General features: G+C 47.9%; 3 protein-coding genes across 3 annotated transcripts; 2 read left to right on the top strand and 1 right to left on the bottom strand.

Moving 5' to 3' along the window:
• Positions 1-14,090: 14,090 nt before the first annotated feature.
• Positions 14,091-16,496, bottom strand: LOC120922623 (heat shock 70 kDa protein-like). Its single transcript, XM_040334709.1, has one exon. It carries the CDS (start codon positions 16,271-16,273, stop codon positions 14,339-14,341), a length of 1,935 nt encoding a protein of 644 aa, XP_040190643.1. The 5' UTR covers positions 16,274-16,496; the 3' UTR covers positions 14,091-14,338.
• A 3,714-nt stretch (positions 16,497-20,210) lies between these two features.
• LOC120922621 (zinc finger protein OZF-like) lies at positions 20,211-31,394 on the top strand. The gene is made up of 2 exons (XM_040334706.1): positions 20,211-20,316; positions 29,816-31,394. Exon 2 carries the CDS (start codon positions 30,169-30,171, stop codon positions 31,183-31,185), a length of 1,017 nt encoding a protein of 338 aa, XP_040190640.1. The 5' UTR covers positions 20,211-20,316; positions 29,816-30,168; the 3' UTR covers positions 31,186-31,394.
• A 15,910-nt stretch (positions 31,395-47,304) lies between these two features.
• LOC120922622 (zinc finger protein 84-like) lies at positions 47,305-55,864 on the top strand. The gene is made up of 2 exons (XM_040334708.1): positions 47,305-47,404; positions 54,590-55,864. The coding sequence occupies exon 2, from the start codon at positions 54,802-54,804 to the stop codon at positions 55,771-55,773; it is 972 nt and encodes a 323-aa protein (XP_040190642.1). The 5' UTR covers positions 47,305-47,404; positions 54,590-54,801; the 3' UTR covers positions 55,774-55,864.
• Positions 55,865-72,089: the final 16,225 nt, after the last annotated feature.

The following is a 72,089-nucleotide window of genomic DNA, read 5'->3' as shown; positions in this document are numbered from 1 at the left end:
CGGAAAACTCGGCAACCACCGGATTGTTGTTCTCCCATAAAGGGCTGGCCCAGGCCAAGGCCCTGTCCGAGAGCAGCGAGATCAAGAAGCCCACCTTTGATCTCTCAGTAGGAAAGGCATGTGGCAGCAACTCGAAATAAATGCCCACCTGGTTAAGGAATCCTCGGCACTGAGTTGCTCTCCCCCCAAAGCGCTGTGGAAGGGGGGCAGAACCGGTCCATACCCCGAAACACCCGCAGGCGCAACAACAGGTGTCGGGGTAGACTCTGGCGCAACAACGGAGCGGCAGTAGGGAGCGGGCCCAGGAGCGACCACCGACCCATCGGCAACGGGAGCGAAATGAGCCGTGCGTTCAAGCAGGGGTTTGCAACGCCCACAGCGAAACCGACCCAACAGGTGATCCTGCTGATCAAGTCTGGCAACCAGCGTGGGGTAGCGAGGATGGCCCTGTACCGTCAGATTCATGGCTTGGTCCTAATGTCACGGAGCATGAACCAGACGTACAACAAGAGATAAGGTGAAAATAAGAATGCTTTATTGAAAAATCAAGCTGTAAAGCAAAAGTCCAAACGGATGGTGAAACCGAAGCAGAGTCCTTTGCGAAGCCAGAGGTCAGGAACCAGAAGGGTAGTCAGACGAAGCAGGATCAGGAACCAGCAGGGTAGTCAGACGAAGCCAGGATCAGGAACCAGCAGGGAAGTCAGACGAAGCCAGGATCGGAACCAGAAGCAGCAGCAGTCCTTAGAAGCATGTGAACACAGGAGGACCAAGCAAGGAACTGAAGCCACAGACCTCCTATATATATGAGCCAGGATCCAGCTCCTCCCAGTGGAAGGAGGAGCCGCAGGGTGGGAGGCTACAAGAAACCCAGAAACCAAGATGGCCGCCAGCACATGTCAACGAAGGAGGGCAGCAAGGAGGTAAGACCATGACAACACCAGACGCTCGAGCCGCCTGATTGTTTGACTCGGGAGCGGTGCAGGTAATGTTTACATTTTGAGTGTACCAGGGGGTATTTAATGTGTGTTTACAGCACAGGTAACCTATCCCATGATTAAGTCAATTACATGACGAAACATGTCGGGGGCGTGGCTACAGTTTGACTTTTGACCATCTAACCAAACGTGAGAGGCCATTGCAGTGGCTTATTTCGCTAGTGACAGCGATTGTTTTTTGCTTCTCGCCAGTCTTGTGGGCTACCAGCACAGTGCGGATCGAGTGGTGAGAGTTGTTTTCCTTGGGTCCGCCGTGACTGTAGTTCATACAATATTGAGGAAATTCTGCTGTGTTTTGATTCACGAGTTTTACTTTGGCCTTTTGTGAGTGCATTATTTGCAGATTTTTTATGTGGTGTGTTATTAAAACTGTTTACGTTATCACACTATTATATGCTTTCTTCATTATTTATGAGGATCTTATTTATCACTCGGTTGGAAATGGAAGCTCGCTTAATGGTTTGAACAATTATTACATGCTATTGTGCCGAGACACGAGAGTGTCAGGCAAATCGTTCTGGTGAGTGGCCAATCTTATTGGTGGAGGAATCACTTTTCACATCGGGTGTGGTGGAAGAATTCTTTGAAAAAATTACTTTGAAGATTTCAACATTCGAGAGAGAGAAAAAGTTATTTTTCCTTGTTGCTTTTCTAGAACTATTTTTTGCTTATGAACACTTTCAATCACGGGTTTGCTGATTTGTTTAATTATTTATCACATTTGTTGCTCTTTGTAACTTCACTGTGTGGGTCACACACACTAGCGCTGTTTATATATAATTTATGTTTTATTTCAGTAATTTGAACACGTTATATATACTTTGTCCACATTTCACTTTTAAAAAACAGCAGCTGAGAACCTTCCTCATTGTATTTAGTCCTAAGCGCAGAGGTGTGAGTCATTGGGGCGCGTTTATTGTGATTCACATTCTTTCTATACAACTCAGAGTCTTTGGTCGCTCGATGTCAGAAACGGTGGTAGGTGATAGTCCTGGCTGGGCAGACAGACGCTGTATTCTATGTATATCAGGTGGAGCTCTCTGCTGCCCTCTCTTGTAATTGTGCAGTCATTGCGACTCACACACGGACTGATCAGCAATGTTGAGCATGCTAGGATGACGATCCAAGAGGGGCGGAGTTTGTTCATATCTCGGCGTAATGTAATCACAGCCTTCACCTCCGTCCAAGGGATACCCAGCCCGAGCACATCCATGTTAATGTTCCATTTTTGTTTGGTGCTCACCGACAAGAAGGAAGAAACCCATGCCGACAAAGTTTTCTGTAAAGTTTTGTACTATCAGCGGCATTACTGAGATTTGAACTTGCAACTACACACACCGTAGCTTGCAGCTCTAACCATTGCACTATGGAGGATGGAGGGCGACGGGCCCAATCTGCTCGGAGTAAAATGATTAAACCCGCACTCCATTCACAACAAGTTCCTCCAATGAAGGTAAAGGGGAACTCCGGTCTTTTCTCCTGAGATGTGTCCTGGCCTCCATATTGTATAGATAACATTTGTATGAAAAAAAAATTTTTTACATTCAAATCATTCATTTTCTGCTAGCAACTGGTGTAAAAAGAAAAAGTACAATTTGTTCTTTTATAAATGTCTTTATTTTCTGTCGACATGCCATCTACTAGGGGATGAGCTTCGTGTTCGAGTCGAACTCACGTCGACTCAAACATCGTAATGTTCGACCGTTCGCTGAAATACGAACGTTACGGGCCGTCGCGCCAATTCGAGTGGCGTGTCACGGCTCATAATTCACTGCATCATCGCAGTGCATTGCTGCCTGATGATTGGCCAAGCATGCACTATGACCCCGCATGCTTGGCCAATCACAGCGCGCAAAAAACGGAGAGCAGGCAGGCTAGTCAGGTTATAGTTACAGTATGTAGAGGAGATATATGCATCCCAGGTGTTGTATATATATTTATACACTGTATTGAGTTTAGCTAGATCGCTCTTCCTAATATACTGACAGGCAGGCAGGTAAATTGTGCTAGCTGCAGTATTTTCACGTGGTGTACTGTCTGTGTCCTCTGCACAGTGTGCACCTAAAGCTACATGGTGTGTGTACTGTCTGTGTCCTCTGCACAGTGTGCACCTAAAGCTACGTCAATAGATTTGCTGGTGTTTCTCATATTAATTCCTACAGGCAGAGATCTGCTCACATTAAAACGACAGGCAGGGGATCAGTCTGCAAGTACTTTCACGTGGTTTATTGTCTGTGTCCTCTGCCCAGTGTGCACCTAAAGCTATGTGGTGTGTGTACTGTCTGTGTCCTCTGCACAGTGTGCACCTAAAGCTACGTAAAGCTGGTGTTCTCATATTAATTCCTACAGGCAGGGATCTACTCATATTAATACCACAGGCACGGGATCATTCTGCAAGTAATTTCACGTGGTGTACTGTCTGTGTCCTCTGCACAGTGTGCACCTAAAGCTACGTCAATAGATTTGCTGGTGTTTCTCATATTAATTCCTACAGGCAGAGATCTGCTCATATTAATACCACAGGCAGGGGATCATTCTGCAAGTATTTTCACGTGGTGTAATTACAATTCTTGATATAATAGTTCACAGCAGGGCGTTCCAGCGCCCACCAAGACTAACTGTGAGGGCTTACAGTGTTGTGGCAACACCAACACCTAGGGACAAAATTTATGCATAGTATGAATGAATTAATGAATGAATTGTATAATGCTACACATGCGAACTGAAACGCCTCTGGGCGCTTTTTGCAGCCAGTGTCACCCCGGCTGGTGCGGTCATTTACCCCGTAGGATCTTGACACGCTTGGGACACACATATATACATATATATACTGGGCCAATTGGGCCAGGATCCAATTAACCTACCAGCATGTCTTTGGAGTGTGGGAGGAAACCTGAGTACTCGGAGGAAACCCATGCAGACACAGGGAGAACATGCAAACTCCAAGCAGATGGTGTCTTGATCGGGATTCAAACCAGCGACCATTTTTCTGCTAGGTGAAAGTGCTAACCACTACATCACTGTGCTGCCCTTGTATATACGGCAGGCCCCTACTTTCAAACATCCAACTTACAAACGATTTCTAATTGCAAACGGAAGGAGACAACAGGAAGTGAGAGGAAATCTACCCCTAGGAAGGGAAATTCTCTTCTGTAAGAGGTGTCTCCTGTCCACTGATGCTTTATCACCAATCCTTGTTTCACAAAAATTCTTTTTTTTCAAAAAGTCATTTGTCATTGGGACAGAAAGTGAGTTGCAATCTTCTGAACAGATGCACACAGACAGCAAAACAAATGTTACAGGGGTGATAACCTTCTCTCTGTTTTCCGAAAAGCTTAAAAATAGATTTTCTGGCTGGAGCTACATTTTAAAAATGTACCAGTTCACAATTACAAACAGATTCTACTTAACAACAAGCCTACAGTCCCTGGGCCGGATTCAGATAGATTAGTGTATCTATCTGCCGGCGTAACGTAACTCATTTACATTACGCCGCCGCAAGTTTATCAGGCAAGTGCTGCATTCACAAATCACTTGCCTGTAAAGTTGCGGCGGCGTAGCGTAAATCCACCCGGCGGAATTCAAATTCGGCGGGTAGGGGGCGTGTATCATTTAAATGATGCGCGTCCCCGCGCCGAACATGCTCCAAATGACGTCGGCAACTCGTCATGCTTTCGTCGTGAATGTAAATTACGTCCAGCCGTATTCGCGAACAACTTATTCAGCCATGAATAAGCACTAAGTCAGTGCGAAACGTCGGTTATCCTCCTGTTTCTGTTGCTGTGATCTGGTATGTTTTTGCTGTTCATTTAAATAAAGACAACCTGTTTGGTTTGGAGTGCGGCCATCCATCCTTCATTTTACGCCAATGCTTGCCTAGTGCACTGCCAGCACCCTTGGAATCCTACACCTGTGTATGACCCTATAGCAGACCCACCTTGAACGGTGATTTTCCTTCTTCTATAACTTACGCAAACGACGTAAAAATTTCAAAACTCGGCGCGGGAACGACGGCCATACTTAACATAGGATACGCCGCACTTACCCCTCATATAGCAGGGGTAACTATACGCCGGAAAAAGCCGAACGCAAACAACGTAAAAAAAAAACGCCGGGCGGTCGTTCGTTTCTGAATCGGCGTTACTCCTCATTTGCATATTCCTCACGTAAACAAACGGAAGCACCACCTAGCGGCCAGCGTGAGATTGCAGCCTAAGATCCGACGGTGTAAGTCACTTACACCTGTCGGATCTTAGGGATATCTATGCGTAACCCGATTCTATGAATCAGGCGCATAGATACGACAGCCAGACTCAGAGATACGACGGCGTATCAGGAGATTCGACGTCGTATCTTCTTTCTGAATCCGGCCCACAGTCTTGTTTGCACTGCCTGTATACTTCTGTTCAAAGTATATAGGGACAAAGGGTCTTGTAATGACCTGGGGGGGGGGGGGGGGACCCATGCTTTTTTTTCTCAGTGATTTTCATCCATATTGCAGGGACCAGACATTACATTAAAGCCGCAAGCAGTCTTAAATGACTTTTTTCCTATATAAATGTCATTTTGTGCAGGGACAGTTCTAAACACAGAAAACACGTGCCACTTCACAGGCATACTATAGACCAGTGTTCCCCAACCCCCGGTCCGCGGCCCACTACCGGGCCGCGGCACTTCTGCAGCCGGGCCGCGAGCAGGCGGCATGAGAGAGCCCCACATGCGGACCGCGGGCTAGGGTTGCCACCTGTCCATTTTTGACCCGCCTGAAACCCGGGCACATATAACCGGGGCAACCCGATTCCCGCGACCGCCATCAGTATTACAGGGTCACGTCACACACACAGTAATGCCTGTGCGCTCCGCATCTGAGCCGGGCTCAGCGGTGAGCGGCAGGCATACCTATTCAGCCTGTGATTGGCTGAATAGGTCACTTGCGGGCGGCGCACACGAGATACGAGGGTCCGTGATTGGAGCGGGGCTGGAGTTTGACTGTGGTTGATCGCGGCCGCCCGTAGCCCCGCCCCTTGCCTGGCGTGTGCTCCAATATGTCTCCTCACTGAGGTATCTTTTTCATCTGCCCTTCTCTGTCAGCTTACTCAGCTACTCCCCCCCCCTCTGTCAGAAACCCCCGTCAGCTACCCCTTCCCGAGTCCTGCCTCACGCTGTGAGTCTCCAGTCCTAAGGTCGCTCTCATCTGCTCTGTCAGCGGCAGTCAGCCCCCTTCCTATCAATCACCCCCCCTCCTCCTCTGTCACCCCCTCCTCCTCTGTCCCCCCCCCTCCTCCTCTGTCACCCCTCCTCCTCTGTCACCCCCCTCTCTGTCACCCCCCCTCCTCCTCTGTCACCCCCTCCTCCTCTGTCACCCTCCTCCTCTGTCACCCCCCTCTCTGTCACCCCCCCTCCTCCTCTGTCACCCCCTCCTCCTCTGTCACCCCTCCTCCTCCTCTGTCACCCCCCTCTCTGTCACCCCCCCTCCTCCTCTGTAACCCCCCCTCCTCCTCTGTAACCCCCCCTCCTCCTTTGTCACCCCCCTCCTCCTCTGTCACCCCCCCCCTCTCTGTAACCCTCCCTCCTACTCTGTCACCCCCCCTCCTCCTTTGTCACCCCCCCCTCTCTGTAACCCCCCTCCTGTAACCCCCCCTCCTCCTCTGTCACCCCCCCTCTCTGTAACCCCCCTCCTCCTCTGCCACCCCTCCTCCTCTGTCACCCCCCCTTTCTGTAACCCCCTCCTCCTCTGTCACCCACCCCCCTCCTCCTCCTCTGTCACCCTCCTCCTCCTCCTCTGTCACCCTCCTCCTCCTCCTCTGTCACCCCCTCCTCCTCTGTCACCCCCCTCCTCCTCCTCTGTCACCCCCCTCCTCCTCCTCTGTCACCCCCCTCCTCCTCTCTGTAACCCCCCTCCTCCTCTCTGTAACCCCCCTCCTCCTCTCTGTAACCCCCCTCTCTGTAACCCCCCTCCTCTCTGTAACCCCCCTCCTCCTCCTCTGTCACCCCCTCCTCCTCTTCTATCACCCCCTCCTCCTCCGTCACCCCCTCCTACTGTGTCACCCCCCCTCCTCCTTTCTGTCCCCCCCCCCCCCCCCTTCTGTCACCCCCCTCCTCCTCTGTCACCCCCTCTCTGTAACCCCCCCTCCTCCTCTGTCACCCCCCTCTCTGTAACCCCCCTCTCTGTAACCCCCCTCCTCCTCTCTGTCACCCCCCTCTCCTCCTCTGTCACCCCCCTCTCCTCCTCTGTCACCCCCCTCTCCTCCTCTCTGTCACCCCCCCTCCCCCCACTCCTCCTCTCGGTCACCCCCACTCCTCCTCTCGGTCACCCCCACTCCTCCTCTCGGTCACCCCCCACTCCTCCTCTCGGTCACCCCCCACTCCTCCTCTGTCAGCTACCCCCAAACAACATGCACCCCCCTTCTTCCTCCGGCTCCAGGGGGGCTAATATCCTGCGGCTGGGTCATACAGCACTGTCTGTGCTCTCTCTCCCACCCAGCCGCCGGCGCCACCAGAGACAGTGAATGGAGGGCCACTGGACTGGGATGCTTTTGCATGATATTACAGACTGCGCCCCCTAACAGGTTCACATAAACATATTTGCAGTGGCTCATGGAAGGTAAGTTTTTTTTTGTTGTCCAGCTTTAATGGAGGTTTCTATTTGGGGGGGGGGGGGGGCACAGGCACTGTCTGATCTGGATGGAGGTACAATGCTGCTGACACCATCCACTGCCCTACTGACACCATCCACTGCTCTACTGACACCGCCCTCTGCCCTACTGACACCGTCCACTGCCCTACTGACACCGTCCACTGCTCTACTGACACCGTCCACTGCTCTACTGACACCGTCCACTGCTCTACTGACACCGTCCTCTGCCCTACTGACACCGTCCACTGCTCTACTGACACCGCCTCTGCCCTACTGACACCGTCCACTGCTCTACTGACACCGTCCACTGCTCTACTGACACCATCCACTGCTCTACTGACACCATCCACTGCTCTACTGACACCGTCCACTGCCCTACTGACACCGTCCACTGCCCTACTGACACTGTCCTCTGCTCTACTGACACCGTCCTCTGCCCTACTGACACCGTCCACTGCTCTACTGACACCGTCCTCTGCCCTACTGACACCGTCCTCTGCCCTACTGACCACCGTCACTGCCCTACTGACACCGTCCACTGCCCTACTGACACCGTCCACTGCCCTACTGACACTGTCCATTCTGATTACTACTCTCTTTGAGTTAACCCACAAGGTGTCCCAGGTATTTATCAATCCTATAGTATGTACTACAAAAAAATTGGCGCCGCAAAAAGTGTTCGGGTTTGGCTTGCAGAAAAGGTGGCAACCCTAACCGCGGCACTCTGCCATTCGGACCGCAAGGAGACTTTTCTTCCTCCTGCGTCGCTCATAGAGCCGACAGCGGGAGGCGGAACAATTCTGGGTGGAGGGCGGAGCTGCCCGAGGTTATCAAACAGGTGATTGGCTGCCAGGACTGTCCTTCATCCTAGCAGCCAATCACCTGTTTGTTACCTCGGCCCTCCATCCGAACTGTCCCGCCTCCCTCCCTGCAACTCTTCTCCTCATGCTGTGCCTCCCTCCGATCTGTCCTAAGTGTGGGGGACGGAACCGAGGACTGTAATGTGTGGGGGACGGAACCGAGGGTGTGGGGGGGAAGGCTGAGGACTGTAATGTGTGGGGGGGGAAAGGCTGAGGACTGTAATGTGTGGGGGGGGGGGGGCTGAGGACTGTAATGTGTGGGGGGGGGGGGGGAGGCTGAGGACTGTAATGGGGGGGGGGGGGGAAGGCTGAGGACTATAATGTGTGGGGGGGGACTGAGGACTGTAATGTGGGGTTATGATATAAATAGGGGCAGATGATAGTACTGTTAATGGGGGAGCCCAGAGTAGGACAACACTACCAGTGACAGGGTGAGTGTGAGCAGGGCCTAGTGGGGGCACTAGCTTCATCTGTTGGGGCCTTACCACATCTGGTGGCAGGCAGCATGGCAAGTGACAATCCGCATCTGGTGGCAGGCAGCATGGTAAGTGACAATCCGCATCTGGTGGCAGGCAGCATGGCAAGTGACACACTCAAAGCTCCCACTGATTCTGCATTATGGTGGGTTTAACTTTATTTTTTACTACAATGTAATAAATAGAAATAATGCGCTGACAAATTGCCCGCGAAAAATCGATTACCCCCGCATGCCATCCCCAACCTCCCCCCAAACCGGGCCTTGGAAAATTTTCTTCCATGCAGCCGGTCCCCGGTGCCAAAAAGGTTGGGGACCACTGCTTTAGACACTCAACAGGTATGATATTTAATGGAATATTTTACTTTTTTTTTTCACTTTAAGCATCATTAAAATCACTGCTCCCGAATAAACGGCCGTTTTTAATACTTTTTTTGCATTGATACATTTCCCCTGGGGCAAGACCCGGGTCCCCAATCCCGTTTTAGGACAGTAACTTGCATATTAGCCTTTAATATTAGCACTTTTAATTTTGAACGTTCGAGTCCCATAGATTTCAATGGGGTTCTAAAGTTCGCGCGAACATTCGGTCTGTTAGAAGGTTTGATGCAAACCGAACCGGGGGGTGTTCGGCTCATTCCTAATATCCACTACATCTCCATAATCTGAAGAATATACAGTATAATGTATAATATATAATGGATGAATCCATTCAGGTTGCAGGTCCAGGAACATTTTTAGGGGTTTTGAACAGATATGAGTTTGGGCGTCCACTGAACTCATCTCTAACCCAAACTCCAGCTTTTTTTTGTACTTAAAGCGGGATTCCACCCGCGATTTTTATTTTGTTTTTTTTAAGTCAGCAGCCACAAACACTGTAGCTGCTGACTTACCTGTCCTAGGCGCCCGCGATGATGGGGCCCCCCCCCATGCCAATCCCGATCATTGCAGGTCCCGCGCCGCCAGGCTTGCGGCTTCACTGCCCGTTTTCCTACTGCGCATTCGCGAGGCTCGTGCCGCTTTGTGAATGGGCGGCTGCTCTCTGGGATACACACAGGTCCCATAAAGCAGCACGCCCCATTCCCCAGAAGGAGGATGCGGAAGAAGACCCACCACAGATAAGGAAGAGGCAGATTAGGAACATCCGCATAGCAACATGTTTTTTCGGGTGAGTATTTTTTCAATTTTTAATTTTTTTTTGCAGCATTTTCTGTAATATTTTTTTCAGGGTGGAACTCCACTTTAAATCACCTGAAGGCCGGGTCATTATCATGAGCTGTAGTGCGGGGAATGACCCGGATCAGGTTCCTCTCTAGTCTTGAATGACATCAGTTGACTCGGTTTTTTCAGAATTGTGTGCAAACATCTAACCGTGTATGGCTAACTTAAAGAGGAACTGTGGTCTGCTCACATAATTTGTAATAAAAACATCTTTGCAATTCTGAAGCTTCCCTCCAACCACTTTGCATATAATTTTATATATACTGTGATTCTGTACTTGCCAAATATGCTGCAGAAATCTCCCTTCCACCGAGTCTGGCTGCAGCCATTTTAACTGTGGGCAGCTGAAGCTGCTGCCTGTTCACTTCCTGGATTTACACAGACACTCACCTCCAGCTCTGCAGCTCTCATTGGCCCTCTTATGGCTCATCCCTCCTCCCTTCCTGGCAAACTCTCCCGTGAGTGAGAGAGAGAGAGCTGTGCATGATGTCATAAGCCTAGGCTAATGACCAGACAAGAAACAGGAAGTGGGCTGTATAAGGGATTTACTGGCAGAAATAAAGTTTTACTTTCAAAGTTAAAACAACAACAAGGGCAGAAGATTTAATAAATGAAAAGATAAAAAAATTACTGAAGTTCCAGAAACGTACAAACCCAATTTTTTGGCAACTTCTTTACCCTTTTTCCTCCGGTCACTGAGCTCATCTAACTCCCCCTCCCCAAGTATACTAAAGGCGGCCATAGATGGATCAAAATTGGTCCGGTTCAGCAGGGACCGGCTGAGTTTCAATCCATGTATGGGTAGGCTGGTTGTACAGAAGTCCATCTACTGATCGAATTCTGAACAACCAGCCTGTCAGGTTTTCCTGAACAATCAGTGCTGCCGGCTGTAGCCTGCAATACTGATCGATGTGTTCTGACGGTAGGAGACTCTCTGCCATCAGAACACAATAAAACCGTGGGAGAGATTCCCCATCCACCATGAATGTGTGGATGGGGGAATTGGGTCATTTTTTCTTGTTCAACCCAGGGGCATACCTACAGGGGTCACAATTACCCCCCCCCCCCCATGCTCCAGGGGGCCCCTGTGGCACCTTATACATCTGGATAGGAGGGGCGGTGGCATATAGAGGAACCAGAGCTTCAGACGCTAATATCCAGACCTATGTCCTCTCTCCTGGCCCCCCACCCCGCTTATCCCCCACAGCTCTGCCAGGTTTCCCTCTCCCATATGCCGCTGGCTGCGGCGGGGGAAGGCCGTCAGGATGGAGAGCGGGGATGGGGGCCAGTAAATGGTCATTTACTCAACGGCTTACTGGCCCCCTCCTTCTCTAAATGAATAGTCAGTGATCGGTACAGATCTCCGACTCTGTCCATTCATAACTGAAACATAGCAAACTGTTTATTATGTTTCAGTTTGCGAATCAACGAGAAGCTCTGTACAGAGCTATTCCTGTCCATTCATTCTGTACAATTGAGGGCTGTGTCCTCAATCTCCTTTCTCTGTCTCAAAGGTGAAACATCTGAGGTATGTTTAGACCCCTGATATCTCAACAAAGCTCTCCAACGGGTAAAAAAAAATAAAGAATAAAACAATACCAAAAATAAAAAAACACTGACACCAGTGGTGGAACTACCAGGGTCATAAAGGTCGCACTTGCAACCGGGCCCTGGCATTCCACCACCGGGCTCAGAGGGAAAGGACCCCGGCCGGGGGTCAGATGGGCCCTTCATGGTTTCTTGCACTTGGGCCCTGAAGGTTTTAGTTACCCCCTGGTTAAAAGAGAGGCAAAAAGGATAACAAAACTTTCTAACAAACACATTCTTTTGAAAGGTGTTAATTGCATAGACTCCTAGAGATTTCATTGTCCCTTGTGTAAAGGTGTTATGTATGCTAAATACTGTTTATGTGTGGAATGTACTTATCGGAGACAGAACGTCTGTTGTGGATTGGAAGGAGATCATTGTGTTTGAGTTCTGGTAATGAAGAAATGTTTATAATTAGCTCAAAGAAGGTGATTGAAGCTTCCCCACGGTGTGATGTGTGGGTGGGGACAGTTTGATTGTTCATGTGCCTTGAATACTGTATAAAATCTCAGAGTGAACCATTAAAAATCAGTCCTGCTTGACCCTCCAAACGTAGCCTCGTCTCGTTCTTGGAAGGGCGTTCAATGGGATATACCGGCGGTACCTGCATATCGCAGTTCAATGGGATATACCGGCGGTACCTGCATATCGCAGCTTGCCAGGGAAAAGGACTTCTCCAACGGCTGATACCCTCTCACTACCTGGGTAGCCGTTACAGTAAGAACTTATCTCCCCTTCACCTGGCTGCAACCCCCCGTCCTCCCTTCCACCTGGCTGCAACCCCCCTGTCCTCCCTTCCACCTGGGTGCAACCCCCCATCCTCCCCTTCACCTGGCTGCAACCCCCTGTCTTTCCCACCACCTAGCTGCAAACCCCCCCTGTCCTCCCCTTCACCTGGCTGCAACCCCCCTGTCCTCCCCTTCACCTGGCTGCAACCCCCCTGTCCTCCTCTTCACCTGGCTGCAACCCCCCCTGTCCTCCCCTTCACCTGGCTGCAACCCACTGTCCTCCCCTTCACCTGACCGCAACCCCTCTGTCCTTCCCACCACCTGGCTGCAACCCCCCTGTCCTCCCCTTCACCTGGCTGCAACCCCCCTGTCCTCCCCTTCACCTGGCCGCAACTCCCTTGTCCTCCCCTTCACCTGGCTGCAACCCCCCTGTCCTCACCTTCACCTGGCTGCAACCCACTGTCCTCCCCTTCACCTGGCTGCAACCCTCTGCCCCCCCCCCCTTCACCTGGCTGCAACACCCCTGTCCTCCCTTCCACCTGGCTGCAACCCCCCTGTCCTCCCCACCACCTGGCTGCAACCCCCCCGTCCTCCCCACCACCTGGCTGCAACCCCCCCGCCCTCCCTTCCTCCTGGCTGCAACCCCCCTGTCCTCCCCTTCACCTGGCTGCAACCCCCCTGTCCTCCCCTTCACCTGGCTGCAACTCCCTTGTCTTCCCCTTCACCTGGCTGCAACCCCCCTGTCCTCACCTTCACCTGGCTGCAACCCCCCTGTCCTCTCCTTCACCTGGCTGCAACCCCCCTGCCCCCCCCTTCACCTGGCTGCAACACCCCTGTCCTCCCTTCCACCTGGCTGCAACCCCCCTGTCCTCCCCACCACCTGGCTGCAAACCCCCCCCCGTCCTCCCCACCACCTGGCTGCAACCCCCCCGCCCTCCCCTTCCCCCTGGCTGCAACCCCCCCTGTCCTCACCTCCACCTGGCTGCAACCACCATGTCCTCACCTCCACCTGGCTGCAACCACCTTTTCCTCACCTCCACCTGGCTGCAACCACCCTTTCCTTCCCTCCACCTGGCTGCAACCCCCCCTTGCCCCCCCTCCACCTGGCTGCTCCCACACAGTAATAATTGAAATGATGTGCTTCAATCATCCTGACACCATATTAACCACGGTGCCGTGATGATTGAAGCGCCAACACCAGCCATTGCCCCTACAAATTGCCTGCAGAAATTTTGGCAGTGCCCCTCCCGAGATTAGACTCTGGTGGATCCGCCCCTGGATGCCGCAAGCTATCTGCACAGAATGACCTACTCCTTGCACAGCCTAATAGTACAAAATATGTTCTTAACTCAGTTTACCGATCTTATAACGCCCCATACTATTAGGATTCTAATGCAATTTCCATGCCGAATTAAAAAAAATTAAGACGTTTTTTGTTTTTTTTATTTCCTATAAAGATAATAACCAAAATTATACTGAAGACATTGCAAATATATTTAAATTTAACAATAAAACGAAACACAAATAAATTAAAAAAAAATATATTTATTAGGAAAAATATCAATTACCATATGTATAACAGACATCAACGTAGAAAAAGAAAAGTTTTCCTAAAATTGTAAAATGTAGTTTGCTTGACATGTTTGATGACCTGCAAAAAACACTCTCCCTCGTTATACTGTACTCAGTCCTTTTCTTCAGTGCTGCTCAGTCCAGTATAATCACACGCAAGTCCTTATATTTCCAATGTTATACTGTCCATAATCTAACTCTGCAATGATGACCATTCCCAAAATTCACATACAAGTCCTTCTGGAGTAAGCACCATGCAGTCCTTAATCCACCTCCTCAATGGTAGGTCCGGGGTTGCAGCCCTGTCTGGCCTGAGTACTGCAGCTGGCTCCTGGCATCCCACCACCTGCTGCCCCTTGGTACAATCTGGAGATGATAGGGTTACATGCCCTCTCCAGCTCCTTCTGCTGGTGGATGTACTCCTCTTTCTCAGCCAGCTGGTTCTTGTCCAGCCATGACAGGACCTCATTACACTTCTCCACAATGGCCTTCTTATCTGATGCACTCATTTTCTCCTTGATATTCTCATCCTCCACTGTGCTCTTCAGATTGAAGACATAGGACTCCAGAGAGTTCTTAGCAGCAACCCTCTCCCTCTGGACATCATTGTCTCCCTTGTACCTTTCTGCCTCCTGCACCATCTTCTCTATTTCCTCTTTGCTCAGTCTGCCCTTGTCATTGGTGATGGTGATTTTGTTCTGCTTTCCTGAGCTTTTGTCCACAGCAGACACATTGAGGATTCCGTTGGCATCAATGTCAAAGGTGACTTCAATTTGTGGCACTCCACGTGGAGCTGGAGGAATGCCAGTCAGTTCAAACTTGCCCAGGAGGTTGTTGTCCTTTGTCATTGCTCTCTCACCCTCGAGGACCTGGATGAGGACACCTGGCTGGTTGTCAGAGTAGGTGCTGAAGATCTGTGTCTGCTTGGTGGGGATGGTGGTGTTGCGTTTGATGAGTACAGTCATCACTCCTCCGGCTGTTTCTAGACCAAGAGAGAGCGGGGCCACATCCAGCAGGAGCAGATCCTGGACCTTCTCAGACTTGTCACCCGTCAGGATGGCAGCTTGTACAGCAGCTCCATAGGCGACAGCTTCATTAGGGTTGATGCTCTTGTTTAGCTCCTTCCCATTGAAGAAGTCTTGAAGGAGTTTCTGCACCTTGGGAATACGTGTAGAGCCTCCGACTAGAACAATGTCATGAATCTGAGACTTGTCCAGCTTGGAATCTCTCAGGGCCTTCTCAACGGGGTCAAGGGTTCCCCTGAAGAGGTCTGAACAGAGTTCCTCAAAGCGAGCCCTGGTGATGGAAGTGTAGAAGTCAATGCCCTCATACAGAGAGTCAATCTCAATGCTGGCCTGGGTGCTGGAGGACAGGGTGCGCTTGGCTCTCTCACAAGCTGTTCTGAGCCTCCTCAGAGCTCTCTTATTCTGGCTCATGTCCTTCTTGTGCTTGCGCTTGAATTCTTCCACAAAGTGGTTCACCATTCGGTTGTCAAAGTCTTCTCCACCCAGATGGGTGTCGCCTGCTGTAGCCTTCACCTCAAAGACCCCGTCATCAATAGTGAGGATGGAGACGTCAAATGTGCCACCTCCCAGGTCAAAGATCAGGACGTTGTGTTCACCTCGGCTTCCTTTATCCAAGCCATAAGCGATGGCAGCAGCTGTGGGCTCATTAATGATTCTCAGAACATTTAAACCAGCGATGACCCCGGCATCTTTAGTGGCTTGGCGCTGAGAGTCGTTGAAATAGGCTGGCACAGTGATCACAGCGTTTCTCACAGGGTGACCCAGGTACGCCTCAGCTGTTTCTTTCATCTTCAACAAGACCATGGAGGAAATTTCCTCAGGTGTGAAGGTCTTCTCTTCTCCTTTATATTCCACCATCATCTTGGGCTTCCCACAGTCACTCACCACCTGGAATGGCCAGTGCTTCATATCAGACTGCACCACGGGGTCATCAAACTTCCTGCCAATCAGTCTCTTGGCATCAAAGACCGTGTTCTGCGGGTTCATGGCCACCTGGTTCTTGGCTGCATCTCCGATCAGTCTCTCTGTGTCGGTGAAGGCCACATAGCTCGGGGTGGTGCGGTTACCCTGGTCATTGGCGATGATCTCCACCTTGCCATGCTGGAAGACGCCAACGCAGGAATAGGTTGTGCCCAGATCAATGCCAATTGCAATGTCTTTAGGAGACATCATGCTGGTGGATGGGTAGATCTCTATAGAATGTCTTCTCTGGGGTCAGTAGATGAAGCGGGTTCTCCTTTGCTGTGTAGAAGATACGTCTTCTCTGTGCTGTATCAGGAACGCGGTGTGTTCTGCTCTATGAGCTGAGCTCTGTCTTCTCTCTGGGAGTTTTACTATCTGCCTCTCTCTGTGCGGCTCAGCTCTATTTATACTCGCTGGCTCAGCTGGGAGAAACTTCCTGACCAATCACGCACAGTCCTCAGGAAGCAGCTTGAACTTTCCAGAGACTTCCTGAAAGCATCAGCCAATCAGCACTGACCTGAGACGACGTCATGGACTTTAGATGATTCCGGAAGGTACAGGAAGGTTTGGGGCAGATCTCTGCTGTCTGGACAGAGTTAACCCTTTCATGACTTGCAGCTCCCGGGTGGTTGGGATTAACCCTTTCCATTTATAACCGCTGCCTGGTGGCCGAATACAATTAACCATTTCTTGGCTAATCGCTCCCTGGTGGCCAGATAACATTAACACTTACATGTCCAGCAGCTCCATAAAGCATAATACAGTTAACCTTTTCATGCCTGGTGGTTATCTAGTGGCTAGACAGGATTAATACACTCACGACTAACAGCTCTCCATTGGCTGCATATGATTAACCCTTTATGACCTGCATCTCCTTAGTGGCTGAACACGGGTCCACCAATTTATGGCAAATGTCTCCCCAGCGGCTGGATAGGATTAACCCTTCCATGACTGGCTACTCCCTGGAGAGGCTGAATACCATTAACCCCTTCATGACTGATATCCTCCAGGTGGCTTGGATTTTATTAACCCTTTCATGACTAACAGCTCCCTAAAGGTTGTGCGTGATTAACCCTTTCATTCCCTGTGGGTCTGTGTTGGCTGGATAGGATTTACCTATTTATGTATACAGATATCTATAAGCCCCGGTAAGAGCCTTTCTACAAGACAACGCAGTATAGCATTTTAGAAGTGTCTCCTGCTCTCCCAAACTAAGTGCAGGCTCCCAGCAGTAATGTCTATAATGTCCATCAGTTTTACATGCATTTTTGGCCTTTAATACGGATGTTTTTTTAGTCTTCAATTTGCATTGGGGTTCTAATATGGGAAAGGATTCTTCTGGATGGGGGAGGTCTGGCTAAACTGTAATGACATGATGGGGTTGGGGGGTTGTAGGTAGCACTGTGGTATCCAGGGATGTCTAAATGGTGACACATAATTTATCAGGGCAGCAGTCCCTTTTAAAGCACTAATCCTGAATATGAAATTCAGCATCTACTAGGTGCTATGATTGCCCTTTGGGGTGCAGGAGGATCCGAACATGTTGTTTGCAGGCAGCACTGTGTGCTTAGGAAGGTGGAAGAGACGCCTTAGTAGTGGAAGGGTTAATATTGGGACTCCGTATTCTCCAGGAAGGAAGAATTCACACAAGCAGGCACCAGGGAGCTGTTTCTAGTCATTAAAGGGTTAATAATTTCCCTCTTGTAGTGATCCCAGTGATTGGGCTTAGCATATCTAGTCACCAGTGAGCTTCCAGTCCTGAAATGGTTAAATCCCCTTATACACCAGGAAAGTACAGCATAGGAAAGGGTTAAATATACAGATATGGGGGGGGAGGGGGGCATGCGTTACTTTGCATCAATAACATTGATATGTAATCCATTCCATCCATACATACACATGCACACTGCTGGGGGACACAGTGTTCTTCCATGCTGAGCTCTGTACATGATCATTTATTTATTTGCACAGTTATATAGAAAGAAGGACACAGCTGTGCTCTTCCATGTTACACCGGCATTCTGGAACCTTCGTGATACCACCCGGCATTCTGGAACCTTCCTGATACCACCCAGCATTTTGGAACCTTCGTGATACCACCCGGCATTCTGGAACCTTCGTGATACCACCCGGCATTCTGGAACCTTCGTGATACCACCCGGCATTCTGGAACCTTCGTGATACCACCCGGCATTCTGGAACCTTCCTGATACCACCCGGCATTCTGGAACCTTCGTGATACCACCCGGCATTCTGGAACCTTCCTGATACCACCCGGCATTCTGGAACCCATCGTGATACCACCCAGCATTCTGGAACCTTCGTGATACCACCCGGCATTCTGGAACCTTCGTGATACCACCCGGCATTCTGGAACCTTCGTGATACCACCCGGCATTCTGGAACCTTCGTGATACCACCCGGCATTCTGGAACCTTCGTGATACCACCCGGCATTCTGGAACCTTCGTGATACCACCCGGCATTCTGGAACCTTCGTGATACCACCCGGCATTCTGGAACCTTCGTGATACCACCCGGCATTCTGGAACCTTTGTGATACCACCTGGCATTCTGGAACCTTTGTGATACCACCCGGCATTCTGGAACCTTCGTGATACCATCCGGCATTCTGTAACCTTCGTGATACCATCCGGCATTCTGGAACCTTTGTGATACCACCCGGCATTCTGGAACCTTCGTGATACCACCCGGCATTCTGGAACCTTCGTGATACCACCCGGCATTCTGGAACCTTCCTGATACCACCCGGCATTCTGGAACCTTCGTGATACCACCCGGCATTCTGGAACCTTCGTCATACCACCCGGCATTCTGGAACCTTTGTGATACCACCCGGCATTCTGGAACCTTCGTGATACCACCCGGCATTCTGAGGTCACCTAACCCAACTCTAATTGGTGAAAGCCGAAGGAGTCCCTGAATATTCTTGTAGCTTCCTGACTCATCTAAGGATGACGTCCTCTCAGGTCAGTGCTGATTGGCTGATGCATCCAGGAAGTCTCCGGAAGGTTCCAGCTGGTTCCCTGAGAGACAACAAAGCTTGTGCCTAGACTGTGCGTGATTGGTCAGGAACTTTCTCACAGCTGAGCCAGCGAGTATAAATAGAGCTGAGCCGCACAGAGAGAGGCAGATAGTAAAACTCCCAGAGAGAATTTTGAATTTTAAAAGCAGCGGACTTCTGTCAGATTAGCAAACCTGTGAGATCAGCAGGCTTGCCGCTGCTTTTAAAATTCAACATATAAACAGTCAGACGGAGTTCTAAGTACTGTATTTCACTATAGAACCTCAGTTTACTGTTAGAAATAAGTGTAAAATGTAAAACTCCGGGGGGTGTACAAAGATGTCCGCTTGTCCCCTTCTCACTGTATCCTTAATGTGGAGGAGTGCGGAGTGTAGAAAGATGGCAGTGTTTCGTCACATTCGGCTACCCATCACGATTTTAGTCTGCCGTTTTGTTGTAAAAGTGTTGGAACGCATATAGGGGCGTCTCGCATGCGCAGTGCAAAATTTTTCAGCGGAACGTCACTTCCGGAGCAATAGGTAGCCATGTGTGACAAGACACCCCTCCTCCCCTCTCTGAGCTACAAGAAAATGGAGGACACCCCTCTCTGAGCTGCAAGAAAATGGAGGATGCCCCTCCCCCTCTCTAAGCTACAGGAAGATGGAGGACACACCCTACCCATGGATAGATTGTAAATAAAGGAGGAATATCTTTATCAATTGACACATTTCTTCTTAACAATGAAAAGTCATTGTGTAATTACAGGAAAATTGAATCCTTGAGCTACAAGAAAATGGAGGATGCCCCCTCCCCCTCCCTGAGCTACAGGAAAATGGAGGACACCCCTCTCCCCTCTCTGAGCTACAAGAAAATGGAGGATGCCCCTCCCCCTCTCTGAGCTACAGGAAGATGGAGGACACCCCCTGCCCATGGATAGATTGTATATAAAGGAGGAATATCTTTATCAATTGACACATTTCTTCTAAACAATGAAAAGTCATTGTGTAATTACAGGAAAATGTAATCCTTGAGCTACAAGAAAATGGAGGATGCCCCTCCCCCTCCCTGAGCTACAGGAAAATGGAGGACACCCCTCCCCCTGCTGAGCTACAAGAAAATGGGGGATGCCCCTCCTCCTCTCTCTTAGCTACAAGAAAATGGAGGACACCCCTCCCTCTGCTCTCATATTGAGCTGCAGTTAGAGACAGACAAGTTGAAGGAGAAACACGGTAAGATGGGGGACCATGGAGGGGAGTACAGGGGGGGATACTGGAACGGGGGAGGGGAGAAAGGAACCATGGAGGGATGTGGGATCACTACGAGGGAGGGGCAGTACAGGAAAGAGTGCGAAAACAATCAGATGATAGAGAACCTTTCATACAGAACGTCCCGAGAGGGAAACATTACACTCTGTACCATCACCCCTTACCCCCCTGTACGCTGACTTACCCCCTTTCGCTGTACACTACATTGCCCCCCCCCCCTAAGTTGTCTTACCCCTTTCCCCCCTGTACATTGTTTTGCAATCCCTCCCCCCGTACGTTATCTTAACTCCCTCCCCCTGTACATTGTTTTGCCATCTCTCCCCCCCCCCCCCACCTGTACCGTGTCTTACCCCCCCTCCCCCTGTACATTGTATTGCCACTAGGGTTGCCACCTGTCTGGGATTCATCCGGATAGTGCGGTTTTTGAATAATGTGTCCGGGTTTCAGGTGGACTGAAACCCGGACACATTATTCAGACTGGGCTGTGGCTCCCTAAGTAACCAAGATAAGTCGCACAAAAATCTGTTGCCATCCGGGAGCTGCGAGCAGCTGTTTGGGGGGCAGGGTGATGTCATCAAAACCAATTTGACCACACCCACATTTTGCTGAGGCGCACTGCATTACTACTCTCCTTGGGGCACACAAAGTGTTCGGGTTTGGCTTGGAAAAAAAATGTGGCAACCCTAATTGCCACCTCCCCCCCGTACATTGTATTGCCCCCTCCCCCTGCACGTTGTCTTACCCCCCCCCCCACTCCCCCTGCACGTTGTCTTACCCCCCCCCCCCACTCCCCCTGCACGTTGTCTTACCCCCCCCACTCCCCCTGCACGTTGTCTTACCCCCCCCCACTCCCCCTGCACGTTGTCTTACCAACCCCACTCCCCCTGCATGTTGTCTTACCCCTCCCCCTGTACGTTGTCTTACCCCCCCCCCCCCCCCCCCCTGCACGTTGTCTTACCCCCCCCCCTCCCCCTGTACGTTGTCTTCCCCCCCCCCTCCCCCTGTACGTTGTCTTACCCCCCCCCCTCCCCCTGTACGTTGTCTTACCCCCTCCCTCCCCCTGTACGTTGTCTTACCCCCTCCCTCCCCCTGTATGTTGTCTTACCCCCCCCCCCTCCCCCTGTACGTTGTCTTTACCCCCCCCCCCCCCTCCCTCCACCTGTACGTTGTCTTTACCCCCCCCCCCCCCCTCCCCCTGTACTTTTCCTATTGTCCTATTTTGTCCTCTAATATTAGAAAAGGGAGAATATTTGCACTCTTAGATCACCTCCACACACACACACACCGATCATCTACCCCCACCCCACACACATACAGATCACCTCCTCTCCCGCACACACGTCGCACGACCCCCTGAGGGACTGCTTGGAATTACCTGCTCATCTGCATTGCCGTGACCTGAACATTCCAGCCCACCTGACACTTTGGGTTCAGACATCCTTGTACCACCTTAACCACATACCGACTAGGGTTGCCACCTGTCCGGGATTCACCCGGACAGTTCGGGTTTTGAATCATGTGTCCGGGTTTCAGACAGATTGAAACCCGGACACATTGTTCAGACTGTGCTGTGGCTCCCCAAGTAACCAAGATAGTCACACACAAATCTGTTGCCATCTGGGAGCTGGTTCGGCATCACTGGCATGCAGGGTGATGATGTCAGCAATAGCAATTTGGCCACAATCACTGTTCACTGCGGCATGCTATGTGCACCACATTACTACTCTTCTTGGTGCACCCAGGCTGCTAATATGTTCAGGTTTGGCTCGAAGAAAAGGTGGCAACCCTAGTACCGACCACGCTATAGACATAATACGTCTACAGCGCGGTCGAGTTATTCTGGGAGGACGTCCTCCCAGAATCTTGCTCCCGCGCATCTAGAAGACCCGGCACATCACGGATCGCGGTAAATTGACGCTGATAGCGGCCGTTTACCACGTGATCGCTCCGTCAAATGACGGAGCGATCACTTGTAAACATACCGGCGTCATGTGATGACGCCGGTTGCTCCCTCCCCTCTCTGTACCGATCGATACAGTGTGAGAGGAGAGGGGGAGGGATCGGATGGCAGCAGCAGTGCTGTGGGCTGGATCTGTGACAATTGCAGTCACAGATCCAGCCATCCATCCCTCCGTGCTCAGCCATCCCTGCCCCATACTGTGCAATACCCCCTGCCAATACTCTGCAATACACAATACCATGCAATACCCCCTGCCAATACTCTGCCAATACCCTGCAATACGTCCCCCCTCCCGCCACCTTCCGGTGCTTCTACCGACTCACCGCTAAGATCAAAGCCAAGATCTTTTTTTTTATTTTTTTATTTCAGGCTTCCCAGCCTAGAGGTGAGATGTGGGGTCTTATTGACCCCACATCTCACTGTAAAGAGGACCTGTCATGCTATATTCCTATTACGAGGGATGTTTACATTCCTTATAATAGGAATAAAAGTGATCAAAAATTGTATTTTGGGGGAAAAAAGTGTCAAATAAAAAAAAAAAAAAAAATAATAATTTTATTGTTCAACGCCCCTGTCCCCGTGTGCTCGCATGCAGAAGCGAACGCATACGTAATTCCCGCGAGCGTGGGCAATTTTAAAGGGTGACATGCTAGGTATCTATTTACTCGGCGTAACTTCATCTTTCATATTATGCAAAAACATTGGGCTAACTTCACTGGCCCAGATTCAGGTAGATTCGCGCAATATTTGCGTGGGCAAAGAGCAAAAATTTTTCTCTGCGCCCACGCAAATATTGCGCTTTGCCCGCGATTCACGGAGCAATTGCTCCGTAAATTGCGCGGGCGATATGCTAAACAGCCGGGCGTAAGGCTGCCTAATGTAAATGATCCCGCCGGGGGCAGGAATCATTTAAATTAGGCGCGCTCCCGCGCCGAGCAAACAGCGCATGCTCCGTCGGGAAACTTTCCCGACGTGCATTGTGGCAAATGACGTCGCAAGGACGTCATTTGCTTCTAAGTGAACGTGAATGGCGTCCAGCGCCATTCACGGTTCACGTACACAACGTAAAATTTGAACGTCGCGAGCGGGAAGCGCAGCTATACTTTAGCATTGGTTGCGCCTGCTATTAGCAGTCGCCGTACGGAAACTCCGTACCTTGCGTGCGCAGGGCCCGCGCAACTTTTGTGAATCGGTGGTAGTATGCAATTTGCATACTATACGCCGATCACAATGGCCTAGCGGCCAACGCAAGAATGCAGCCTGGGATATGAAGGCATAAGGAGGCTTATGTCTGTCACATCCTAGGCTGCAGTCGGTGTAACGAGGTTCCTGAATCAGGAGCACTCGTTACACCGGAGCAAGTAAGCCCTTGCGCCGCGCAACCTATGGTTGCACGGGCGCAAGTGCTTCTTGAATCTGGCCCACTGTTTTTAAGCACAACCGTTTTTTTTTTTTTTTTATAAAAAGTTGTAATGACCGCCATTGTATTCTCTAGGGTCTTTGCTAAAAAAGCATATATATATGTTTTGGGGTTCTATGTAATTTTCTAGCAAATAAATTATGATTTAGGAGAGAAATGTCAGAATTGGCCTGGGTGCTCCAGAACGCCTGATGGTGCTCCCTGCATGTTGGGCCTCTGTATGTGGCCACGCTGTGTAAAAGTCTCACACATGTGGTATCGCCATACTCGGGAGGAATAGCAGAATGTGTTTTGGGATGTAATTTGTGACATGCATTTGCTGTGTGTGAGAAATAACCTGCTAATATGAAAACTTTGAGGGGGAAAAAAGAAAAAATCTTGATTTTGCAAAGTATTGTGGGAAAAATATGACAACTTCAAAAAAACTCACCATGCCCTTTTCTACATACCTTGGAATGTCTTCTTTCCAAAAAGGGGTCATTTGGGGGGTATTTGTACTTTTCTGGCATGTTAGGGTCTCAAGAAATGAGAGAGGCCGTCAGTACCTCAGGTGTGATACATTTTCAGATATTGGCACCATAGCTTGTGGACTCTATGGGCTAGATTCACATAGAGTTAGGCCGGCGTATCAGTAGATACGCCGACCTAACTCGGAATCTGCGCCGTCCTAAGTTTAAGTGTATTCTCAAACAGAGATACACTTAAACCTATCTAAAAATACGACGGCTTAGGGTGCAATATTTAGGCTGACCGCTAGGTGGCGCTTCCATTGCGGTCGGCGTAGAATATGTAAATCACTAGATACGCCTATTCACGAACGTACGCCCGGCCGACGCAGTACAGATACGCCGTTTATGTAACGCATTATCAGGCCTAAAGATATTCCATGAAATAGCTGGAATAGTAATGTTAAGTATGGCCGCCGTTCCTGCGGCGAAATTCGAAAATTTTACGTCGTTTGCGCAAGTGGTCCGTGAATAGGGATTTACGTCCACGTCGAAACCAATAGGCCCGTGCGGCATACGTTGCCGCAATGCACACTGGGATATGTAGGCGGACGGCGCATGCGCCGTTCCAAAAAAACGTAAATCGCGCCAGGTCAAACAAAATTAACATTAAACACGCCCCCTCAGCCTATTTTGAATTAGGCGCCCTTACGCCCGCCCGCTTTAGGCTACGCCGCCGTAACTTGGGAGGCAAGTACTATGTGAATCATGTACTTGCCTCGCTAACTTACGGCGGCGTAGTGTAAAGACGATACGCTACGCCGCCGCAAAGTTAGGGCGGGCTATGTGAATCTAGCCCTATAACTTTCACAAAGACCAAATAATTTCCACCAATGTGTACTTATTTTTACCAAAGATATGTAGCAGTATACATTTTTTGCCAAAATGTATGAAGAAAAATTACTAATTTGCTAAATTTTATAACAGAAACAATGAAAAATTCATTTTTTTTTTTTTACATAATTTTTTTAGTCTTTTTTCTTTTATAGCGCAAAAAATAAATAAAAAAACCTCAATGTTGATTAAATACCACCAAAAGAAAGCTCTATTTGTGTGGAAAAAAAGGACAAAAAATGTCATATGGGTACAATGTTGTATGACTGATTGATCTGGTTAGGAAGTGGGTTTAAGTGCCCAGTGGTCAAGTGGTTAAAGTAATCAGACAACTCTGTATTTATGTTCTGATAATATTTACTGGAACAGATTAAAAGGATGTTATTAAAAAGAGGAGGTAATAGATCTGTTCATTAAACCATAAGCTTCAATAATTACTTGTCGAATCCACCCAGCAATGGGGCTGGTAAGGCGAAGAGCTTAATCGCCTTATTGCAGCCCCTCCCTGTAGGCGAGCGCCTGTCCAATCGGACGGCGCCACGCTGCTCGCGCATGCGTAGTCTCGCACATGCGCAGTCTCGCTCGCGCATGCGCAGTGGGTGCCCGGCCGTGAAGCCGAAAGCTGTCACTGCCGGGTGCCCACACTAGGAATGAAGACGCCGGCCGGCGAGGGGGGGGCGAGGAGCAGAGCCCCGGCCGGCACGTCAATGGAACCGTGGAGCAGGTAAGTGTCTGTTTATTAAAAGCCAGCAGCTACACTTTTTGTAGCTGCTGACTTTTAATAAACTTAAAAAAAGGCTGGAACACCCCTTTAACTCTGAAGAAGGTAATTTAAATGCAGAGCGTACTGTTTCAGTATAATATTGCACCTGCATTTTTAGAACCTGGGAAGCAGAGACAGGTTCTTCTGAAATCCCAGCACCTTCTGACTCCTCATCCTTATCCTCTGATGGCGCTTTTTCCTCCTCATCATCTTCAGACCTGTCTGAAGGAAGATCTGAAGTAACAGAAGGAGCTCTGCTTCACTTTTTGTCCTTTTGTGAGGACTTTGCGATTACTGAAGCGATTCTTCCTTCTAAATTGCTAAGGGCTACTGTCCTCAGTGACATATGCAGGCCCAGACACTACAGGAGAGGCTGATGCTCCTGAGTCAATGGCTCATCCTGCACAGGTGCGTCATATATTACTGGAGAGGATCCTCAAAGTTGGCAGAATCGAAAGTGACCAGGTCTGGGATCGCAGTCTTTAAACACTTGGACTAGGCTTCTATGTCAACAGGACCCTCATAGGTGTGAGCTTAAGGTTCTACTACCTTACATCTACCTGTTCAGCAGTAGTGGGACATTAGGCATGGAAGTCCCCCTCCCCCAATTCTTACCAGGCCCTTATCTGAGCATGAAGCCTGGCGTGGCAGATAGGGGAAGGTGAGCATGCCTGTTTTTTTTTTCTTCGGCATGTTGGGGGGGGGGGGGATCTACATCACTGGATGCCACGAATAATTGATTGATTTTAATTTTTTTGGTTGTCTGGAGTTTTTCATCGGAATTGTGTGCGTATTTACTATTCTACTTTTTTTTTTTTTTTTTTTTTATGTAATTTTTTTTTTTTTAGGGTAGCTTCCAGATTTTGATAACCACCCCTGAAGACTCTCACAACTACTGAGCCAAAGTTGTGGGGAAAGGGCCTTGCTAGTGGTGCTTTCCTAAGGAGCTCCTGGCAGGGTACCATTCCCATGTTGAGGGCATGTGGCCTTGTATAGTTCAGGTGGATGCCCCCCCCCTTGTCCAGCCAGGCTGAAAACATAGGTAAGGATCTGCTAGGAATTTTAGGGGATCTCTTTTACAATTCATACCAGACCCTCATTTAGGATAAGGGTCTGGTATGGATGTTGAGGGGAATCCCAGACAAGGTTTAGGAGTGTGTCTATGTGAATGTTTGACATGGGGTGTTGCTATGTGTGGAAAATGACCAGGGATTTTAGCCTGAAGGTAAAGGGGGGTGGGTGGGTTGCTGCCTGGCTCCATAAATGCTGACCACTAAACTGACCTACCTGACGGTACATTAGCACACGTCAGACTTCAGTTGACCTCTGATCTCTTGACACTCCTGCAGCTCAGCCTTACCTGTAGTGTGCTAGTGCGCTCATCCTATTCATGACCACTCAGACAGCCGTACGGGAACCAGGCAGCCAGAGCCAGCATAGGATAGCCACCCGCCCATTTACACAGAGCAAGCGAGGATCTCCCAGTGCTCGGCGTGGCCGCAGTGTCCTTCCTGCCTACTGGACCTGGCGGTGCCTATGATTGACCTCACAAATCCTGGCATCGGATCAGTGTGATGTCCATCATAGAAGCCGGGACATTGTGTATGTCACTCGGCCGCTCTGGGTAAGTGGGAGATCAATCCCCGCTCTCTGTGTAAATGGCTCGAGGTTAATAATTTTATGGATTCAAAGACCTGGGGCTTTTCAGGGGCCCACTCGGGGCTACAGCTTCTGTAAGCTCCCCCCTCCCGAAACCACTGTGACTTTGACTATTCTTCTAGAAGCACATATGTGAGGTCAGGCACTGATGTTGAACAAGTAGGCCTGGCTTGCAGTCTCTGCTCTAATTTATCCCAAAGGTGTTTTATTGATTTGAGGTCGGGACTCTGTACAGGTCAGTCAAGTTCCTCCACCTCAAACTTGCTTGTCCATGTCTTTATGGACCTTGCTTTGTGCACTGGACCAAATCATTTTGTAGAGGGGGGATTACGGTGTGGGGGTTGTTTTTCAGGGGTTGAACTTGGCCCCTTAGTTCCAGTGAAGAGAACTCTTAAGGCGTCAGCATACCAAGACATTTTGGACAATTTTCATGCTCCCAAATTTGTGGGAACAGTTTGGAGATGTCCCTTTTCAGTTCCAACATGACTACACACCAGTGCACAAAGCAAGGTCCATAAAGACATGGATGAGCGAGTTGAGTGGAGGAACTTGACTGGCCGGACCTCAACCTGCTAGAACACCTTTTGGGATGAATTAGAGTGGAAACTGTGAGCCAGCCCTTCTTGTCCAACATCAGTGCCTGATCTCATAAATGTGCTTCTTGAAGAATGGTAAAAAATTCCAATACACACTCCTAAATCTTGTGGACGGCCTTCCCAGAAGAGTTGAAGCTATTATAGCTGCAAAGGGTGGGTCAACTCAATATTGAACCCTACAGACTAAGAATGGGATGCCATTAAAGTTAATGGGCCAGATTCAGAAAGACTTACGACGGGCGTATCAGTAGATACACAGTCGTAAGTCCTAATCTGAGCCCGTGCAAATTTAAGCGTATGCTAATAATAAGATACGCTTAAATGTTGCTAAGATACGACCGGCGTAAGGCACTTACACCGTCGTATCTTAGATGCATATTTACGCTGGCCGCTAGGTGGCGTTCCCGTTGTTAAATATGCAAATGAGCAAATACGCCGATTCACGAACGTACGCCAGGCCGGCAAATCTGTTTACGTAAGACTTACGCCCGGCGTAACATTACCACTGCTATAGTGAGGCGCAGCCAATGTTAATTATGGACGTCGGGACAGACGTAATTTACGTTGTTTGCGTAAGTCGAATCACAATTGAGCTGGGCGTAAGTTACGCTCACGTCGCTTTCATTGACAATTAGCGACGTGATTTGGAGCATGCACACTGGGATTCAGTAGCGGCCGGCGCATGCGCAGTTCGTTTGGCGCGGGGACGCGCTTGATTTAAATGATACACGCCCCCTACCCGCCGAATTTGAATTCCGCCGGGTGATTTACGCTACGCCGCCTCAACTTTACAGGCAAGTGCTTTGTGAATAAAGCACTTGCCTGAAAAACTTGCGACGGCGTAACGTAAATGACATACGTTACGCCAATATAAAGATCCACTCTCCTACCTGAATCTGGCCCAATGTGTGTGTAAAGGTAGGCCTCCCAATACTTATACACTATTAGCCGGATTCAAAAAGACTTACGACGGCGTATCAGTAGATACGCCGTCGTAAGTCTGAATGCGTGCCGTCGTATATTTAAGCGTATTCTGGAAACCAGATACGCTTAAATTTGGCTAAGATACGACCGGCGTAAGTCTCCTACGCCGTCGTATCTTATGTGCATATTTATACTGGCCGCGTGTACGTGGATTTACGCGTCGAATATGCAAATGACCTAGATACGCCGATTCACGAACGTACTTGCGCCCGATACGCTGTTTACGTAAGGCGTTTTTCCGGCGTAAAGATAAACCACCAAAAAGATGGCGCAGCCCATGCAAGGTATGGACGACGGAACAGCCGTAGTATCTTATGTCGTTTGCGTAAGCGAATGGGGCTGGGCGTAGGTGACGTTCACGTCGAAAGCAATGAGTATTTGCGACGTGATTCTGAGCATGCGTGCGCATGCGCCGTACCAACGGCCCTCATTTACATGGGGTCACGGTTAATTTAAATGAAGCCCGCCCACTACATGCCTACTTTGAATTAGGCGGGGTTACGCCGGGCCATTTGCGCTACGCCGACGTAACTTAGGAAGCAAGTGCTTTGTTAATACAGTACTTGCCTCACTATGTTACGTCGGCGTAGTGCAAATGGGATGCGCTACGCCGGCATAAAAATACGCCGCCCTACGCGAATCTGGCTATATACTGTCAAATCTAATAATGAATGTTCAAAATCAACTTTATTCAGCCCTTTACATACAATTGTGATTGATTTATTTTTATTTTTTTAATAGGTGGACTAATGATGTTCTCGGTCATGTTGGTCTTTATAAATACTACGGAGCCATGTGGGACACAAGCCTTATGGGTGTCTTAAGTAACTGAAAGAGTTTATTGCAGTTCACTGGTGGATTCACGCAGAACACAAGACATATCAGTATTGTAAATGTTTTGGATACTCAACATTGATTCTGGCTCAGAGGACAACAGCAGAGAAGTAATTTCGATGTTCTGGAAGTGACTACGGTTTTATAGTAAAGTCCAACCCGTTTCTACGCAAGCAAAGTCATTTTAGAAGATACTTCATTTTTTGTTTGTAATAAAGGTTTTACAGTGAAGGGGAAGTTTATCACACATCAAGTTCACAATGGAGGAGAAGCCATTTCAGTGTTCTGAATGTGACAAATCATTTACAAACAAGTCAAATCTTATCAAACACCAGCTAATTCACACTGGAGAGAAGCCATATGAGTGTCCTGAATGTGACAAAACCTTTACACAGAAGAGTAATCTTAACTTGCACATGAGCATTCACACCGGAGCGAAGCTGTATCATTGTTCAGATTGTGGCAAAAATTTTAGAGTGAAGGCAAATCTTATCACACACCAGAGGATTCACACTGGAGAGAAACCATTTCAGTGTCCCGAATGTGACAAAGCTTTCAAGTCAAAGTCGCAACTTAGCAGACACCAGATGATTCACACTGGAGAGAAGCCTTTTCAGTGTTCCCAATGCGACAAAGCTTTTGTAACCAAGATAAAACTCGACGCACACCAGTGGATTCACACTGGAGAGAAGCCGTATCAATGTTCTGAATGTGATAAAGCTTTTACAACCGAGTGTAAGCTTACCACACACCAGAGGATTCACACTGGAGAGAAGCTATATCGGTGTTCTCAATGTGACAAAGCTTTTACAAGGAGAGAACACCTTGTCCTACACGAGAGGGTCCACACTAGAGAGAAGCCGTTTCAGTGTACTGTGTGTAAAAAATATTTTTTAGATAAGTCGCACCTGATCACACATCAGAGGATTCACACTGGAGAAAGGCCATATCCGTGTTCAGAATGTGACAAAGCTTTTATAACGAAGCAATACCTTATAAGACACCAGAGGATTCACACCGGAGAAAGGCCATATGAGTGTCCAGAATGTAATAAAGATTTTATTACGAGGGAACACCTTATCAGACACCAGAGGATTCACACGGGAGAGAGGCCATATCCGTGTTCGGAATGTGATAAAGCTTTTAAACAGAAGTCAGATCTTAGCTCGCACCAGTGGGTACACATTAAAAAGAGGCCTGTCAGTGTTCAGAATATGACACAGCTTTTACAACCCAGAGAGAGCTCATTACACACCCACACACTGGAGACAATATGACAATTAAATTTTTTTTTGGAGAATCCTTAATAACTAAACAGTTTCCCTATGATGTTCATCTTTTATCATTTGTATGGAGCAATAACTGAACATGTAATGTATTTGCATCATTCACTAACTGAGCTGTGTTCCCAAGTGTTTTCTTCATTGCCCAATCCAATACGTTAAAGCGGAGCTCCACCAAGAAAAAAATGTTGTTTAAATGCTGCTGCTGCAAAAAATACATTTTGGGGTAGATTCACGTAGAATGGCGTTTCTGTGTGTGGGCGTAACGTATCCTATTTACGTTACGCCTCCGCAACTTTTACAGGCAAGTGCCGTATTCTTGAATGAATGACTTGTAAAGCGCAACTCATGCGAACTGAATCGCCTCTGGGCGCTTTTTCCAGCCAGAGTCTACTTGGCTGGTGCGGTCATTTTACCCCGTAGGATCGTGACACACAGTCATACACACAGATATACATATATATACTGGGCCAATTTGGACAAGATCTTTGGAGTGTGGGAAGAAACCGGAGTACCCGGAGGAAACCCACGCATACACAGGGAGAACATGCAAACTCCAGGCAGATGGTGTCGGGATTCGAACCAGCGACCCTTTTGCTGCTAGGCGAAAGTGCTACTCACTGCACCACTGTGCTGCCCCTAAAAGAAAGTTGCGGCGGCGTAGCGTAAATAGGCCGGCGTAAGCCCGCCTAATTAAAATTGTGAAGAGGTGGGCGTGTGTTATGTAAATCAACCCTGACCCGACGTCGTCCGTGGAATTTCCCAGTGTGCATTGCTCCAAAGTACCCGCAAGGACGTCATTGGTTTCTACGTGAACCTAAATGACGTCCAGCCCCATTCACGGACGACTTAAACAACGTAAATTTTTCAAATTTCGTCGCGGGAACGACGGCCATACTTAACATTGGTGCGCCGCATATACGCCTCATATAGCAGGGGTAACTTTACGCCGGGAAAAGCCTAACGTAAACGGCGTAAATGTACTGCGTCGGCCGGGCGTATGTTCGTGAATTCGCGTATCTAGCTGATTTACATATTCTAGGCGTAAATCAGCGTACACGCCCCTAGCGGCCAGCGTAAATATGCAGTTAAGATCCGACGGCGTAAGAGACTTACGCCGGTCGGATCTAATAGAAATCTATGCGTAACTGATTCTATGAATCAGCCGCATAGATACGACCGGCCAGACTCAGAGATACGCCGTCGTATCTCCTCTGAGAATCTGGCCCCCTTTTTTTTTTTTTTTATATATACATACCTGAAGTGCCTGTTGCTAGGCAGATCGTCCTAATCTGCCACTTCCTGATCCGCGGTCCGTCTTCTTTCTTCTGTTCCTCGGCTGCCTCTTGTGGAATAGTGGAGCGGTGTCCCCTGGGACCTTGTGTGTGTCCCAGGAGACATCCTCTATGCGCGGCTCGTGCAGTAGGGAATCGGGCGGTGAAGCCGCAAGGCTTCACTCCCTGATTCCCTCACCGAGGATGGCGGCGGGGCAGCCGAGACCCGAGCGTTTGCTCGACTTCGGCTGACGTTATCGCGGGCACCCTCGACAGGGAAGTCTCCTTATTAAAAGTCAGCAGCTACAGTGTTAGCAGCTGCTGACTTTTAAATCTATTTATTTCTCTAACCGGACCTCCGCTTTAAAAACACTGCCTTGCTACCAGAGACCTGGTAGTGGTCAAGTGGCATCTTGCTAAGCATCTAAAACTTCAATGGAAGAGTCCTTTTCAGGGTCTGCTGGCTATTTGCTATATCAGTCAATCTTGAGGGCTCCAGACAAGTCCCTATTTCGTTGTCCAGATTATTTTGTTGTCCAGCTAATTAGCGGTCAAGTGGCATCTTGCCAAGCTTCAGATGCTTTAATGGAAGAGTCATTTTAAGTTTCTTCTGCCTATTGTTACATCAGTCAATCTTGAGGGCTCCAGCTAAATCCACCCCTCCCGTTATATGTTCCACCTCCTCTTCCAGTATCACGCCTCCTTTTCATGTTCCAGCTCCTCACATGGATGACGTTCCAAAGTACCACTTAGGCGTACACACGATAGGATAGCCAGAGGACAATGGTCTGAAGGACCTTTTCATCAGTCCAAACCGATCGTGTGTAGGCCCCATAGGTTATTTAACCATAGGTTAAAAAAAATGAGAACTTGCTAAAAATTTTACCTATGGACTGGTAACCGATAGGTCAAAACCGATCGTTAGTATGCAAAAGCATCGGTTAAAAACCAGTGCATGATCAGAATCAAGTCGACGCATGCTTGGTAGCATTGAACTTCGTTTTTTTTCAGCACGTCGTTGTGTTTTACGTCACCGCGTTCTGACACAATCGTTTTTTTAACTGATGGTGTGTACGCACAACGGACCATCAGTCAGCCTCATAGTTTAACCTAAGACAACGGTCCTTCAGTGTATACAAGACCTAAAGCCCAGCTGTCCACTTGCGTTTCATCCAAGGTATTCCATCAGGTGGAGATTGGATGTCCTTATTTCGTTGTCCAGTTATTGCTCCTCTCCGTAGATGAATCATACAAAAAAAACGGCAAGAGATTTGAACTTGCCAACTGTTGAAATGTGTGGTTATATTCCTACTTTTTTTGGGTGAATGAAATTCCTCTGATTGGAATTCTCTTTAATGACTCCAAGTGGACAAATTAAACTTAAACTTTGTGAACAACACTTTCTGACCCTGGAAAAATTACAATGTTGGCCCTAAAATGTAACTATGGGCAAAATTAATAATTTCATAAATGTTTCAATCTGACATTAACCCTCCTTTAGTCCCTGGGCCTTTCTTTCCCTAAATTCCTTGAGTCCCAGATAGGTTTTTATTTCAAGCGATGCTTTAGTTCTACACATTTATACCTTTTTAGCATTGTAGTCTACCCAAATGTATTATACTGTACATCGGGGGCATATAGGACTTTCATTTGGTAGGAAAGTTGGATACACATATTTTTGTTTACGCAATCTTTATTGGGAAAACATAGTGAAAAAAAGGAAGCTTTTTTTCCTGTAACTTATCCAGATTCAGCGTTTATGTATTTTGTGTACTCCCCTCCTGCAAAATTGAATTACAATAAAATCACATTCCCCCATGCTGGTAGGTTAATTGGATCCTGTCTAAATTGTCGCTAGCATATGTTTGTGTAACGGTCAGGGGTTAACGCCGTTACGATATTCCATTCCACCAACCCACGACAGCTTATCAACACTCCACAATCCAGCAGACAGGACCCATTGAATTTCCCCCAGAAAACGAGACACACAGCTCTGTTCTCTGGTTCCAAACGAATAGACCTTTTAATGGTAAAACTCAGGCGTTTTATACAGTCAGTAACCAAGTGAACAATGAATCAACTCCACCCACAACATTACACAAGGAACCCAATACACATTTTTAGTCAGACTTTCTGGCACCGAATCTACATGAGTTAATTACTATCATTTACCCAGACATTGTAACTCCGCGATAAGCTTTTCTCACCTTCTATACAATCCACATTCCTTTAGTAAACATAAGGTCGGACATCTGACCTTTAGATTGTGCTAATTCACATCACATATTATCATCAATAGACTTTCACACAATACAGTGTCGATTAGCATAGCACAATGAAATATCTTAGGAGCCAGACTTAATTAACACAATAGAATGCAATCACAGCAAGCTTTATCACTACAGCCAGGTAGCTGGAGGTAATTAACATCTTAACAGTATGTGTCCCCACATGAATGAATCCCTGTCCTATTATTCACCGGTTGTGTTCAGAATTAACCACCTGTAATATTTCAAGATATCCTGCAATACATTGTGAATTATCATTACTGTCCCATCTCATGTAATTCAAGATATCCTTTCTCAGTCATCCTATGCCCCTAGTGGACATAGGATGACCCAAGAGTCATTGGTAAAGCTGAACCAGGAGTACCCCGTATCCTTTAAGAGCCTCTGGGTCCCACGGGCCATTCCGTTACAGTATGTATGCGAGTTAAGGACCTTAGCTTGTAAGCTCCTTAAGGCCGGGTTCACACCTATGCGAATTGGTTGCGGCTTAAACCGCATTCAATTCGCATAACATTATAAAATACATTGATTTCAATGAGGCTGGTTCACATATGTGCGATGCATTCGCACTGCTCATTGCCGAAAAAACATGTGCGTTTTCTAGGCATTGCGGTGCGGCTCAGGTGCGAATTCAGGCCCATTATCTTCTATGGGCACGCATCTGATTCGCAGATGTGTTCATTTCTCTTCAGGATTTCCCTCATTCACCTCAATACACTTCCCCCCTCCCCCCTGCCAGGTCTCCATATCCGCAGCTAAAATGGAGCTGATCTGCTGAACAGTTCTCTTATCTCTCCGCAGAGATAAGAGAGCTGAAATTCGCACCGCACTAGTGTGAATCCGTCCTGAGGGTAGGGACTGATGTGAATATATAATATGTAAAGCGCTGCATAAATTGACAGCTCTATATAAGTACCTGAAATAAATAAATACAAAATGTGTTGGCGCAAAGTAAACTTTAATACCCTTTTGACACTACAATGTGATGCACACAACGTTCATGTAGATTGTTAGTGTAACATTAGGTTGGGTTGATATGGACACAAAATGGCACAATGGTGACTTTTTTCATGGTATTGGGAGTGATATACTGTGTGTGTGTGTGTATGTATGTGTATATATTATATACAGTAAAACCTTGGTTTGCAAGCATAATTTGTTCCAGAAACATGCTTGTAATCCAAAGCACTTTTATATCGAAGCTTTTTATTTACAGAGTATAAAAGAGAAGAGAGGCACCTCTATGGCCTCGTACACACGACGGGACCGTTTTCATCGGACATGTCCGCTCGGAGATTTTGGTCTGATGGTTGTACACACCATCAAACCAAAATCCCGGCGGACAGAGAACGCGGTGACGTAGACGACACCAACGTTCTCTATCGCGCGAGTTCAATGCTTCCACGCATGCGTCGAATCAATTCGACGCATGTGCGGGATTTTGGTCCGCTGGTTAGATGTACTAACTAGCAGACATGCTTTAGCATGCTAAGAAACATTTGTCCGCTGGAAACCTGTCCGCTAGGCCGGAAAATTGTCCGGTCGGCCCTACACACGACCGAACATGTCCGCGGAAACTGGTCCGGCGGACCAGTTTCAACGGACATGTTCGGTCGTGTGTACGAGGCCTAAGTGTAGCAATAAGTTGCTAAATGTTGTACCTTCATTAAATGTAACCATATTGCTACACTTAGAGGCTCCTCTCTTTTTTTTATACTCAGTTGTGACATGACGCCACTCTTATATCAAGACATTGCTTGTATTACAAGGCAAAATTTTATAAAACATTTTGCTTGTCTTGCAAAACGCTCTCAAACCAAGTTACTCTCAATCCAAGGTTTTACTGTATATATACAAATTGGACTGTCCAGCACCCAGCTTGGATACTTCTGCCAAGATATAGCTTCTTCCAGTCTGGAACCAGGAATTGGGTATTATAGCGAAATATTAAACCCAAGATACTAGACGGCACTAGCTCAGGTACAAACTGGACCGCTCTTTATTGGAAACTCGCACAGAATTTATATACCACACGATATCAGGTGAGCCTGATCACATTATACAAACTGTAAACAGTAATATAATTACCATAGCTAAGGAATAGCCAATCCACATGTGCTAATTCACATCTAGCAACTGATGGCTGACAGTGATTTAATGAACATGAACTAATTAACAACTAGCCACTTGCAGTCTGGTGCCCAGAACCCTAAATACAAAGTACGTTACACATTATAATAAGCATAAACACATAACACCCCACAAGGGTTCCATAACAAGGTAAAGTGGACTGCAAAGAAGAAGAAACGGCTGCACACCAAGATAACGAATAGGAGTCCTTTATTCTTAATCCAAAAAACAAAGTGACACACCATAGGAGATTGCAATGAACAAGCACATGATTCCCATGTGAAACGCGTCTGCCTTGTTGCCGTCTCCTTTGGTGTGTCACTTTGTTTTATGGATCAAGTATCAAGAATAAAGGACTCATATTCGTTATCCTGGTGTGCAGCCGTTCCTTCTTCTTTGCAGTGGATGAGCCGTGGCTTGCACCCTTAGGAGGAGTCCTTCAAACTCATTCATTCACTTCCTTGGATCTTGTCAGTAACAGGTGTGACCAGAACTGTGTGGACTGCAACATAGGAAACCAAACTTATGTAAAGTGAATAATGAAGTTTTATTAAGATAAGTGATTATAGAAACACAAACACCTCCAATGGTATACAATTGGAATGTCCCACAGAGATGTCACCGGAAGTCCAGAAGGAAATGGAGTCTGCCTCCCAGGCAGTCAAAGGTCGTCAACCCAGGAAAGGGCAGGAAGACCAGATGTTCATCGTCCACTGACTACTCCAATACTAAAGATCCTAGTAAACCGTGGGTATGGCAATCATAAAAGATCCTCCAAGCATCCAAACACGATCTGGTTCAGGTAAGTGAGAACCCTGGCATGGGTACTGGAAACTAGAGAGGGCTCAAAAAACCTTATCTTCCACAAATTTATAAGAGAAGAAAAAAATGGGGTCTCTAATGGTGTAGGTCATAAAGAGGTTTTAATGAAAAAATCAATATATATAAAAAAAAGGTGATCACAATTCAGGAGTATTAAAAGCAATATGGGGAGCAAAATGCATGGACTGACGCGTTTCGATCCAATAGGACATGCTTCCAACTAGGGTTGTCCCGATACCGATACTAGTATCGGTATCGGGACCGATTCCGAGTATTTGCGGGAGTACTCGTACTCCCGCAAATACCCCCGATACCAGAATAGAATACTTCGCCGCCGCCAATGCGTTACGCCGCCGCCAATGCCGTTACGCCGCATCCCCGCTACCGCCGACTGACTGTGTAATACGCGCGCCGTTCCATTACAGCTTTGAATAGCTGTAATGATTGGCGCCGCGTATAGACACTCCCCCTTGCTCGGGTGAACTGTCCAATCCCGAGCGAGGGGGAGTGTCTATACGCAGCGCCAATCATTACAGCTATTCAAAGCTGTAATGGAACGGCGCGCGTATTACACTGACTGTCGGCGGTAGCGGGGATGCAGGACAGGTAAGCGGGACATGGCTGGCTACATGGGGGGAGACATCGCTGGCTACATGGGGGAGACATCGCTGGCTACATGGGGGAGACATCGCTGGCTACATGGGGGAGACATCGCTGGCTACATGGGGGAGACATGGCTACATGGGGGAGACATGCTGCATGGGGGGGGAGACATGGCTAAATGGGGGCGAAATGCTGCATGGTGGGGGGAGACATGGCTGCATGGGGGGGAGACATGCTGCATGGGGGGGAGACATGGCTACATGGGGGGGAGACATGGCTACATGGGGGGGAGACATGGCTACATGGGGGGGAGACATGGCTACATGGGGGAGACATGCTGCATGATGGGGGAGACATGGCTACATGGGGGAGGAGACATGGCTACATGGGGGAGACATGCTGCATGGGGGGGAGACATGGCTGCATGGGGGGGAGACATGCTGCATGGGGGGGAGACATGCTGCATGGGGGGGAGACATGGCTACATGGGGGGGAGACATGGCTACATGGGGGGGAGACATGGCTACATGGGGGGAGACATGGCTACATGGGGGGAGACATGGCTACATGGGGGAGACATGCTGCATGATGGGGGAGACATGGCTACATGGGGGAGAAATGCTGCATGGGGGGGGAGACATGGCTACATGGGGGAGACATGCTGCATGGGGGGGGAGACATGCTGCATGGGGGGGAGACATGGCTACATGGGGGATAAATGCTGCATGGGGGGGGAGACATGGCTACATGGGGGAGACATGCTGCATGGGGGGGAGACATGCTGCATGGGGGGGAGACATGCTGCATGGGGGGGAGACATGGCTACATGGGGGGAGACATGCTGCATGGGGGGGAGACATGGCTACATGGGGGGAGACATGCTGCATGGGGGGGAGACATGCTGCATGGGGGGGAGACATGGCTACATGGGGGAGACATGGCTGCATGGGGGGAGACATGGCTGGATATGGGGGGGACATGGCTGGATATGGGGGGGACATGGCTGGATATGGGGGGGACATGGCTGGATATGGGGGGGACATGGCTGCATATGGGGGGGACATGGCTGCATATGGGGGGGGTACATGGCTGCATATGTGGGGGACATGGCTGCATATGGGGGGGACATGGCTGCATTTGGGGACACATTTAAAAAAAAGTATCAGTATTCGGTATCGGCGACTACTTGAAAAAAAGTATCGGTACTTGTACTCAGTCCTAAAAAAGTGGTATCGGGACAACCCTACTTCCAACGGAAGCTTGGTGAATCAAATGCCAGGATTCCCTAACATTACACCTGTGTGACTGCAACCAAGTCTGGGCACAAGCCAGCACAGGCTCCTGGAAACACAGGAGGGTGGCCAGTAAGAGGAATGCTGGGATAGAACATTACTTGCATCATATCCCTGCCGCTTCTAAACCTGCTCCACTGCCGCACCAGGCCCACAATGCCCTTAATCTGGTCCTGGGGGCCAGTGCACAGGCCTGTGCCTGCACATACACAGCACTGCCCACACAGAGAGAGTGACCACTTCACATTGCCCGCACAGAGAGAGACTGCGCAACATTGCTTCCAGAGAGAAAATTCAATGTGGAGCGTTTTCTCTCTCTATGTGCCGGCAATGTGGAGGGATTTTTTTTGTGCCGGAAATGTTGAGCGATTTCTCTCTCTGTGCCGGAAATGTCGAGCGATTTCTCTCTGTTCCAGCAATGTGGAGTGATTTCTCTCTCTGTGCCAGAAATGTGGAGCAAACTCTCTCTCTCTGTGCAGGCAATGTGGAGCAGTCTCTCTGTGCAGGCAATGTGGAGCAGTCTTCCTCTCTCTCTCTCTCTCTCTCTGTGCGGGCAATTTGGAACAGTCTCTCTCTCTCTCTGCGGGCAATTTGGAACAGTCTCTCTCTCTCTGCGGGCAATGTGGAGCAGTCTCTCTCTCTCTCTGCGGGCAATGTGAAACAGTCTCTCTCTCTCTCTCTCTCTCTGCGGGCAATGTGGAGCAGTCTCTCTGTGCAGGCAATGTGGAGCAGTCTCTCTGTGCAGGCAATGTGGAGCAGTCTTCCTCTCTCTCTCTCTCTCTGTGCGGGCAATTTGGAACAGTCTCTCTCTCTGTGTGGGCAATTTGGAACAGTCTCTCTCTCTCTGCGGGCAATGTGGAGCAGTCTCTCTCTCTCTCTGCGGGCAATGTGGAGCAGTCTCTCTCTCTGCGGGCAATGTGGAGCAGTCTCTCTCTCTCTGCGGGCAATGTGGAGCAGTCTCTCTCTCTGCGGGCAATGTGGAGCAGTCTCTCTCTCTCTGCAGGCAATGTGGAGCAGTCTCTCTCTCTGTGAGGGCAATGTAGAGCAGTCTCTCCCTCTGTGAGGGCAATGTAGAGCAGTCTCTCTCTCTCTGTGCAGGAAATGCGGAACAATCTCTCTCTCTCTCTGAGGGCAATATTGAGCAGTCTTCGAGTAATCTATCAGATTCCTTTTTTCCTCGTGGCAACGCCGTTCCCATTATTGGCGGCGTTATCGCAATTACTCCTACCCGTGTCACTGCAGCCGTCGCCCTCGGCCATCCATTATTAAAAAGATCCGTCTCCCGAGTTTTCCGTGATTGGCGGAACACTAATTTTGCCAGCAGAGCCTCTGTTTAGTGTTCAGCCTATCACGGATGTCCTCTCATACGAGGCTGAGGATGAGAAGGCATCCGTGATAGGCTGAACACTAAACAGAGGCTCTGCTGGCAAAATTAGTGTTCCGCCAATCACGGAACACTCGGGAGGCGGCTCTTTTTAATAATGGATGGCCGCCGGCTTCCTCTCCCCTCCTCCTCCCTCCCTCACAGTCCGTAGCCGTGCGGGGACACGAGGGAGGTGAGCGCCGAGCAGGTAAGGAGGAGGGGGTCATTACTGGGCTCCTATCACGTGACTGCACCGGGGTGGGTGTCTATGGGGGGTGCACTGGTTGTGTGTGGATGAAGTTTGCATCCTGTCACCTGCATGAACGAGGCGCCACACATCTGCTATCATTGTCCTGTGACATCCCCAGCCACTGTCCTGTGCTTGGTATACAATCATCTCTGGATAGAGCGGTGTGAGGAGGAGTACTTACCTGTACAGTGGGTGCACTTCATCACCTGAGGGCAGAGGAGTGTACAGCACAGTGACAGCGGGCTGATCACAGCCAATGAGAGGATGATCACTACAACCAACCAACCAACCACCACAACCAATGAGGGGCTGATCTACCCCCCCCCCCACCAATGAGGGACTGATCTCCCCCCCCCACCAATGAGGGGCTGATCTCCTCCCCCTCCCCACCAATGAGGGGCTGATCTCCCCCCCACCAATGAGGGGCTGATCTCCCCCCCACCAATGATCGTGGGGCTGGGCATGTTGTGGAGGTGGAGTGTGATGAATCTGATATTGACATTGTACAGTATTGCTGGGCATGTGGAGGTGGAGTGTGATGAATGATATTGTACAGTATTTCTGGGCTGCCCACCAGCAATACTGTACAATATCATCACACTCCACCTCCACAACATACCCAGCAATACTGTACAATATCATCTCACTCCACCTCCACATGCCCAGCCTGGGCATGTGGAGGTGGAGTGTAATGATGATATTGTACAGTATTGCTGGGCATGTGGAGGTGGAGTGTGATGATATTGTACAGTATTGCTGGGCATGTGGAGGTGGAGTGTGATGATATTGTACAGTATTGCTGGGCATGTGGAGGTGGAGTGTGATGAATCTGCATTGTAGAATATTAAAAAAAAATGTCAGTTACTTTGCTGAGTAACTAATTACTTTGCCAATGAAGTAACTGAGTCACTAACTCAATTACTTTTTCGGACAAGTAATTTGTAACTGTAACTAATGACTTTTTTAAAGGAAGATGAGCAACACTGCCGACTAGTACTGGGGATGCTCTCTCCTGGAACTCCTGGGTGTACTATGTAAAGTTTTGTCTTGTTTCCCAATTGTACGCTCTTTCCTTTGAAACTTTCTGGTACTCCCTCTCTCCATTCCAATAGTGCATGAGTGCGAGAGGTCCCTTGATCCGGCCGGACGGCAATTACCCATTCTTTCCTATGTGGGGATAATGGCCGAGATTCACAGAGAGCAGGGCGCACATTACGCCGCCGTAGAGCACACACTGTACGCTACGCCAACGCAGCGCAGAGAGGCAAGCATGGCATTCAGCAAGCCAGTGCTCCCAATGCTGCGCCAGCGTGGCGTGGCTTTCGATGGCGCACGTCGGCGTAGGTGGAAGTGGGCGTGAACCCATGCAAATGAGGCGTGACCCCATGCAAATGATGGGCCGAGCGCCAGACAGGTACCTATCACGAACTGGGCATGCGCCGTGACGTGGACGCACCCCCATGCGCCTGCTCACAACCACGCCGGCAAAACTGCCTAAGCTACGCCGCATCACTGCGTACGCCGTGAACATAACGTACGCCCAGCCAGACACACGTCCAACGCACAATACCCCGGCTTGTGTTCCCTGGTGCAGACCTGAGCATGTCTGTTGCCGGGTTGCACCTCCTTTATGGGGAATAACTTTACGCCGGACGTACAACTTACGCGCATCTCGCGTAGCATGCGCCAGGCACACGCACGTTCGTGAATCGCCGTATTTACCTCATTTGCATGTTTAAATGGCTAATCAATGGGAGTGGCACCATGCTCCCAGCCTAAATGTGCGCCCACCCTACGCCGGCGTAAGTAAGATACGTTGGGGTAGCCTGTTTTTAGGCGCATATTAGTTTGTGGATCTGGCGCACAGATATGACGGCGCACATTTGCACTTACGTCGGCGTAACTTGTTATACGTCGGCATAAGTGCTTTGTGAATCTGGGCCATTGTCTTTACAATTTTATTGACCTCTTCTATTTTCCCAGTCCTCACCAGGGAGCTCAAATGCTACGCTCGCTTCTGAGCGGGCGCCTTCTGCTTTGCACCACAGTGAAAGGGTCCATGCTGCCACCAATAGGATGGAGCTTGATTGCAGAGTAAGGCCCCGTACACACGATAGAATCCATCCGCTGAAAAATCCCAGCAGATGGGTTTCAGCGGATAGATCCTATGGTGTGTACACTCCAGCGGATCTGTTTCCGCGGATATTTCTCCCCTGGGATGGATTCCAGCAGATCGAATATTTGCTGACATGCCAAACAAATCCATCTGCTGGAATCCATCCCAACGGATGGATCCGCTGGTCTGTATAGACTCACCGGATCCATCCGTCCGAAGGGATCCCCCGCATGCGTGGAATTCCTTATATGACAGCGTCGCGCACGTCGCCGCGTCATAATCGCGGCGACACGTCATCGCCAGAGGATTTCGGCGCGGATTTCAATGCGATGGTGAGTACACTCCATCGCATTAAAATCTGCTGAAATCCTCGAGAGGATTTATCCGCGGAAACGGTCCGCTGGACCGTATCCGCGGATAAATCCTCCCGTGTGTATGGGGCCTAACAGTAAATCCCGGACGAGCCCCCACGTGTAGCACTACCCTCGAAGGAGCTGCTGGTTTAGATTTTTGGGTCTGTACTCTGCCTATCAACCCCTAAAGTTTAGCTCTAACCCTCCCTTGGCACACCTGGACCACACAATTATTACGGGACCCACTGGTAGTTGGGAACCCCAATGATACCAAATAGTAATGGAAATTGTAGTAGAATATTGTTACCTTGCGCTGGCACCTGTCCAATGGGGTAACATACAAAACTCCACACAACTTTCTGCTTAACCAAGAGGCAATTATTTACTTGGTAAGAAAAGACAAAAAAAAACAAAAACAACACAGAGTTAGGCCCCGTACACACGACCGGATCTGTCCGCTGAAACTGGTCCGATGGACCAGTTTCAGCGGACAGATCCGGTCGTGTGTAGGCCCGAGCGGACAATTGTCCGGCGGATCAGACAGTTTCCAGCGGACAAAAATTTCTTAGCTTGCTAACAAATCTGTCCGCTGGAAACCTGTCCGTCGGACGTGTTCGGTTGTCTGTACAGACTCACCGGACACGTCCGTCCGACCGACCGCCATCCCTCGCATGCGTCGTACTGATTCGACGCATGCGTGGAAGCTTTGAACTTCCAGGGCCGCCCACGTCGCCGTGTCATCGTCGCGGCCACGTCCCCGCGTATTGTTTACGCGCGGATTTCTGTCTGATGGTGTGTACAACCATCAGACAGAAATCTCCGGGCGGACATGTCCGCTGAAAACAGTCCGGCGGCCAGATTCAAGAAGCAATTGCGCCTGTGTAAACATAGGTTACACGGCGCAATTGCTTACTTGCTCCGGCGTAGCGAATGCTCCCGATTCAGGAACATCGCTACGCCGACTGCAGCCTAAAATCTGCGTGGCATAAGGCTCTTATGCCACGCAGATTTTAGGCTGCATTCTTGCGTTGGCCGCTAGGGGGCGCTCCCATTGTGATCTGTGTATAGTATGCAAATTCCATACTAACACCGATTCACAACGTTGCGCGAGCCCTGCGTACGCAAATTACGTAGTTTGCGTACGTTGGGTTTCGCGTAAGGTTACACATCCTAATAGCAGGCGCAGCCAATGCTATAGGATACCCACGTTCCCACGTAGCGATATTTAAAATCTACGTCGTTTGCGTAAGTGAATCGTGAATGGCGCTGGATGCCATTCACGTTCACTTTGAAGCAAATGACGTCCTTGCGACGTCATTTGCCGCAATGCACGTCGGGAAAGTTTCCCGACGGAGCATGCGCTCTACGCTCGGCGCGGGAGCGCGCCTAATTTAAATGATTCCCGCCCCCGGCGGGATCATTTACATTGCGCGCGCTCACGCCGGGCAATTTTGCCGGCGCGCCCTCGCAATTTACGGAGCTACTGCTCCGTGAATCGAGGGCAGCGCAAAATATTTGCGGGGGCGCAGGGCAAAATCGTTGCCCTGTGCCTCCGCAAATAAAGCGCAAATGTACCTGAATCTGGGCCAGAGTATTTATAAGTATATGTAACTTGCTGGCGGCACAAGCGCCAACCCTCTAAACATACGGCCACATGCGGGATGCAATATGTCCTTACACGTGGCGTGTTAACTTCCAACAATGCTGACGAGTCTATGAGAACCACCTTCCTGCGATACAGTTAGTTATCATTGGGCAGGTGCCTGCAGGTAAGTTCCGCAGGTGATGTCTCGATTCACGGCCTCTCCGCAACTTGCAGTCTCCGGTCCCTCACACAGCCGTCACAAGGTGTCGTGATTGGGCGACTCCGGTTGCTGTGGAGCGTAAGCTGGACACCACGGAAGAGAATCCCTTCAGGAAAGGCGATCCGCGCTAGCGACTTTAGGCCCAGGCTTTTCAGGCCTAGGCGCCCGTGTAGTAGGCCTCAGCACAGGCTTCCTGCTTGCTAGAAGTTGCCGTCCCATGAGAGCGAAAGCCTGCCTCTTCTTTCCTTTTTAAAAGCTTTCCCAGAAGGCTGTGCGATGATGCATTGCACTCTGGTAGCACAGCTGCACTGTGGGATTTGTAGTCTTTGTCTCCCTGTACTGCAAGTTCCAGAATGCATTGCCCAAAAACAATAAAACCAAACAAGTTGCTGTAATATCGCAACTCAACACCGGAGGGAGCTGAGTTCCTTCTCAATGCAACTGTAGTCTATAGCCACGCTGCAAAGTGGCACCTTGCTACACATGTATGAAATGTCACTTCCCACCCGTGTACGAAAGGTCACTTCTTGTCCATGTACTAAATGTCACTTCTTGTCCATGTACTAAATGTCACTTCCCGTCCATGTACTAAATGTCACTCCCCGTCCATGTACTAAATGTCACTTCCCGTCCATGTACTAAATGTCACTTCCCGTCCATGTACTAAATGTCACTTCCCGTCCATGTACTAAATGTCACTTCCCGTCCATGTACTAAATGTCACTTCCCGTCCATGTACTAAATGTCACTCCCCGTCCATGTACTAAATGTCACTCCCCGTCCATGTACTAAATGTCACTTCCCGTCCATGTACTAAATGTCACTTCCCGTCCATGTACTAAATGTCACTCCCCGTCCATGTACTAAATGTCACTCCCCGTCCATGTACTAAATGTCACTCCCCGTCCATGTACTAAATGTCACTCCCCGTCCATGTACTAAATGTCACTTCTTGTCCATGTACTAAATGTCACTCCCCGTCCATGTACTAAATGTCACTTCTTGTCCATGTTCAAGAATGTCGTTTCCCGTCCATGTTTGAAATGTCACTTCCTGTCCGTGTCACTTGCTGTCCATGTATGAAATGTCACTTCCTGTTCCGCGTCACTTGCTGTCCATGTATAAAATGTCACTTCCTGTCCATGTATGAAATGTCACTTCCTGTCCCGTGTCACTTGCTGTCCATGTATGAAATGTCACTTCCTGTTCTGCGTCACTTGCTGTCCATGTATAAAATGTCACTTCCTGTCCATGTATGAAATGTCACTTCCTGTCCCGTGTCACTTGCTGTCCATGTATGAAATGTCACTTCCTGTCCAGGTATGAAATGTCACTTCCTGTCCAGGTATGAAATGTCACTTCCTGTTCCGTGTCAGTTGCTGTCCATGTATGAAATGTCACTTCCTGTCCCGTGTCACTTGCTGTCCATGTATGAAATGTCACTTCCTGTTCCGCGTCACTTGCTGTCCATGTATAAAATGTCACTTCCTGTCCATGTATGAAATGTCACTTCCTGTCCCGTGTCACTTGCTGTCCATGTATGAAATGTCACTTCCTGTCCAGGTATGAAATGTCACTTCCTGTCAATGTATGAAATGTCACTTCCTGTTCCGTGTCAGTTGCTGTCCATGTATGAAATGTCACTTCCTGTTCCGTGTCACTTGCTGTCCATGTATGAAATGTCACTTCCTGTCCATGTATGAAATGTCACTTCCTGTTCCGTGTCAGTTGCTGTCCATGTATGAAATGTCACTTCCTGTTCCGTGTCACTTGCTGTCCATGTATGAATCGTCACTTCCTGTCTCGTGTCATTTCCTGTTTTTGGACATTTTAGATCCGGTTCCAGGAGGCTGAACATCTTCTCAGTCTGCATCCCGAACACACAGCATGTGATTTTCTCCATGTCAGACCACACAGGTAAGTCAGGTGGATATCCTAATCATGGTACAGGGCTCCCTTGGGCCTCCCTGCTTTATACATATTAATGATCTGTGACCGAGTGTTCCTTCTTGTGATGAATGATCTACACTATATATATATATATATATATATATATATATATATATATATATATATATATATATATATATATATATATATATATACACACACACACTGTATATATGTTAAATGTTTTTCCACACTTTGTCTCTATCGGTCACCTTGATAAAGAAAGTCATCGCGCTCTCCAAATGTTTGGACCTTTTTTTGCGCCTTCGGTAAATACAGCTTCAGAATCTACTTCTCGGTGTTGTAGGTGTGGATCTCATGCGCTGTTATTTAGGACCTCTGAGTCTGCACACCAATACAATTTCCCCCAAAAAATAAAAAAATCTTCTTAAATAAAAATGGGACTGCAGCTACCACTTTAGGGGTGTCCTCTGAGGGGTGTATAGCCATAGTCTTCTGTCAATGCAGTGACCACACACATCTCCCTGTCAGTCTACTACTATGTGCACATGCAACCCTAATCACCTTGTTACCTAGCGGAGAGATTTTACACCTTATGGATGGAAGGATTAACATGATTTTATAGTATTTGCAATATATATTCAGGTGTCCCAAAATCCTAATGGTGACTTATAGCTTGTATTGACATGTTAAAAAAAAAAAAAAAATCCAAATGGTGTTTCACCTTCACCAATAGCTGCAATGCACGCTCACCTTCTCTGTTGGACCTACACACCTATAGGTCCGTTGCACGCTATACTTTTGAGTTTGGGAATTCCTCCTCTGGCTCTTAGCAGCTACTTCACACCGTAGGAACCTTTTGGGGGAGACGCACTACACCACTTGTATGTTGCTCAAATTTTGCAGCCACTTCAGGTCTCTCCAAAGCATGGAGACAAACGGTCATTAGTAAAAAGCAATACACATTAACACTCGTTAGGCACACAGCTACCCATTAATTGGCCTGAGATGTTAACCCCTTCCCAGCCAGTGTTATTTGACAGTGTGTATATTATGATCACTGGTGATGTCCGTGGCAGAGTTGTCTCTCTGTCTCTGTCTCTTTTTTTTTTTTTTTTGTCTCTCTTCTCTCTCTCTCTCTCTCTCTTCTCTTTCTCTTCTCTCTCTTTTCTTTCTCTTCTCTTTCTCTTCTCTCTCTCTTCTCTTTCTCTTCTCTTTCTCTTCTCTCTCTCTTCTCTCTCTCTTCTCTTTCTCTTCTCTCTCTCTCTCTTCACCGCTATTACTTGTTTAACCACTTCCTTACTGGGCACATATACCCCTTCCTGACCAGGTGAAATTTCAGCTTGTGGCACTGCGTCACTTTAACTGACAATTGCGTGGTCATGCGACGTGGCTCCCAAACAAAATTGACAGCCTTTTTTTCCCCACAAATAGAGCTTTCTTTTGGTGGTATTTGACCACCTCTGAGGTTTTTATTTTTTGCGCTATAAACAAAAATAGAGCGACAATTTTGAAAAAAAAACAATATTTTTTACTTGTTGCTATAATAAATAGCCCAATTTTTTTAAAAAAAAAATGTTTTCTCAGTCTAGGCGATACGTATTCTTCTACATATTTTTGGGGAAAAAATAAAATAAAATCGCAAGAAGCGTCTGGTTTGCGCTGGATGCGCGCGCAGGCCGTGTTTTTACGGCCTGTTAGAGATTCAGAACCACCCCGCGGCCGTATAAAGTCATACGGCCGTCGGGTAGTGGTTAAAACAAATACAGTGGAACCTTGGATTACAAGGAGAATGCTCCTAATCCAAAGCACTTGAATACTGCTCGTTTTGCGACACAACACTCGCAAACAGAGTCAGGATTTTCAGAAAAGAAATGCTCGTTAACCACGTTACTCGCCATCCGAGGTTTCACTGTACATATGCCATCATTTGTAGGCGCTATAAGACCCATTTAACAACGAGCATCGGCGGTAAAACCTATTTTTAGCAGCGCATTACTGTCGGATGCTAGCGGGGGGCACTTTTGATCCCCGCTAGCGGCTGAAAAAGGGTTAAAACCGCAGATACAGTAGCGTTTTGCTGGCGTTACGGCGGCGCTGCCCATTGATTTCAATGTGGTCCAAAGAAGCTGCTGGCAGGACTTTTTCTGACTTTTTCTGATGCCCTGCCCTGCCAGCGCACTGTTCCAGTGTGAAAGCCAGAGGGCTTTCACACTGGAGTGAATGGAGCAGCTGTTTTAGGGCGCTTTTCAGGCACTATTTTTAACGCTATAGCGCCTGCAAAACGCCCCAGTGTTTGTTTTTACAAAATTATTTATGCTTAAATGTTGTTGTTGTTGTTATATATATTATTTTTATTATTTTATATATATATATATATATATATATATATATATATATATATTTGTTTTATGCATTTTTTTTATACATATAATAAAAGCCCCGGCGGTGAACAAATGCCACCAAAAGAAAGCTCTATTTGTGTGTGTGTGTGTGTATATAAAAAATAAAATAAAAAATAAAATCTAAATTTCAATTGGGTAAGGTGTTGCATGACTGCGCAATTGCCAGTTAAAGTACCACAGTGCTGAATAACAAAAAATGTCCTGATCATCGGGGGGTAAAACTTTCTAGAGCTGATGTGGTTATACAATCTGCACTACACTTCTGTGCATATTGATCACCATATTCCTTCTACATACCTTTCCTGCGTATATTTCCAAGTGTTGTTATGCACTCCTCTCCTGTGTATATACTGCCCACCAGAGGCGGCTCTAGGCTTTGTGAGGCCTTAGGCAAGACTTGGACATTAGGCCCCACTTACGCTCATAATGGGAAAAATTATTAAAGTGATAAAAAATAAGTGTGCCCCCCCCCCCCTACAGTGCTGCTGACTTCCCTCCTCTGCTCTCCTGCTGACTGCTGTGGGGGATATTCAGGATGGAGGCCTGTCATTTACCAGCCCTTACCTTTTCTAATAAAACGCAGTGAGTGATCGGTACTGATCACTCACTGTGTTCATTCATAACTGAATACTGTGTTTACTATGCTGTAGTTTATAAATTAACAGAAGCCTCTGTCTCCTGTCCATTCATCTGCAGTGCAGTGCAGCTGAATGTTTTTCCTCGGTCTCTTTCTCTGTATCAATAGTGAGACTTCAGCGGTCCGTTTAGACCCCTGATATCTCACTAAAGAAACAAAAAAAATAAAATAAAAATCACCAAAAAAGGAAAAAAAAAATGTTTGACTAAAATTTCTAATTTAATCTAAAAACCCATGCCCAATATGCAAGATAATTTAGCCACACGCACTGTTTTTTTCTGTATGACACAGGTCACCATAGCCAATGATGCTATTATGATGGTACTGTACAATGGTGGTAAACCTGAGTAGGAAAGGAAAGTGGAGTGTATGGAGGTGGGTTGTATGTACATGAGAGGGGTGTGAAGTCTATGGAGGCAAGTAGTACATGTACATGAGAGGAGTGAGGAGTGAGGAGTGTATGGAGGAGGGTTGTATGTACATGAAAGGGGTGTGAAGTCTATGGAGGCAAGTAGTACATGTACATGAGAGGGGTGAGGAGTGTATGTGGGTGGTATGTACATGAGAGGGGTGCAGAGTGTATGGAGGTGGGTGGTATGTACATGAGAGGGGTGCAGAGTGTATGGAGGTGGGTGGTATGCACATGAGAGGGGTGCAGAGTGTATGGAGGTGGGTGGTATGCACATGAGGGGTGCAGAGTGTATGGAGGTGGGTGGTATGCACATGAGAGGGGTGCAGAGTGTATGGAGGTGGGTGGTATGCACATGAGAGGGGTGCAGAGTGTATGGAGGTGGGTGGTATGTACATGAGGGGTGCAGAGTGTATGGAGGTGGGTGGTATGCACATGAGGGGTGCAGAGTGTATGGAGGTGGGTGGTATGCACATGAGGGGTGCAGAGTGTATGGAGGTGGGTGGTATGTACATGAGGGGTGCAGAGTGTATGGAGGTGGGTGGTATGTACATGAGAGGGGTGCAGAGTGTATGGAGGTGGGTGGTATGTACATGAGAGGGATGCAGAGTGTATGGAGGTGGGTGGTATGTACATGAGAGGGGTGCAGAGTGTATGGAGGTGGGTGGTATGTACATGAGAGGGGTGCAGAGTGTATGGAGGTGGGTGGTATGTACATGAGAGGGGTGCAGAGTGTATGGAGGTGGGTGGTATGTACATGAGAGTGGTGCAGAGTGTATGGAGGTGGGTGGTATGTACATCAGAGGGGTGCAGAGTGTATGGAGGTGGGTGGTATGTACATGAGAGGGGTGCAGAGTGTATGGAGGGGGGTGGTATGTACATGAGAGGGGTGCAGAGTGTATGGAGGTGGGTGGTATGTACATGAGAGGGGTGCAGAGTGTATGGAGGTGGGTGGTATGCACATGAGAGGGGTGCAGAGTGTATGGAGGGGGGTGGTATGTACATGAGAGGGGTGCAGAGTGTATGGAGGTGGGTGGTATGTACATGAGAGGGGTGCAGAGTGTATGGAGGGGGGTGGTATGTACATGAGAGGGGTGCAGAGTGTATGGAGGTGGGTGGTATGTACATGAGAGGGGTGCAGAGTGTATGGAGGGGGGTGGTATGCACATGAGAGGGGTGCAGAGTGTATGGAGGGGGGTGGTATGCACATGAGAGGGGTGCAGAGTGTATGGAGGTGGGTGGTATGTACATGAGGGGTGCAGAGTGTATGGAGGTGGGTGGTATGCACATGAGGGGTGCAGAGTGTATGGAGGTGGGTGGTATGCACATGAGGGGTGCAGAGTGTATGGAGGTGGGTGGTATGCACATGAGGGGTGCAGAGTGTATGGAGGTGGGTGGTATGCACATGAGGGGTGCAGAGTGTATGGAGGTGGGTGGTATGCACATGAGGGGTGCAGAGTGTATGGAGGTGGGTGGTATGTACATGAGAGGGGTGCAGAGTGTATGGAGGGGGGTGGTATGCACATGAGGGGTGCAGAGTGTATGGAGGGGGGTGGTATGTACATGAGAGGGGTGCAGAGTGTATGGAGGGGGGTGGTATGCACATGAGGGGTGCAGAGTGTATGGAGGTGGGTGGTATGTACATGAGAGGGGTGCGGAGTGTATGGAGGTGGGTGGTATGCACATGAGAGGGGTGCGGAGTGTATGGAGGTGGGTGGTATGCACATGAGAGGGGTGCAGAGTGTATGGAGGTGGGTGGTATGTACATGAGAGGGGTGCAGAGTGTATGGAGGTGGGTGGTATGTACATGAGAGGGGTGCAGAGTGTATGGAGGTGGGTGGTATGTACATGAGAGGGGTGCAGAGTGTATGGAGGTGGGTGGTATGTACATGAGAGGGGTGCAGAGTGTATGGAGGGGGGTGGTAAGCACATGAGAGGGGTGCAGAGTGTATGGAGGAGGGTGGTATGTAAAGGAGAGGGGTGCAGAGTGTATGGAGGTGGGTGGTATGTACATGAGAGAGGTGCAGAGTGTATGGAGGGGGGTGGTATGCACATGAGAGGGGTGCAGAGTGTATGGAGGTGGGTGGTATGTACATGAGAGGGGTGCAGAGTGTATGGAGGTGGGTGGTATGTACATGAGAGGGGTGCAGAGTGTATGGAGGTGGGTGGTATGTACATGAGAGGTTAATTTTAAAAGGGGAGAGTTTAGTGGGACTTTATATGAGGAAATGACGCAGTCAATTACCTCCATCCCAGTTTTTTGTATAAAGGAAGAGCGAAGGAGAGCGGGACTTTAAATGAAGTGTGTGCAGGAAAAGCTTGAAATGGTAAAGGATGATTGAAGTAGATTATGATCATTTAATACTTTCATATAATGTATCGTACATAACTATATTACATTATTGAAGAAGATCATAATTATACAGAGATTCAAATTCATGTCAACAAAAAGAAAAAGATGATAAGGTTAAATAAATAGACTTTTATGGAAAGCTTATGGAAAATTTGAATCTATATAAGTATTACTGTATAATTATGATCTTCAATAATGTAATATAGTTATGTACGATGCATTATATGAAAGTATTAAATGATCATAATCTACTTCAATCATCCTTTACCATTTCAAGCTTTTCCCGCACACACTTCATTTAAAGTCCCGCTCTCCTTTGCTCTTCCTATGTACATGAGAGGGGTGCGGAGTGTATGGGGGTGGGTGGCATGTACAGGAGAGGGGAGCGGAGTGTATGGAGGTGGGTGGTATGTACAGGAGAGGGGTGCGGAGTGTATGGGGGTGGGTGGCATGTACAGGAGAGGGGAGCGGAGTGTATGGAGGTGGGTGGTATGTGCATGAGGGGTGCGGAGTGTATGGGGGTGGATGGTATGTACATGAGAGGGGTGAGGAGTGTATGGAAGTGGGTGGCATGTACATGAGGGGTGTGAAGTCTATGGAGGCAAGTAGTATGTACATGAGAGGGGTGCAGAGTGTATGGAGGGGGTGTTATGTACATGAGAGGGGTGCGGAGTGTATGGAGGGGGTGTTATGTACATGAGAGGGGTGCGGAGTGTATGGGGGTGGGTGGTATGTACATGAGAGGGTTGCGGAGTGTATGTGGGTGGGTGGTATGTACATGAGAGGGGTGCAGAGTGTATGGAGGGGGTGTTATGTACATGAGAGGGGTGCGGAGTGTATGGAGGGGGTGTTATGTACATGAGAGGGGTGCGGAGTGTATGGGGGTGGGTGGTATGTACATGAGAGGGTTGCGGAGTGTATGTGGGTGGGTGGTATGTACATGAGAGGGGTGCGGAGTGTATGGAGGTGGGTGGTATGTACATGAGAGGGGTGCGGAGTGTATGGGGGTGGGTGGTATGAACATGAGAGGGGTACGGAGTGTATGGCGCTGGGCAGTATCAAATACACCACTGGTCACTGATGCATTGGTGACCAGTGGCAGTTGATGCCTGGCATGCCAAATTCCTGGCATAACAAATTCAGAATGGGAGCAAAGTAACTCTCCCATTCCCCACTAACTTTAGCGTAGTGCCCATACTGAAAGTAAGGGGGCGCTATATAGGGTACTTTTTAAAAATATTAATGCATATGATATTTTAATAATGAAGATTACCAAAGACCCTTCAGTGTAGCCATATTTATAGAATTCTGTCTTTTTTTATCAATAATAATAAAATATATATATTTATATAAAAAATATTATTTTTATTTTTTATCTCTTCTTTAGGTGGATTGATGAACCGTTTTTGGTCAAGGTGGTCTTCATGAGCAGAGTCAAGGCTTTACTACAGATCACTGGAGGATTCGCACAGGACACAAGCCATATCGGTGTTCTAAATGCCATAAATGTCTTGGATACTCTTCAACATCGATCCAGCTTTTCAGTGTTCTTGAAGCGACTCTGCCTTTAGAATAAAGTCCGATAATCTCAGATACAGAATGGCTGGCACTGGAGAGAGGCCATTTTCATGTTCTTATTGCAAAAAAACTTTTAAAGGAGAGCAAAGTCTTATTAAACACCAGAAATTCCACAAAGATGAGAAGTCCTTTAAATGCTCTGAATGCAACAAAGTTTTCCCATGGAAGTCCAAACTGATCAAACACCAGATGATTCACACCGAAGGGAACCCATATCGATGTTCTGAATGTGACAAAGCTTTTGCATCAAATTCAGAGCTGATCAGCCACCAGAGGGTTCACACTGGGGAGAAGCTGTATAAGTGTTCCGAATGTGACAAAGCTTTTACAGGAAAGGGTCCTCTTATCCGACACCAGAGGATTCACAATGGGGAGAATCTGTATCCGTGTTCTCAGTGTAAAAATGTGTTTTTAAAGAAGTCAACCCTTCACAAACACCAGATGAATCACACTGGAGAGAAGCATTATCCGTGTTCTGATTGTGACAAAACTTTTGCATCAAAGTCATACCTTATTAGTCACCAGAAGGTCCACACTGGGGAGAAGCCCTATCAGTGTTCAGAATGTGACAAAGCTTTTTCAGAGAAGAGTAAACTTATCAGACACCAGAGGATTCACACGGGAGAGAAGCCATATCAGTGTTCTGACTGTGACAAAGCTTTTACGCAGAAGACGCATCTTCTAACGCACCAGACGATTCACACCGAAGAGAAGCCATTCCAATGTGTTGAATGTGGCAAAGCTTTTAGAGTGAAGGCAAAGCTTATCAAGCACCAGAGGATTCACACTGAGAAGCCATTTCCATGTTCTGAATGCGACAAAGCTTTTAGAGTGCAGTCAAAGCTGATCATACACCAGATGATTCACACCGGACAGAGGCCATATCGGTGTTCTGAATGTTTTCGAACTTTTAGAATGAAGTCGCATCTTATTCTACACCTGAGGATTCACCGCCCTTCAGCTGCAGTAGAAGGGGGGAATGTTAACGGGTAGCAGCTAAGCTGCAATGAAAAAGCTTGTGGGCGTCTCATCGGTTTCATCCCTCGTGTCACCCCACAAGTTGGTATAAAAGTAAAAAGAAATAATGCTGTATGTATGTATGTGTGTGTGTGTGTGTGTGTGTGTGTGTGTATGTATATATATATATATATATATATATATATATATATATATATATATATATATATATATATATATATATATATATATATATATATATATATAAAATTTAGAGCTGCACAATTAATCGTCAATCGTTATCGCAATCTTTTTCCCGTTGCGATTCTTGACACAGTGTTTCACGATCTTTGACATGAAAATAATTTCCTCTCTGCTCTCAAAAGTCAAAGTCTGGGCAGCCTGCCAAGTTTTTTTATCAGTGGAAAATTAAGTCTAAACATTGTATCACATTGACTTTTACATCAAAGGAATAAACTTCTGTATGTAAATTAAGAACGTTTAACCACTTAAATACCAAACCTTTTTCTGACAGCTCTTTTCAATTATTTTAGAGAATAAAATGGCGGTTGTTGCAATATTTTATGTTGCACTGTATTTGCGCAGCAGTCTTTTTTTTTTTTTAAATGCAATTTTTTTTGTAAAAAATTACTTTAAGACCTCTTTCACATTGAGGCGTGGAGCCGTGGTGACGGTATAGCCGCGCTATTTGTAGCGCCGCTATACCGTCGTATTTACCGCGATATTCGGGCGCTAGCGGTGAGGTTTTAACCTCCGCTAGCGGCCGAAAAAGGGTTAATATCACCCGCGTGGGATCGGTAATACCACGGTTTTCCATTGATTTCAATGGGAAGGCGTGGTATAGGAGCGGTGGACACACAGCTCCTATACCGCAGTAAAGATGCGGCTAGCAGGTCTTTTGGAGCGCTCCTGCTAGCGCACCGCTTCAGTGTGAAAGCCTTCGGGCTTTCACATTGAACACTACAGGGCATGATTTTTCATGCGGTATAGCAGCGCTATTTTTAGCGCTGTACCGCATGAAAAACGCCTCAATGTAAAAGGGGCCTAATGAATAAAAAAAAAAGAAAAAATAGCCAGTAAAGTTTGCCCTTCTTTTTTTTTTTTTTTTTGTGTAAATGTAAGGCCAGGTTCACACCTATGCGAATTGAGTGCGGCTTAAACCGCATCTAATTCGCAGGACATTTCAAAATACATTGTTTTCAATGAGGCTGGTTCACATATGTGCGATGCATCCGCACTGCGCATTGCCTCCAAACCGTGTGCGGTTTTTATGTCTTGCGGTGCGGCTCAGGTGCGAATTCAGTCCCATTATCTTCTATGGGTACGCAGCTGAATTCGCAGATGTGTTCATTTCTCTTCAGTATTTGTCTCATTCAGTTCAATAAACTTCCCCCCTCCCCCTCCCCTCTCCCAGGTCTCCAAATTCGCACCTGATCTGCAGCTAAAACGCAGTTGATCTGCAGAACACCTTATAGAGAAATTCGCAAAGACAACGGCGCTCCAAAACGCAACGCACTAGTGTGATTCAGGCCTAAAAGATTTTACGCCGTGAGAGAATCGTGATCTTCATCCTAAGCAAAAAAATCATGAATCTCATTTTGGCCAGAATCGTGCAGCTCTAAAAAATTTATATATATATAATTTTTTTTTTTTTTTTAATCTATGAGCAAACCGGTATGGATTGGACGGATGCATTGAGTTTAGCTCTTATGCCCATCAGGCACACATCTAGAAAGCCACAGAACAGTTCGCTGAACTGTTTTTTTTTTCTCCATGATTCTCATGTTTCTTGTTTATGGAGCTTTTGACTACACATATATTACATTTACATCATTCTCTAAGCTGAGGGGGGTCACAAGTGTTTCCATTATTTCTAGATCCTGAGCTAATACATTCACAACGCTGGCTCAGCACCAGAGACTGGGTAGTGGCCAAAAAGTATCCTGCCAAGCCTCTGCAACCTCAATGGGAAAAACCATTCGTGGTCCTGCTGACTATTTTTATATCGTATTAATGGGACAAAGTGAATAGTTCCATATCCTTGCCCATTACCAAATCTCCCAGTGAATCCACCACCAGCTATGGAAAGGCTTGCCAGCTCCAGTGAACCCCTTGTCATAGGGGGTCAATTAACGCCTGCGACTTAAACCCAGCCAGGGCCTTTCTACACACTTTAGGATCACTCCGCACTCCGGATGGTATCAATGGAAATGGATAGAGGGTTGCCACTGAAAAATAAACCATAACGGCTCCACATAGTGTAAAATATCCTTTAGGTTTATTAGGGATTTGACTTGCAGCAATACACGATGAGCTGACATCTAAAAAAGCCTCAAGTTTAGTGCGTCGGCCAGCACACATCTAAACAAACCTGATTGTCGGGACACAATAAGAGATGGTTACGTCGGCACCGCTCTTCTCCCGACGATCAGGTTTTTTTTTTTTTTTAGATGTGTGCTGGCCGGCGCACTAAACTTGAGGCTGTTTTAGATATCGGCTCATTGGGCCGGATTCAAGTAGATTTGCGCATTTATTACGGAGGCGCAGGGCAACGATTTTGCCCTGCGCCCCCGCAATTTTTTTTGCGCTGCCCTAGATTCACGGAGCAGAAGCTCCATAAATTGCGCGGGCGCGCCGGCAAAATGCCGCGCAATTTAAATGATCCCGTAGGGGGCGGGAATCATTTAAATTAGGCGCATTCCCGCACCGATCGTAGAGCGAATGCTCCGTCTGGGAAACTTTCCCGACGTGCATTGCGGCAAATGACGTCGCAAGGACGTCATTTGCTTCAAAGTGAACGTGAATGGCGCCCAGCGCCATTCACGAATCACTTGCGTAAAATTCAAATTTTGCGACGCGGGAACGATGGGTATACGTAACATTGGCTGCCCCTGCTAATAGCAGGGGCAGCCTTGCGCAAAAAACGCTGTACGGGAACGACGTAAATTGTGTACGCAGGGCTCGCGCAACGTCGTGAATCGGTGTTGGTATGCAATTTGCATACTATACGCTGAGCACAACGGGAACGCCACCTAGCGGCCATCGCAAGAATGCAGCTTAAGATATGCGGGCATAAGAGCCTTATGCCGCGCAGATCTTAGGCTGCAGTCGGCGTAACGAGGCTCCTGAATCAGGAGCACTCGTTACGCCGGGGCAAGTAAGCAATTGCGCTGTGTAACCTATGGTTACACAGGCGCAATTGCTTCTTGAATCCACCCCATTGTGTATTACTGTGAGTGAGATCCCTACGTGGAGCCATTTTGGTTTATTTTTTGGTGGCAGCCCTCTATCCATTTCCATTGATAACATGCGGAGTGATCCTAAAGTGTGTAGAGCGGCCCTGGCTGGGTTTAAGCCACAGGCGTTCGTTGACTCCCTGTAACAAGGGGTTCACTGGAGCTGGCAAGCCTTTCCATAGCTGGTGGTGGATTCACTGGGATATATGGTGATGGACACGGATATGGAACTATTCACTACCTTTTCACATGTATCATTTGTTTTGTACACATATGGGGCCAGATCCACAAAGAAGTTACGTCGGCGTCGTATCCACAAAACAAGATACGACTGAATGGGGGCTAGATCCGACTGACATACGTCTTAGTACGCCGTCGGTTCTTAGGTGCATATTTACGCTGGCCGCTAGGTGGCGCTTCTGTTGATTTCCACGTAGAGTATGCAAATTAACTAGATATGCCGATTCTCAGAACGTATGTCTGGCCAGCGCATTTTTTTACGTTGTTTAAGTAAGGCTTTTTTCGGCGTAACGTTACCCCTGGCTCTATGAGGCGTACACAATGTTAAGTATGGACGTCGGGCCAGTGTCAAATTTTCCGTCGTTTGCGTAAAACGTTCGCGAATAGGGCTTCGCGTAAATTACGTTCACGTCGAAATCATTGACTATTTGCAACGTGATTTCGAGCATGCGCACTCGGATAACCCCACGGACGGCGCATGCGTCGTTAAAAAAAAAACGTCCTTTACGTGGGGTCAAGTTGAATTCACATAAAACACGCCCACATCTTTGTCATTTGAATTCCGCGCCCTTACGCCGACACATTTACGCTACGCCGGCGTAACTTTAGACGCAAGTGCTTTGTGAATACAGCACTTGCCCCTCAAAGTAGCAGCGGCGTAGCGTAACTACGCTACGCCTGCTTAAAATTACGCCGATCTACGTGGATCTGGCCCACGGACTTTAATTTGATTATAGGGATAGTTGTTTTTAGCGCATACTTTTTTTTTTTTTTTTTTTTTTTCTATTCTTGCATCAAACAAACTTGAGGGCTCCAGGGAAGCCCGCCTCATTGACACCTCCCATATTATGTTCCTCCACTTCTCCCATTATTCACACCCTCTCGCATGTTCAACCTTCCCTCAATCATAACAATACTCCGGGTGGCTCTGCAGCTGGGACACCAGCCAAGGAGTCACTGTTCGGTGAATAAACTTCCTAAACTGGTGTAGGCCTTCCAACAAGGAGTTGTTTTATCAGATGCATCCAACGGCACCACTAATGCTGCATACACACACATCGGAATTTCCAACAACAAATGTTCGATGTGAGCTTTTGGTCAGATATTCCAGTCGTGTGTAGGCACCATCGGACATTTGCTGTCGGAATTTCCGACAACAAATGTTTGAGAGCTGGTTCTCTTGTTGTCGGAAAAAAAAAAAAAAAAGTTATTTTCGGAAATTCAGATTGTGTGTATCCTATTCCAACACGAAAAAACCCTACGGCATGCTCAGAATCATTTAACTTAATTTTCCTTGGCTCGTTGTAGTGTTGTACGTCGCCTCGTTCTTGGCGATAGGAATTTGCGACATTGTGACATATGAACATTATACAGAAGTTTGTCCAACTGGGGTTTGACTGAAGCGCTGCTGCAATATTACTGTGGACTATGATTTTGGAGTTTTTTTTTATATTGTTTTATATTCATACTTTGTGCTTTAAAAGCGGGGGTTTACCCTAAAAAAAAAAATTTTATTCTAGCATGCCATCAAGCATACTAGCGCGATCTACAGTACGCCTTTCTTTTATTTTTTGGCGCCGTACTTACGGTTTACTGCCGTAGTGAAGTTTCAGACTCCCCGCGGGGAATGGGCGTTCCTATGCACAGGCAAGATGATTGACGGCCGGCTATGGCGCGTCACGCTGCCTGAAGATAGTCGAAATAGGACTTGCCTCTTCACGGCGCCTGCGCAGTCAGCTCTGATGTCTGTGCGCAGGCGCCGTATAGCGCCGTGAAGAGGCAAGTCCTATTTCGGCTATCTTCGGGCAGCGTGACGCGCCATAGCCGGCCGTCAATCATCTTCCCTGTGCATAGGAACGCCCATTCCCCGCGGGGAGTCTGAAACTTCACTACGGCAGTAAACCGTAAGTACGGCGCCAAAAAATAAAAGAAAGGCGTACTGTAGATCGCGCTAGTATGCTTGATGGCATGCTAGAAATTTGTTTTTAGGGTGAAACACCGCTTTAAGCAGCTGCTGTCCATTTGTAAGCTGTATTGCACTATTGTTGTTCTTTTTGCTCACAAGCCTGAATTGCTGTTTCCTGAGCGCTGAGCGGTGCCTTTTTTTTAGGTAGGGCGGTATAAGCATCCTGGTTTACTCATTACAGGAAGTACCAAAAAAACTGGCAACGCGAGTTACACATTTAATTTTTCTTTTAAATTCCATTAATGACATAGACAAGGGGACTGTTACTTTACTAACTGTAAGTGTGCCCTTCACATGGAGCCCAGTAACATTTCATGGTTTCTCATATTCATGTTTAATCCCCATTGGTCCGACAGACTCAAAGTCCTTCCAGAAAACCTTTACTTCTCCCATGGAAGGAGCACCCTAAAATGGCGTCTCCAATTCCACCCATAACTATACATTGGGTTATGTTGCCCCTCCCATGTCCTTAACCACTTGCTTACTGGGCACATAAACCCCCTTCGTGCCCAGGCGAAATTTCAGCTTTAACTGACAATTGCGCGGTCGTGCGACGTGGCTCCCAAACAAAATTGACGTCCTTTTTTCCCCACAAATAGAACTTTCTTTCGGTGGTATTTGATCACCTCTGCGTTTTTTTTTTTTTTGCGCTATAAACAAAAAAAGAGCGACAATTTAAAAAAATATATATATTTTACTTGTTGCTATAATATCCCATTTTTTTTCTCAGTTAAGGCGATATACGTATTTTTCGACGTATTTTTGTAAAAAAAAAAAAAAAAAAATGGCAATAAGCGACTGGTTTGCGCAAAAGTTATAGCGCCTACAAAATGGGGGATAGATTTATGATTTTTTTTTTGGGACCATTCACATTTATACAGCGATCAGTGCTATAAAAATGCACTAATTACTGTATAAATGTGACTGGCAGTGAAGGGGTTAACACTAGGGGGTGAGGAAGGGGTTAAATGTATTCCCTCATTGTGTTCTTACTGTGTGGGGGGAGGGGACTGACTGGGGGAGGTGACCGATGCTGTGTCCCTATGTAAAGGGACACAGATCGGTCTCCTCTCTCCCTCACAGCACGTGGAGCTCTGTGTTTACACACAGAGCTCCACGTCCTGCTGTGTTACCGACGGTCGCGAGTGTCTGGCGGACATCGCGGCCGCCAGGCACTCGCATCGGCTCCCGAGCGATGCGCCGGGCACGTTGTTTCCCCGCTGCGCGCCCCCAGCGGCGCGCACAGGGAACAACAACAGCAGGACGTCCAGAGACGTCCACCCGGCACTTGAGAGCCGCGCTGTGGACGTCTTTCGACCATAGCGCGGATCTCTTTTCTCTGGTGGCATACACCTGGCCCTAGGACGCGCTGTTGTTCTACCTAACAAGCTGTATATCTACAAGTGAACTCCTTATCGATGGCACATCCGAACCTTTAACGCATAGGTTTATTATGCGGCTCCTGGTAACCACTTGCCGTTCGTTTCCACCTGGGTCCTAGGGCCCCCTTTATCCTAATATTTTAATAATACACAGTTATAACAGGTCCACTTCCGCAGTTGTCCCCCCTGCTTGCCGCGGGAGAGTGTTCTCCGCGGTTGGCTGCGACTCCCTAGCGAGTGGGTGTTCTCTGTATAGAATTCTCCTGACGAAGCAACCTTGTTGCGAAACTAGTTGAGATCCTGCCTTGTGTGACCCCCCCCCTCTTTTTACCGCAACCCTGTGTTCAGGGTCTATTCCAGCCCGGTGACCGGTATGTTTGGTCTCGCAATATGTCCATCGCTGTACATTGCTGTTTTTGATATATTTTATGATTATGTATGTCCCTTGTTTTTGATACCATGTTAATAAACTGATTATATATCTTTTATCCTTACTACCTCTCCATTTTACTTCCTTCTTATCTAGTACCGATATAGTCCCCCTGCCCCTTTCCTTTGTTTTTGGTCTTTTGGGCCCCTCTTAGCCCTTAGTATGTTTGATACAGCAAACCCTTCATAGATGGGTTAGGGATACTACATGATGAGTATGATGAACCAGTGTACTCGAGTCATGAATCAGATAACCAATCAGACCATTGCACTACCCCCGGAGGAGCTGCTGGTTGTTTTGGGTGGCACATTTACCTCATGGCTCCCCCGAATTCCTAGGGGTGAGTGATGTGTAGCGCTACCCCCGCAGGAGCCGCTGATTAGTTGTTGGGATCGGCATATTAACCACTTGCCGACCGCCGCATGTATATGTACGTCCACAGAATGGCACGTACAGGCATATGGGCGTACATGTACATCCCTGCCTTTCCGCAGGTCGGGGGTCCGATCGGGACCCCCCCCGCTACATGCGGCGGTCGGATTCCCGCGGGGAGCGATCCAGGACGAGGGCGCGGCTATTCGCTTCTAGCCGCCCCCTCGCGATCGCTCCCCGGAGCTGAAGAACGGGGAGAGTCGTATGTAAACACGGCTTCCCCGTGCTTCACTGTGGCGGCTGCATCGATCGAGTGATCCCTTTTATAGGGAGACTCGATCGATGACGTCAGTCCTACAGCCACACCCCCCTACAGTTGTAAACACACACTAGGTGAACCCTAACTCCTACAGCGCCCCCTGTGGTTAACTCCCAAACTGCAACTGTCATTTTCACAATAAACAATGCAATTTAAATGCATTTTTTGCTGTGAAAATGACAATGGTCCCAAAAATGTGTCAAAATTGTCCGAAGGGTCCGCCATAATGTCGCAGTCACGAAAAAAATCGCTGATCGCCGCCATTAGTAGTAAATAAAAAAAATTTATAAAAATGCAATAAAACTATCCCCTATTTTGTAAACGCTATACATTTTGCGCAAACCAATCGATAAACGCTTATTGCGTTTTTTTTTTTACCAAAAATAGGTAGAAGAATACGTATCGGTCTAAACTGAGGAAAAAAAAAATGTTATGTTTTTGGGGGATATTTATTATAGCAAAAAGTAAAAAAATAGTAAATCTTTTTCAAAATTGTAGCTCTATTTTTGTTTATAGCGCAAAAAATAAAAACCGCAGAGGTGATCAAATACCACCAAAAGAAAGCTCTATTTGTGGGGAAAAAAGGACGCCAAATTTGTTTGGGAGCCACGTCGCACGACCGCGCAATTGTCTGTTAAAGCGACGCAGTGCCGGAAGCTGAAATTTCACCTGGTCAGGAAGGGGTATACGTGCCCAGTAAGGAAGTGGTTAAGTTACCTTTGTATGGCTCAGGGGTGCAGGGTTTTCCAATGCTTTATTTCTAGGCCAACATCAACATCAAATGGGAAGAAAAAGGTTGATGAAGAGAGAGGGAAAACCTTGCAGTGTCAGGCCTGGATATGAACCGAGCAATCCTGCTCTCAGTAGTATTAAATTGTTGTTCGTCGCCACTCTAGCCAGAGTGGGTGAAGTGCCCCCGGACAGACTTCTGACAATAGCCTGGCAGCCGAGGTGTCACTTTAGATTTGCTGGGAGGAACAGGTCTCTCTCACAGACCTGGCTCTAGGGCCTCTGCCACAGGCCAATTACTTTAAGCGAGCTAAATGGATGAATGGACCGACTTCTCCCAGTAGATTCTAGCATAGGTCACCGGATGACAGCAAAACGTACCTGTCAGCATTCCAGTCACCAGATCCCCGATTGGTTCGTTCAAGCCCTGTTGGACAACCTGCCTCCGGGTTCTCCTCAAGCCGACCCCCCCCCCCCCCCCAATCGAATGGCACCCAGCCTGGGATCCTCTCAATAGAACTGGGGACCCAGTAAGTCACTGGAGTCCCTCTTCACCTCCGGATGAGGCTCTGTGTAGCCTGCAACTTTGGCCAGGTGGGCCGCACCGGCGGGGTCCATAGATGCGCACACCCTGAAGGTGGATGCCGCACCTGGAACCGGGACCCCGCGAAGATTTCTAGCACATGACACCTGTCACAGGTATACCCTCCCCCAGCATGCCCCGCGAGGGAAAAACTCCTCTAATTGGCTGCTGGGGAAAGTTGCTCTGCCAGAACCCCTCTGGTGCCAACTGCTGGCCAGGGATGGTATCACATCCCTGGAGTACAGACCGACCCAGTGGACGTTTCTTGGTTGACAGAAGTCCCAATTTAAATAAATTGTGAATAGGAGCAAAATAACTCTCCCATTCCCCACTAACTTTAGCGTAGTGCCCATACTGAAAGTAAGGGGGTGCTACAGATGCGTATTGCATTTGGTAGAAGTAAAGGAATGTCCGCAACAGGTGCTCTTTATTACCCAGCCGGGTAAAAACAATAAAACTTGTGGTGAGGAAAGTAAAGTTGAAGATGAAGAGGAGAATTGCAAATTCAGGCGTAGTAATAGGGGAAACAGTCCTGCTCCCAAGCGTAACACTTCTCTGCACCACCCCTGTTTGAGTGGGGATAGTGTACCCCGACAGGCCTCTCTCACTGACCTGGCAGCCGGAGTATCACTTGAAGATTTGTAGGATAAAGTCTCTGCCACAGACCCTCCTTAGTGAACGTCAGGGAGACACCTCTGCCACAGGCCCTCTCTGATTTGTGGTAACGGAGGCAATCCTCTTTCGGTGAATTACGCCTGGATCTCCTTCAACTTGTCGCCCAGGTACCGACTGACAGGTGATCAATCCTTCAGTGTCCGGCTACCTTGATCCCCGGTGGTTTGTCGAGGCCCTTTTGGACCGCCAGCCTCTCAATGGCGCTCCTCAGACGGACTCCCCACCGAACAGCAGTACAGCTTGGGATCCTCAAAGGTGAGAACCCAGTCGCTCACTGGGTCCCCGTCACTGTTCAGATGCTCCGAGCCATTGTGGCCCTGGAACCAGGAACACCGCGTGGCACGCAAGCCCCGGCCAGGTAGGCCATAATGCCGGGGCGCCGTGATGTGGTCACCCTAAAGGTGGGTGCCGCACTCGGAGAAGAAGACGACCCAGAACCAATGGCGTCTGCCCCATAAATACCCCTCCCAGCATGCACAGCGAGGTCAAACCCTCCTGGTTGGCTGCTGGGAAAGAGCACCCAAACCTTGACTCCACTGCTGCCACCTTCAGCACCGGAGTTGGAAGAACACCCCAGCACAGCAGAATAAGCCTACAGCACAGCCAAGCTGAGACAGAGACCCTGTTTAACACATAACAATTTGGATCAGAGTTTAACTACACTCTGATCTCCCTCTAAATGTAACTAGCACCGGTACTGTAAAGTAACCAGGCGCTACAGATGGTATAGCAGAGCTGACAGCAGAAGTATCTCTATCACCTAAGGTGGTGTCACAGAACTGTATGTCTGCTGACCATCTCTCAGAAGCTCAAGGTGGAGTCTACAAACTGGTGTCACATAGAGTGTTGTACATTTATTTTATATCATGAGGATCTCAGAAGGGGATATCTACACAAGGTAAAGGAGTTCCAACAGGCACCTGGGTGCGATCCATTTTCTTGGACAGGTTGAGTTGGGGCTTGGTTGGCTAATGTGTTGGGTTCATTATTTTTTTTTAATCAATAGTTATCATATTTTTGATATTTTTTTTTATTAATGCTGGTGTTGTATAAACACATTATTTTCTTCCAAATCTGTATTTGAGTAGTCGGTAAAAGAGAAGTTGATGATCGCAAACTGCAACCAGAGGGAAGGAGGATGGGAAATTAGAGCATGGCTTCAGTCAGGTTAAAGTCCGGGTGGTCATTGGTCTTGTTCAAAGTGATAAGAGTGTTGTGTAGGAATTTACAGGAGGTTTTTATTTAAAAGGATGTGTTAGATCAGGGGTGTCCAAACTTTTTTCAAAGAGGGCCAGATTTGATTAAGTGAAGATGCGTGAGGGCCGACTATTTTGCCTGACATTCTTTGAACCATTAAAATTCTGCCTAAGTGTGTTCGTCTGAGCAACTAATACACGGCCCAACAAGAATTCTCTTACCTTTGTGGCTGTGTGTGGTGAAGAGATGAGCTTGGGCGTGTTATTTGGATATACTGTATATATTAATAAAATATATACAGTATATCCAAACGAATCCCAACGAATCCCAGAGCGCTGCTTAGGACTAAGGATGAGCTTGGGCGTGTTATTTGGATATACCGTATTTATCGGCGTATAACACTCACAGGCTTACCATTGCCATGAATGCAGCCTTACAATTGCCATGAATGCAGCCTTACCATTGCAACCAATGCAGCCTTACCATTGCAACCAATGCAGCCTCACGTGTGCCATAAATGCAGCCTCACATGTGCCATAAATGCAGCCTTATCCATTGCCATCAGTGCAGCCTGAACGATGCCCATCTGCAGCCTGGGAGGGCAGAGGGAGGGGGCGGGACGAGTGCCAACAGATTGCAAAAAGGAGAATGCCTTGTTTATCCTGTGGCCTCTTTAATAGACAGAACAGTCGTCCAATGGCATCCCAGGAGACAGGACTTCCAATAGAGACGCTGCTGAGTAAACAGGAGATTCTCTTCATGTAATCTGACGGCGCTCGTCCTGCCCCCTCCCTGTCCCCTCCAAGGCAGCGCCAATAAATACAGTATATATCTTTTGTGGCCCTGGGGGGGCACAAACAATATATACATCCAAATCCCCAGGGGGGCCAGATTAAATCAACAGGGGGCCGCATTTGGCCCCCGGGCCTGACTTTGGACATGCCTGTGTTAGATGGTAATTGATAGCTTAGTTTAACAATAAAAATATATCCTTGAAATGTAAACAATAAATCGGTATCGCAATCCACAATTTCTGTTGTCAACGTGTCACATAAATATAGATTTTAATAAAGTTGAGTTCTATTTTCATCGCACAATACTTTGGTCTGGGTTCTTCTATAACGCATACACATAGACCTTATAACGGTTTACTTATTGAAATCTGACCTCCATCCTTCCCTTCAGTCTTTCAGGCCCCGTACTCACGACCAAACATGTCTGCTGAAACTGGTCGTGTGTAGGCCCGAGCGGACCATTTTTGGGCGGATCGGACAGGTTTCCAGTGGAAACCTGTCCCCCCGACATGTACGGTCGTCTGTACAGACCTACCGTACATGTCCGGCCGCCCGCCATCCCTCGCATGCGTCGAATGACTTTGACGCATGCGTGGAAGCATTTTAAAGGCAGGCCGCCCACGTCGCCGCGTCATTGTCGCGGCGACACCGCGTCATCGACGCGGCGACACCGCGGACACGCCCCGCGTATTGTTTACGCGCGGACTTCTGTTCGATGGTGTGTACAGCCATCGAACAGAAGTCCCCGGGCAGACATGTTCGATGAAAACGGTCCGCGGACCGGTTTCATCGGACATGTCTGCTCGTGAGTACAAGGCCTTACGATTACAGCTCCTCTCTTGGACTGAAATTGTTTACTCTGATTTCAATGCACACTGTGAGCGTCTCACTCATGCAGGCTCGCTCTTGAGCCAGGCTGTGTGCATCCATAGACACGCACAACATGGATTGACCTTGCCCTCACCTCACAGGATTTGACTTGCTCCTGCTGCTGTCTCTCTTCCTGTCCGCTGGTGAAGATAGAAAGAGGAGCCAGGTCAGTATTTAAGGGGGCCTGGGAAAGCTGATCATGGAAGGATTTTTACTTTTGTAGCGATACCCCCGAAGGAGCTGCTGATTAGTTTGGGCCTACTCTCTGACCTATTCACCCCTCTGACCTATCCACCCCTCTAACAGGCTCGAACCCTCCCTTGGCACACCAGACAAATGCAATAGTGTTGTGAGTCCCCTGCTTGACTGGGGCCACAATAACACATATATGGCCAGATTCAGGTAGGGCAGCGTAACTTTGTGCGGGCGTAGCGCATGGTATTTACGCTAGACCGCCGCAAGTTAGGGAGGCAAGTGCTGTATTCACAAAGCACTTGCGTCCTAAGTTACGGCGGTGTAGCGTAAATGGGCCGGCGTAAGCGCGCCTAATTCAAATGAGGAAGAGGTGGGTGTGTTTTAGGGAAATTAAGCATGACCCCACGTAAATGACGTTATCAACGAACGGCGCATGCGTCGGATAGAATGCCTAAGATACGTCGAACACTGCCTACGACGTGAACGTAACTTACGCACAGCCCTATTCGCGTACGACTTGCGCAAAATACGTAAAAAGATAGGCTTGTTCCGACGTCCATACCTTGCATGGGTTGCGCCACCTAGGGAGCAGCTTTATCTTTACGCCGGCGTATCTCTTACGTAAACGGCGTAACTAATTGCGACGGGCGCACGTACGTTCGTGAATCGGCGTATCTTGCTCATTTGCATATTCGACGCGGAAAACAACGGAAGCACCACCTAGTGGCCAGCGTAAATATGCACCCTAAGATACGACGGCGTAGGAGACTTACGCCGCTCGTATCTTTTTTTTTTTCCAGAATAATAGTTTATTCAAGAGATAAAACAGTATAACAGGATATGCAGTACATTCTATACATTTTTGCTGTAGCAGAAAGCATATACAGTACTGTAATATAGACCGTATCGCAGTACGGTAAAATGGACGGTTATTACTTAATCTTAATGTTGCTAATAAACATAAATTGGAATGTGCAAAAAGCCAACTGTGAAATAGGTAATAGCACCTCCAACGGGAAAGTCGCATTTGTACCTGAATCAGGGAAAGTCCATGGTATGATACAAACTGTTATCACTACATATGTAGAAAGGGCTAAAGTGCAATATAACAGCCTTTAGAACGACCAATAGGCTAGTCCCCCCTCTCAATCCACCCCCAAGGGGAGCAATACTGTGAACCAAGAGGGGGGAATATTTAATAAGTGCATAACTAAGGGGGGTAAGAAGACATTTGGTCAGTATAGATAGGTAAATTCGATAGGCCAGTATAGAACATAGGAAATACAGAACTTATGGGTAACTCATATGATATGTAGTGATTATTACACACCAGGGAGGTGCAGGAGAAAGAGGGTATCACCCCTCCAGGTGTGTGACAAACTGAAAAGATGTATATATTCGAACCTCGCGATAGTACTTAGGAGTATGTGGTATAGAAAGGAGGGGGGAGGGTAAAACCAAGGGGAAAGGAAGGGGAACCAGTAATGTAGAGAGTCCAGGATGAGGAAAGCTGTCATGAGAGATCAGTCATGGTGGTCAGAGGGAGCTGTTAGAAAGTCATCAGGAAGGGAGTCTTTGTAGTGTATCCAGCCACCCCAGGTGAGTCTGAATCTGTCCGTTGTATCTCTGGCCTGATGGATTAGTCTTTCCATTAATTCGATCTTGTTAACTCTGACATGCCATTCCTGTATAGTGGGTGGAAGAGAGTCTTTCCAGTGTAACGGGATGCATTGGGAAGCTGCGTTAATTAGGTGCAGCAATAGGGATTTCCGGTAGGTCGACTGTGGCAAGGATGTATGATGTAGAAGGTATTGCTCAGGGGTGAAATCAGGAGTGAATGAAGTAATGTGGGTAATGAGTGAATGTACAGAATTCCAAAACAACTCGATTTTCGGACAGCTCCACCAAGTATGAAAGAGTGTACCCTCTGCCTCACTGCATCTCCAGCAGGTAGAAGAGACTGTTGGATAAAATTTGTGTAGCTTGCTAGGGGTTCTGTACCAACGTGAGTATATCTTATACCTATTTTCCTGAGCAGATACGTTAATCGAACCTTTGTGTATATGTGTCCAAATAGAGTTCCAGTCGTCCTCAGATATGGAAATCTGTAAGTCTCTTTCCCATTTGTCATGAATAGCGGACATAGAGGTGTCAGTGGGTGTAAGCATAGAATACAAAATTGAGATTAAATGTCGTTGTGGAGTAGAGGATGCACAAAGAGTTTCAAAGGGAGTGAGATCTCTGCACCAAAAGGTTGGGGCAGGAGTGGTCTGAAGAAAGTGTCTGAGTTGGAAATATTTGAAGCGCGGTATTTGGAAGGTAGGGAATTGCGAGACCAAAACTGACTGGGGTAAGAGCTTTCTATTTTTGAAAAATTGGTGCGCCCGTAAGGAGGGCTCAGTATGTGCTGCTTGTGGGTCTGTAGTGTCAATACCTTCTGGGAAGCCCGGGTTATATGTAAGTGGTGTCAGGGGACCTGGAAAAGGTGCCACATTCGGCTCTTTAAACACTGTTCTGAGACAAGCAAGGGTTGGGCCTATCAGGGGGTGTGAAGTACATTTCCTAGGGGTGAGTGGTCGATCTATCCAGGGGAGGTGGGAAATTCGGAAGCCCACAAAGGCTTCTTCCAGGTCTACCCAATCTTTATTCTGACCATGAATGTGCCAGTCCACTATTCGGGTGAGAAGACAGGCCCGGTGATACCTAGCTAGGTCCGGGATTCCTATGCCTCCCTTTGATTTAGGTAAAGACAATCTGTCCCAACTCAATCTGGCTGGACGACCACCCCACAGGAAGGTTCTACAGAGTGATTTGAAGGAAGTCAGGAATTTAGCGGGGAGTTTAATGGGGATGGCTTGTAGCAAGTACAGAAGTCTCGGCAGGACGTTCATTTTAAGAATAGCTGCACGTCCAAACCAGGAAAAAGTACCCTTGGTCCAAATTTCTAAGTCTGCTTTTACAGATTGCATTGCTGGTGGGAAGTTGTGAGAGAATAAATTTGAAAGTTTTGTGGGGAGTTTAATCCCGAGGTAGGTTATATCGTTAGGATCCCATTTAAAGGGAAAGTTTTTTTTGCATAGGTCTACAGTTTTAGTTGGTAAAGATACATTTAGTGCAACAGACTTGTTAAAATTGATTCGGAAATTGGAGAGTGTGTAGAATAGTTCAAAGTCCTTAAGAAGGTTGGGAAGAGTAACCAGAGGATTCGTTAGAAACAAAAGAATGTCATCTGCATAAGCAGCTATTTTATACTGACGGTGTTTGATGTCGACGCCCCGAATATCAGGATTATCCCTCAAACATCTCAATAGGGGTTCCAATGTTAGGATAAAGATCAAAGGGG

This window comes from Rana temporaria, unplaced genomic scaffold, assembly GCF_905171775.1.
Source record: "Rana temporaria unplaced genomic scaffold, aRanTem1.1, whole genome shotgun sequence".
Taxonomy (NCBI): domain Eukaryota; kingdom Metazoa; phylum Chordata; class Amphibia; order Anura; family Ranidae; genus Rana; species Rana temporaria.
This window is presented reverse-complemented; position numbering and strand designations above follow the sequence as displayed.

What these genes read in the sequence shown, in the direction of transcription:
- LOC120922623 (XM_040334709.1), bottom strand. Translation starts at nt 16,273, where the DNA reads ATGATGTCTCCTAAAGACATTGCAATTGGCATTGATCTGGGCACAACC.
- LOC120922621 (XM_040334706.1), top strand. Translation starts at nt 30,169, where the DNA reads ATGGAGGAGAAGCCATTTCAGTGTTCTGAATGTGACAAATCATTTACA.
- LOC120922622 (XM_040334708.1), top strand. Translation starts at nt 54,802, where the DNA reads ATGGCTGGCACTGGAGAGAGGCCATTTTCATGTTCTTATTGCAAAAAA.